The sequence below is a fragment of the Acartia tonsa genome, chromosome 9, assembly GCF_053477335.1.
Source record: "Acartia tonsa isolate MP-2025a chromosome 9, ASM5347733v1, whole genome shotgun sequence".
NCBI lineage: Eukaryota > Metazoa > Arthropoda > Copepoda > Calanoida > Acartiidae > Acartia > Acartia tonsa.
Genome location: NC_137268.1, coordinates 33950826 through 34019904, shown reverse-complemented (window position 1 = coordinate 34019904; position 69079 = coordinate 33950826). Strand labels below are relative to the sequence as shown.

General features: G+C 32.8%; 1 protein-coding gene and 1 long non-coding RNA gene across 25 annotated transcripts; one reads left to right on the top strand and one right to left on the bottom strand.

The window, feature by feature from the left end:
- Window positions 1-9119: 9119 nt before the first annotated feature.
- LOC145328815 (uncharacterized) lies at window positions 9120-56599 on the bottom strand. Of its 24 annotated transcripts, none has more exons than XM_080172709.1 (26): window positions 56037-56599; window positions 54318-54384; window positions 52925-53018; window positions 52025-52139; window positions 51090-51224; window positions 50485-50541; window positions 48187-48249; window positions 47248-47328; window positions 45559-45630; window positions 29712-29793; window positions 28849-28959; window positions 28047-28180; window positions 27068-27226; window positions 24989-25084; window positions 24605-24738; window positions 24152-24239; window positions 21716-21808; window positions 20740-20873; window positions 19829-20159; window positions 18905-19384; window positions 16000-16077; window positions 14535-14643; window positions 11641-14050; window positions 10907-11216; window positions 10424-10535; window positions 9120-9409 (listed from the first exon to the last, which is right to left on the bottom strand). In XM_080172709.1, exons 3-23 carry the CDS (start codon window positions 53008-53010, stop codon window positions 13980-13982), a joined length of 2709 nt encoding a protein of 902 aa, XP_080028835.1. In that variant the 5' UTR covers window positions 53011-53018; window positions 54318-54384; window positions 56037-56599; the 3' UTR covers window positions 9120-9409; window positions 10424-10535; window positions 10907-11216; window positions 11641-13979. The 24 variants fall into 24 exon arrangements, with proteins under 24 accessions (XP_080028835.1, XP_080028840.1, XP_080028841.1 ...); XM_080172714.1 differs by lacking the exon at window positions 10907-11216 and having other exon boundaries at window positions 10424-10566; window positions 13058-13278; window positions 13459-14050; XM_080172715.1 differs by lacking the exon at window positions 10907-11216 and having other exon boundaries at window positions 10453-10566; window positions 13058-13278; window positions 13459-14050.
- A 3063-nt stretch (window positions 56600-59662) lies between these two features.
- On the top strand, window positions 59663-63336 carry LOC145328814 (uncharacterized). Its single transcript, XR_013882651.1, has 3 exons — window positions 59663-59943; window positions 62298-62391; window positions 63084-63336. It is a non-coding gene; the product is annotated as an uncharacterized LOC145328814 (long non-coding RNA).
- Window positions 63337-69079: the final 5743 nt, after the last annotated feature.

Below are 69079 nucleotides of genomic sequence, written 5' to 3'. Positions count from 1 at the left end.
AAAAATTTTAGGGGGGGGGATAATTCGTGTTTGGGGGGGGTAAAATGGCGCGCGAAGCGCGCCGAAATTTTTTTTACCCCCCCCCAAAATTTTTACCCCGGGGGTAAAATTTGATTGGGGGGGGGTAATTACCCCCCTTAAGTCTGTTGGGGGGGGGGGTAAATACTCCCCCCAAATCTGTTGGGGGGGGGGTAATTACCCCCCCCAAACTAATTTACCCCGGGGGTAACATTTTTGGGGGGGTAATTTAATTATGTAAAAAAAGCACCTACCTAATCTATTAAGTTAATAAGTACTATCCTATAACATAAAGTAGTAAGTAAGGTTTATTTGACTATAGCTTCAGATTTCATTACTTTTAATACTGAGTTCTCCTTTTTAGGAAAGCTTCACATAGATCCCATGATGGTTCCACACTATTATAGGTCAATCCTTTGAGTTGTTTTAGGCTATTTTTCTCCTCCCTTTTTACCCTTTAGAAAACACGAGTTCTTAGATGCTAAGGGCGCCACTAGTATTCAAATATATAGTAGTATCTCATTCTTTAGAACATAAAAATACCATAATTAACTCACTAACCAATGAACTAATATGATTATACTTTAAAGTGAAGCGTCTTATAGGTCCTGGTAAGTTTTATAACTAGTTTTGAGACACCCTGACATCCTCCCAAAAGAAATCGCCTATAGAAATTCTTTTTCATTATTTAATGAAATATTTAATTTAGTTAGGTATTTATTTTATGGAATCTTCAGTGCTTTACAATTACATCATAGATCCCCGGGATGGTTTTAGCCCTTATAAAGGCCCAAGCAAATAAAACATGATCAAACTATTAAATTTTTTGTTATCATGGTTAAGAACTGTTTTAACTGGTTGGACTATATTGGGGTATAGTCCCTTTTGTGGCAACGCTCTTTAAGGGGCGTTTCTTCGTTTTTTTCACACAAGCTTCTCTTCTATTTCTAGCCCCTGCGGGGGGCCAATTGCTTAACCATGTGGGGCAATCACCTAAACCAATATAACCTATCCTAAAATAAACTATCAGTAAAATTTTTTTTTAAAGAACATTCAAAAATTTTTTTTAAAGAACATTTATTTTGGGGGGGGTAATTACCCCCCCCAAAATCGTTTGGGGGGGGTAAATTGTGACTGTTATTCAAGTTATTATTCCATTCTGTTACGATGGAACTTTTTGTAGAATTTTAAAGTTAAAAAGAATTGTTATAATTAATGGAGTTCACATTGATATAGAAAATGTAAAGGTTCAAACCCATGCCAAAATACGTCTTTTTTTCAATACATTTTTACTTAAAATACCTTATATAGCATATTTGGTCTATAAGTGTTTAAAAAAGAAAAATGATAAAGAAATCTATGCCCCTCAGTCCCGTATGGTTATACCAAAAGTAACTGATCATAACAAAAAGGGTTTTAAATCCAATTAAAGTTGACACGCAATACATGTTCTGTTAAACCTCGATTCCAATGCTTCTCTGTATATCTTATTGAGGGGCTGTCTTACACTCTTATTTTGTGTGTCAGTTTGCTTGGTGAGCGTTTGGACTGTTTGTTGCCTTTTGTTTGCATCTGTAATTTAATGTTACTCAATGCTGATATTATGACTTTGTTTAAATTTTAATGCCGAAATAAATAAGTTTATGTTTGTCTGTGTTTCTATCTAATTGACATTTTTTCTGTCTTTCTAATTGAGTTTGTCTTGCTATTATTAGTTTATCTTTGTATATGTAAGTAGTTAAATCAATAATTAATGGATTTTTTAAAAAAATAAAGGTTTTGGCGAGTGGTTCTTACTTTAGCAATTTAGATGAAAATTCTACCAACAATAATATGAATAAAAATAATCTTGATGTTAAAAGAAAATCCACAGAAAATAATGAAGAGAAAAGAATTAAAATAAAGAACAAAATACAGCCGGAAACCAGTCAAAACTCTGAGCAACAAATGCAAGAAGAAATACACAGAAAATCTTCAAAATATAACTCTGACTTAATGGCTAAAAATGAAACTAATACAAAAAAAGGAATTATATTGAAAGTTAAACCATTCAGAAATGAGTTTAATGATGAAATTGAAAATGACTCAGAAAGTGAAAAATCAATTGACAAAGATTTTGATTCAAATTATTATCTTGATTTTACCACTGTTCAGCCAAAGAATGATACTGTTCAAAATGAAAAGAATATCAGACGAGGTCTTGAAGCTCAGAGTCAACCCATATTTTTAGTACAGGAAAATAATACTACTTTATCAAGATTAGTTTCATGAAAACTATTTCCTTTTTGGAATAAAAAGCTTTTACTTTCCTTTGGCCCTTTATTATACTCTAGCGGCTTCGCCCTAGCCTCTAAAAAAAAAAATTCTGGTGCTGCGCACCATAGTCTCCCAAGATTTTTTTTTTTTTTTGGGGGGGGGGAATTTTCATTTTTTACGGGGGTTGAGGGTGTCCCACCCCCCAAGAAAATAGCTTAAAACCACCACACGACCAGTAGGTATATTCCCTGAAGAGTACAATCCGATCGGTTCAGTGATAACCGAGATCTTAAGGGACAGACGGACAGACAGACTTTGTATTATAGATGTAAAAACATTCATAAAAGCGAACCTCTGAAACTTAGGACAAACAAACATTAACACTTGTAGAGAGACACTGAAAAAGCAGAATGTTAATATTTAAATCTTAACAAAATTGTAAGTAAATTTGTTGCAAAACTGCTAAAATACAGGATGCTGCTTAGGGACATGTTTATACTTTTAAGACTACTAGCGGCTTCGCCCCTAGCCTCTAGGGGCTTTGCCCCTAGAGGTGACAAAAAAATTAAGGTGAAATTCGTTAAAGGACCAAGGAAATCTTCAGCAAAAAAAAAAAAAAAAAAAATGGGGGGGGAATTTTTTTGTTCTTAAGATCTTAAGGGACAGACAGACGGACAGACAGACATCGTTCTACTTTGTATTATAGATAATAGGAAAATTTTGAAAAATATAAAATATTATGTTATCAAATTTAAATCTAAGGTTTACCATTGGTCATTTATCAAAATATTTTGCTAAATAATTATCTAGTATTATTTTAGCCAAGAAAAAAACTTTTATCGAACACAGTATCTCCCCTTACAAATTCTAATGAAACTACTACTAGAAACCCTGCCGTCAATTCTAAATCCAAAAAGTTAAAAGACTTTAGAGTTGATGTGAGCACAAATCTGATTTTGTTTTTTACTCTGGTTGGCTTTCTAGTTGTTTCTTCCACTCTCATCATTTCTTCTTCAGGTTACTATACTACGACCATAGAGGCCTCTAGGGCCACTAGGGGTGGGGGAGTTTTAATTAGCCCCCCCCCCCCCATTTTATTTTAGTTTAAAAAAGAAAAAAATAACATCTTTGACAGTTTAAAAAAAAAAATTGGGGGGGGGGGGGAGAGGAAGGGTAATTTGTTTCTAGGGTCTATTTCTATTGGGAGGGTGGTGGTACCCTTCCCTAAAATGCTTATAAACCTTTCCAGGACGTATAAGAAGCTACATTGTAAAGGAGAACTATATCGGTTCAGTGGTTTTCAAGATCCTTTGGTATACACAAAACACACAGATCTAGATACTATAATGAGTAACATAGCTTCAGGGTTTGTATTAATATGTGGTTCTCTCCTATAAAGTGCCTACTTACTAGTCTAGCTGTGAGCCCCAACCCTAATTTAAAATACATTGAAAATAAGGGATGGGGAACATTTTTTTTTCATTTGGTTGTTTATTATTTTTAGGTCAGGTTAGGTTAGGTTGTATTGGGTCGTGGTTTAACACACCGCAGGTATAGGCCCCGTAATGCTAGGAACACCCGTAAAGGTTAGGCATAAAGAAAACAACTAACCCATACCTTTTTTTTAATTAGAGGTGGGGGAGTTTCTGTGCATGTTAGGCACTCAACAAGTCGACATACTTCCATAGAATTCAACAAAAATAGTTTGATAAACATTTAAATATATTTTTTACAGGTCATGTTGCTGAATATCTGATGGAAATAGGAATAAGAATAGTCTTTCTGGTCACTGGGATTCATTGGATGCTTAATAATCAAGATATGATTGATTTTATGAACAGAAAAATTACAAATATTGTTAGAAATTTTAGAAATTGATTAAAGATTAATATCTAATTATAGATTAATTTTCTTCAATATCCCAAAAGTAGTTAGATGTTTGTGCTTGTTCATTGAGGTCCCAAAACTTTAAATTACTAAATTAAAAGGACGGACAATCTAGTTATAGAGAAGTAGCGATAAATAAAATGATTTTACTTTTATAGTAATTTGCTAAAATTTATATTAATATACTATCGGTTACGCCCCTAGAGGCCTTTAGTGGCACTTTAAATATTTTGTTTTTTATTTTAAATATCTAATTTGAGAAATAATTGTCTATGTTGCGTTCATGTCTCTACGCAAAAAAAAAGATTTTCGATTTTTTTGTGATTTCTCTTGGGAGGTTGGTGATACCCTCCCCCAAAATAGTTAACTTATAAACATTCCCGGAGCTACCCTGTTAAAAAGAACCCGGTTGGTTTTGCGGTTAGCGATATCCTTGGTACATTCACACAGACAGATATCCTGTTACTCTATTATAAGGATAAAATCTAATCTATAAAAAAAAAACAATGTCAAAATGGTTTGAGATTGATTGGATATCTTCTTAGGGCTTATCATTACAGAAATTCTTACGGAAGGTTTTAAATTAAAAATACAATTATTAACTTACGGACTTTCTGGTAACTATTATAAAGTTGCAGTGCGCGCAATCTAAGTCATAACTAACTTTTATTGGATTCATCATGCAAAGTTTGAAATCTGGTTAATTCAAAGAAAAGAGCTATCTGTTCTGGACGGACTGGCCGACCATAATTATAGAAAAAGCTTCGCTTTTAAAAATGTATCAGTTAATTTTTCCCATTTTCTTTATTACCAAGGAAAAGATAAAAAAGTCGTCTTACTGTATCTTTAAACTAAAGTATAGTTGGAAACAATAATCTTCTAAGCACACAGTGGGATCTTTTGAAAAAAATCAGGACATCCAAAAAATCTAAAATCGACTTTTATCTATCCTAGGACCTAATAATGGCTGTAAGTAGACAGTTAGAAAAGAAATTTTTAAAAAATATTTATTTTTAGCGGGTTTATGCCATTTTTAAAAAAGGTAGTGAAAAATTTCTTTTCAGTTTTGATGATTTTCCTGATTTTTTACACAATTTTTTCAAGGCAACAAAAAATACATTTATGTTCATCTTATGAAAAAAAAATTATTGAGGTACTTTTCAGATACCTGTACCAATGTCTAATTAAAGAAAAAATTTAAAAAAATATTTTTTTGGTGGTGTAAATTGACATTTTGTGAGAAAATTTCACCAAAAATATTAAGATTTTTAACCCCAAAAAATCAGTTTTCTCCATTTTACCCAAAAACGGCCAGGATGCCCCGGGTTTTGCAATGATAATATTAATATGCAACATGTATTGTGTTTAAAACAGTCTTCATAACCTGGGGCCTCCCGGCCGTTTTTGAGTAATTGAGCATTTTACATTGCATGGTTTGAACAATTTCGTTCTTGTTAATTTCAAATTTTCCTTCGTTAGAGGGGGAAGGAGTCATTTTAGAGCCCAAAGTCATCTCTGCAATATTTTCAAACTTATTAAGGCAGATCTTTCTTGACTTATGCATCATTTGCCTCTGGCGAACCGTTTCGCCGTTATTTGCCGCCGATTTTTGCCGTTCTCGCGGTTTTAATGAACATTTAAGGGATAAAGGAGTCGTTAAATAAAGATGACTTAAAAATACTTTTATTTTAGCAATTAAATTTGCTAAATTTCATGTGTTCTAAAAAAATTTGTAGTTCTAACTGGTTTTGGTCCAGCAGAAATTCAAATTTGGAGATTAATTATAATATTGCAAAAACATTATATACGCATCAGAGAGAGAGAGAGAAATATACGTTTGAGAGAGAATATAATTTAAGTAATTATGCTTATATTCTTATACAAACTTTAAATGAAGATAGCTAGACTTAGAATAAAGGTATTAACACAAAATCATAAGTGTTTTGAAAATTATGTTATTGTTGTTTATATCTGTAAAAAAAATATTTGAAAACATGCCTTATAAGTGTCCTATTTTACCTATACTGGACCTACCTAAAAATGCCGGGACTCGAAATGGGTGCACCTGACGCTATATTCTTGTTCACAAACATTGTTTGCATTGAAGAAATATTTACATAGACGTTGATTTTGTTAAAATATTTCTATCCTAACTAAAGTTATGAAGTTTTATAGATTTTTTAAAAATAGGGTAGCTTTGCTCCTCCAAAACAGCAAGACGTACTTACCAAATGCACATTAGAAGTTAACAGAGGCAAAATTTAAGTTATTTCCGAGTTAAAGCAAAAGAAATTACACCATTTCTTCAAATACAAGCTTATTTATTGAAGTTTACTTTTGTCTACTCTAAATGTCCCGTTTTTTGGCAAAAGATCCCACTGTGAAGCAGGGATCTTACGAAATAAGACAATGGACGATAAAGGGGGAGGAAGGTTGTGTTCAAATTCCGTAAATGTGTGAGTTTTAAGGCTTAAAAACAGTAGTAGAACGATAATATTCACTAAATATGTGTATTCCTTATTGGAAAGAACAATAGACAAAAAGTTTTTTTAAGTTAACAATATCTGAAAATTGTTAAAAAAAACCTGAAAATTTCACCGAAAGCTTTGCTAATGTCAAACTAACAAAAATTAATAATTAGAATTACCATGGAAAATCAAATGTTTTTAAAAATTAATATCTTTCAAATAACTGTTCTCAGCCTTTACCTTGAACCTATAGATTCAAATTCTTTTTATTATTGTCAATTTGTTAATTTTTGTCAGTTTGACATTAGCAAAGCTTTCGGAGAATTTTTCATTTTTTTTTATAATTTTTAGATTAACTTTAAAAACGAAATTTTTTGTCTGGTTCTATTCAGTAAGGAATGCACATATTTAGTGAATATTATCTTTCTACTCCTGGTTTTAGTCCTTATAACTCACACCTTTACGGAATTTTAGCACAACTTATCTCCCCCCTTATTAACATCCCGAATAATAATCAACAAAAATACTTTTCTGTAGATAAAATTAATGGCTAGAATGACTTATACTTTTTTGGAACCAGCTGGTCAAAATTCTATAAAAGTACCTAAAAGTTTCTGAGCTAACGGATAAGATACTTTTATTTTCAGTTATATTTACAGCCCACTTTCCCCTCCATCCTTAGGTGTAAGAGACAATCACAAAAACTTATATGTATATAAGGAATAATTTTTCCAGAGTTGGGTTTTTGAAAAGTGAATGTCGCGTTTTTTTGATTCGCTAAATTTAAACAGAGTATACAACTATTTATTTAATTATTTCGCTTATGTTGGTACGGCCTTCATAGAAGAAAAACAAATTATCTCCAATCCATTTTTGCTGCATATTAATTAATGCATCTTTTTAGAGCTGTATTAGACATTATACAAATGGCTAAACTAATGATTTTAAAATTTTGAATTCTTAAGTTGTATACGCTGTCGAAATCATATCGTCTTCGTTCAATCACTCAAGGTCTAAAAAATGTCGAAAAAATGCGGCATTCATCTTTCAGAAACCCATCTCAGTATGGCTTTGAAATAATATCTATTGGATTATAATTGGTTCAGAGCCATGCTGGGAAATCATGTATTTGAATTTCTCACGAAAAATTTTTTTAAATCTTATCATTTTGATATCTGAGAAGGTTTTTTGAAAGATAAATGCCGCATTTTTCGACATTTTTTAGACCTTGAGTGATTGAACGAAAATGATAGGATTTCAACAGAGTATACAACTTAAGAATTCAAAATTTTAGCCAATTGTATAGTGTCTAATACATCTCTCAAAAGGATTGAAGATAATTTGTTTTTCTTCTATGAAGGCCGTACCAACAAAAGCAAAATAATCAAATCAATAGTTGTATACTCTGTTAAATTTCGCGAATTGAAAAAACGCGGCATTCATCTTTCAAAAACCCATCTCAGCGGAAAGATGTCTATAATACGATGTGATAAATAACTATTTTGGCCGGATATCCTGCAATATAATCTTTTATATTTTACAACAAAAAACTGTTTTTTTAAGTTTTAAATGGCTGTGATTTTCTTATCATTGAAGCTAGAAGAACATTTTTTTCTGAATATGTTTATCTTTCTGTAAATTTTTTATTAGAAATCTCACTACTTAAATTTTGGCGGCGGCAACAGAACTTGGAAGCTGCCAGCCGCAAATCGGTGGTCGGCAGGTAAACAGCAATGGACTTCATGAAATTGTCAGGAAGACATATAAAAAAGCCTAAGTTTAAAATTTGAAGTTTTTAAGTCAGAAATTATGGTCACAGGAACCGTTTAAAGATTTGAGACCTGGAGGTTCAGAACTTGCAGGGTTATACCTGGAACCTGATATCGACTTGAACACCTATATTTCATATGAGGATGTATGATTACAGGATATTTTAGTATTTGATATCATGAAATGCTTTGTTTAAGTAAAAAAAATATTTTTTCTTACTGAATGACCTTGGCAGGTTTGCTGGCATCCTGTGCTTGCCAGGAAGGAGATATTCAAAAAATTCAACTCTCAGTTATGTGTCATACCCATAAAGTCACTCAGTTTTAGCCCTCTATCTTTTATACACAGAAAATGAGATCGAAAAAACATGGAGGGGGGGCGTTCAACACCAATCACCACCCATCCTCCAACTATAGGTATTAATATCACATATTTAGGGAAGTAATAGTTTATTAGATTAATTGCTTAGAAGACAGATCATTTCATGGTTACTTTTATTTTTAAGTTTTAACCTTAATTTTATATAAACACCAGTTTATAAAGAATTTTTTTTTGCTACTTTAATATCCGGTTATCCCGCCGGATATCCGGTAATTTGGCCGGATAACCGGTATTTTACCAGATATCCGGCATTTTAAATCAGCCGGATATCCGGTATCCGGCCAAACCCTACTTTGTACAAGAATGATCGATCTGAAAGAAAAAAAAAAAAAAGGTGGCTAGAGTTAACACTGTATTTATTTTCTGGAGTTTAAGAAATCAATTTTTAATAAATAATATTATTTCAAATAATAAGAACTCTTTTAATTAATGGGACATTGAAAGATTTTTGCTTTATGATTTATCATTTAAGACATCAAAGGTACTTTTTAAAATTTTTGCAGAGTTGTCAACAAATCCCACTAATAACAAACCATGTTAAATCTTATTTATCTAATAATAATAATTATAATTAATAAATATCATAATAGTTTATATCACAAACATTTTCTACTCAAATTATACAATCACTCAAATAAAAAGAAACAAAAGGAGGGTGAAGGTTTGAAGATATCACGTAAACAAAGTATGAGGGGTCACAAAGAAACCTCCTTGAAATGTTAAAAATATACCTAGATGAAAGCATTTTCCAACATGACTTCGAAACCTATTACTATCCACTGGATTATAACCAGTTCTCATCCATACTGGAAAATTATGAATAGCATCTTATACCAATCAATTTTTCTAAGAATATCAAAATAAAAACCATAAAATTAATACCAGTTTTGTTAGCTAAGGCATTTGGCCCCTTGGGGCTAACAAAAATGGTTTTAATTTCATAATTTTTCATTTCAAAATCCGCGAAAATACATTGCTTATACAGTGTGTTTTTTTTATGAGCACTTTTTTGAAAGCACTTTTACCCCACTTATAATTATCAGAATTTAATGATTAATGGCTTATTTTCTTCGTTTTTTTAAGGGAAATTATGAAACAACCAAAAAAAATTACAGTTTTTGTTAAAAAAGTACAGTAAAGTTGAAAATTAAAAACTTAGGTGTCAACATCTAAAAATGGTTTTAGAGCATTTTTCTTGAGTTCAAATATTCTACCATTTGCAAGAATGGCTGCAAAACGCTTCAAAATTGAGATATAGAGCTATAAATTTATACAGATACTATTGGGGACATGTACTAGAATAGGTCAAAGTTTGAAGGCCATATCTCGATCAGGGAGAAAGTACTGGCCCCCCAAAGTCGACTACTGAAAATCCAATTTTGAGCATAAGAAAAATGCGCTAAAACCATTTTTAGATGTTGTCACCTAAGTTTTTAATTTTCAACTTTACTGTACTTTTTCAACAAAAACTGTAATTTTTTTTGGTTGTTTCATAATTTCCCTTAAAAAACGAAGAAAATAAGCCATTAATCATTAAATTCTGATAACTATAAGTGGGGTAAAATTGCTTTCAAAAAGTGCTCATAAAAAAAACACACTGTATAAAACCATTTGAAATTTTAAATTTTAATAATCTAGGTGACCTTTATATCTTGATATACGAGATATCTACATTAGTTCCCCCATAAATTAAATAATAATTTCCCGTGTTAATAATATATCAATACTTTTGTTACATATATTTATTAAGTTTTTCTTCTCAAATTGGGACAGGCTCAAGTATTTTCTGTTGCAAAATTTAGAATATGTTTAAGTGTTATAATAACGTTTTCTTATTCGTTGGCTTAACAACTTTGGGGACTTTTATTAAATTGTGATTGGTTGGTTTATTAAGTTAATCGTACAAATATTTCAACCACTAATTGTAATCTACAAAGGGTTAATTTTGTTTATCATTAGGGATGTACATTAATTTATCGGCTTAATGGTCTCAAAAGGTTAAGAATATGCAGGTATGCCCAAAAATCCTCGGAATTGTTTTAAAAAATAAGACAAAATTTGACTAATATAAGATGTTTCTACCACATACTAAATTTTGTGCAAGAAAATGATTTTAGCGCTGCCACCATTGCAAAAAGTTTTAAAGATATGACGTAAAGATATTAAAGTTACTCTATGTAACTATTGCCAACAAACAATCATTTTTTTTTGTTTTATCCTAATAATAATTGGAAAATCTAAATAAATCTTAATCTTTTGACTTTAGTTAGGAATGTTATGTTATTAAAATTTCTTAGGTTTTTTTTTATATTAAGTATCCTAAATTTGACATTTAGACCGGGGTATTTTTTTCAATGGAAATATTTTTTATTTTTCAAGCATTCTGTATTTATATTAATATGAAAAAGTAAGAAAGTGTTATTTTGAAACAATGTTCTAAAATTAAGTATTAAATCAGGCAAGTTTTAAAAAGGAGGTACAATTCTCACCAAGCGTGCCAAATCAGTAATTTTTTTTGCGAATTTTTAAAATATGCAATTTATAACTAAGTTTAAAATCTTCTTTTTCCAGTATGGCTTTGCAACCGATTAAAATCCGCTGTATTAGAACCGGTTCTCAGCAATACTGAAAAATCATGTAATGCAACATATTACAGACAATTTTTCATAAATATTAAAAAAAAATTGTAAGAATAATAAGAGTTTTGTTAGCCCCGGCCTTCAGCCACTCGGGTCTAACAAAACTGGTTTAAATTATAGATTTCTTATTTCAATATCCGCTGTCTATAATACGATGCGAGAAATTTAATATATTTTTACACAATTTTATTTTTGTACACAAATGATGAAAAAATTACCACCTTTTTCTCAAATTTACAATGTTTAACACTGTACTTGTAGACTGAGACTACAAAATTATTGTAATTTGACTAGGAAATTAAATCATTAAAATAAAATTACAATTTTAAAGATTAATTCATTAATCCATTGTTAATTAAGTCACAACTTTATGTTTAGATGTATTAGGAATCCTGTAACACTAATATTTTAAATTATATCTAAATCTTTAATATTCTATTATAGTGTAATAATCTGGGCTCGGCAGCCGCCTGTAAGCCTCAGGAAAATCAACCATTTTCAATTTTAAAACTCAGCTTGAAGTCCGTAACATGACACAAATATGGCAATCCATGTTCTTAAAAAATTTCGAATCATCCGAACGGGTTTAAATTAGAGGCTTAGTCGCGGCTGACGCGCGGCTGCTGAGCACTGGTAGTAATTAAATTATTTTAAAAATGAGTAGGTAGGTATACTTTTGATCTCTTTAATTATGGTGTTTTCCTATTGATAATAAAATTACTGTTGAACAAGGACAAATTTGTTTGTAGGCAGAATTATATTTGAACAGAATATGGCACAAAATTCCTTGTTTGCATGCGAGTATGCGGCCTTGGTCAAGCTTGCTATCAGGGGTGTATATTCTGCACAAGATTCTATTTTTTTCCCTGCTGCAAAAAAAAAAAAAAATTTTCTCCAATATTTAAAAGTAATTTTCATCATTTTAAGGAATTTTTGTGTCTGTAGACGAGAGGACGAGTAGCTTTTCGCTGATTTTTAACATATTTCAAATCAGCTGATGTTTTCAGTACACTATTTTTTCATATCCCCCTTCCCCCTCAGCCAAAGTTCTCATGCAGAATATACACCCCTGCTTTTAATTTTAAAAATGGGAAATTTAATATTGCTTGCACAAGAACTACTAAAAAAATAATAATGCATGAAAAAAATGAGATAGATATGTGGTTAGGTTAAATAAATAAAAGACAGTTAGATAATAATTTAAATTACAAAAAAAGATGTTTACTATTTTGAAACCACTAAAAACGTGGAGGGAGGCTAAAAATGTTCAGTGTCTTATTCTATATAATTGTTATCACTTCTGTATAAATTACTAAAGACACAGATAACTTTAACAAAACATATGTTTTCCGGAGTGTACCTAAAAGCAAACTAGACTTATAATAGCTGAAAATGAAATGTTAACCCTTTAAAATAATTTCAGATGAGAGGCAAAAATTTTTCTATCAAAAGGCATTTTTGTATAAATTTGCGCTTTTAGTTTGCTATTTAAGACAAATTTTTATGTCTTTTTTCATCATTTGTTATAAATTGGCCAACTTACATTTTATGTACATAACAGAACAATATCTTGTTTAAGTCATCTGTGAAAAGCTAAAAAAATTGCTTAATTATGAAGAAAAAAAACTTTAATGCCACATTTATAGTAAGATAAAAAACATTGCAGAATTAAATATGTATATTCAGAAGAATCTTGCAAATTAAATTAATCACTAAACTAAAATTAATTATCATATAAAAGTCTATTTTCTAAGATAGTTTTACCCCTAAGACAGGTTCATGTTTATATTGACAACCAAATAACAAAACATTGCTATCAAAAATTATCTTTACTAGATGAAATTCCAGTCTAAAGGGGACTATGCCCGAACGAGAGCAAGTGATTTTTTTCACCTTCAAGCAGTTCATTCGAATATTTTTTGGGGCGAATATGCTAAGATTATGTTAGTCGATATAACTATATCAAACATAACCCTAGTATATTCACCAAAAAAAATTTCAAATTCACTGCTGGAAGGTGCTCCCGTTCCTGCATAGACCCCTTTGTGAGTTCTGATATTTGCTGGCCAAAATAATGTGTCCCCTATCCTGGGTTAAAACTTGGGTGATAATTTATCTTTCTGCTGGTGTAGCTGACATACAGACTGACGGACTAAACAAAGAAAGCGGCGGTGGATTCTCAATAATCTCAGACTGGCTTCTTTTATTGTGTGTTCCACTTTCCATGGCTTAGAAAAACCGGTTTTATATTTTCACAAGTGAGTTCTTTGCCAATTATTTTACATTACAGATTGTATTAAAACTGGTTTTCGTCCTCTTAGTACACTCACGCACCAGTGGAATTAGAAGGCAAGGAACTAGAGCTTAGTAAACAAGGAAGAATCTTTGCATTGGCGGATTTTTTTAAATGGTAGGAAATATATATCGATGAAGTTTGATGTTTTTTTTAGAGATCAAATGAAAGTATTTTATATTTTTGGATAGGATAATGGCAAAAGGAAGTACAAAGTTGGCAAGAATTATATCTGTACAACTTGATTGATTGATTGATTACAGGTTCCTACAAGTCTCTGGTACCCATCAGGTTGGACAGGGAAGGAAGGAAAGCGATGAACACAGCAAGAAAGAGCACTGAAATATAGAAATAGTAGTTATATGAATGTATGGTGAAAGCATAGGTCATGAATCAATGGGGGGGGGGGGGGGAGTAGATCAACCACTTCTCCAAAAGTAAAACAGTTATAAATCTTCCCTGTGCCTATAAGAAGCTACGCTGAAAAGGAGAACCATATCGATTGAGCAGTTACTGAGATCCTTCAGTACACACAGACAAACATTCTTTATCTTTGATATAGGTTTTACAAGTATGGCTTCGAAACCGATTAATATCCGATGGATTAGAACCGGTTCTCAGCCATACTGAAAAATCATGTATAACATCGTATTACAGACAATTTTCAACGAATATTGAATTAAAAATCACAAAATTAATAACTGTTTTGTTAACCCGGGCCTTTAGCCCATCGGGGCTAAGAAAACTGGTTTTAATCTTATAATTTTCATTTTAATATCCGCGGAAAGCTGTCCATGATACGATGCAATAAATAACTATTACCTAATACAGGGATAATATTGAAAATAGTAAGAACTCTGCTAGTAGCTGAGAGTGTCTCTATATCTTCCTCCAACACAGATACCGACTGCTCCAAATCATGCTTCTCAGCCTAGAAAAATATGAGTTTATAGCAAAATTTTTGCATCATAATTGAAAAATTGGTAAATTTTTTCGCGCATTTTCTGTAAAGTTGGTGTGTAAACTTTTAGTTAAATGCTCTTGTTAAGTCAATTAATTATGACCAAAAATTATAATAATAGGTGATAATTAAGAAAGTTTGACTTAATAAGAGCATTTGGCTAACACAACTACAACACAACTCAATGGTTATTACCGCGAAAAAATTACCCCCATTTTAAAGTTGAAACTAAAAATCTACATTTATTTTAAAAATATACATACCTAATTAAGAATTTTTATAAGCAAATGGCGGTACTTGCTTACATGTGGTAGACTGGAGCACCGAAACCCCCCCCCCCCCCGCTTAGTTTTGACAAAAATCAAAAATAAGGGGGGGGGTTGTTTTTTAATGTCTGGAAAACGGCAAGGAGGAAAAGTGCTCAGCAAGGCAAAGACTTAACCCCCCCCCTTAATTTTGAAGAAAATCAAAAATAAGGGGGGGGGTAGTTTTTTCACTGTACAACACGCCAGAAAGTTGAGTGAGGTAAATCAAGAAAATCCAGTATACCAGAGGGGAAACCTTATTACAGGGATATTCATGTTTTGCGCAAAATTAAAACCTTTTACTGGCCCCCCTCCTCCTTATTTTCTGTTCAGGGATACATCAATTACTAAAATCAGTCAATAAATAAGGAAATTATGCAAAACATGAATATCCCTGTAATAAGGTTTCCCCTCTGGTATACTGGATTTACTTGATTTACCTCACTCAACTTTCTGGTGTGTTGTACAGTGAAAAAACTACCCCCCCCTTATTTTTGATTTTCTTCAAAATTATGGGGGGGGGTTAAAAACTACCCCCCCTTATTTTTGATTTTCTTCAAAATTAAGGGGGGGGGGGGGTTAAAAACTACCCCCCCCTTATTTTTGATTTTCTTCAAAATTAAGGGGGGGGGGTTAAAAACTACCCCCCCCTTATTTTTGATTTTTGTCAAAACTAAGCGGGGGGTTAAAAACTACCCCCCCCCTTATTTTTGATTTTTGTCAAAACTAAGCGGGGGGGGGGGGTTTCGGTGCTCCGGTCTTCACATGTAAGCAAGCACCTAAATGGCAAACAAATTAAATTAAAGAAGTCAAAAACTTGTAGTAAACATCAGAGAGGGAGGGAACATTTGACTGTAAATTATGCTGGTACCCAAAAATTCATAAACATCTCTCATTCGTTGAATGAAAACTTTGGGTACTTTTATTAATTATTGGTTGTTGAAACTCGCTGTATCCAAACTTTTCCACCAATAATTCTAATATAAATTTTTGTCTTATCCCTTAAGATCCCTGAAATTACCTGAACTTTGATAAGATTTTCTCTGAGCTTGAGTAGCTGCGCAATCTTGATCTCAGCCTCACTCAGAGCTGTCTCAACCTGGACACAACAATTCTATTCAAATATTTAAGTAAAACATAGAGAGGGAAGGGGTTAAATAACTGTAACTCCCCACCCCGTTGAAAAGTTCATAAAAGCACCCTAAAAATTAGGAGTTAAATGTTTCCATTTTTCTTTTAAAAAGACGTCTTGCTTTATTATTAACTAGTGGCCTCGACTATAGCCTCAAGAAACACCCCCAACCCCTTCCCAAGAGGTGATGAAAAGCTATTCATTATTTAAGCTTTTGAGATATTATCAAAAACTTTCTTTAGAAAAAGTTACCCCCTGAGATGGGTTTTTAATAAATGCCGCGTTTTTTCGACAATTTTTTAGACATTGATTGATTGAACGAAAACGATGGGATTTCAACACAGAGTATACAACATAAGAATTCAAAATTTTAAAATTAGTATTTTAGCTATTTGCAGAGTGACCACTCAAAAATTACAAATATATAGTACATATATAGTACATAAAAATTTTCATATAGTACCATATAGTACACAAAATTTTAACTAATATAGTACCATATAGTACCAAATAACTTTAAACTAAAGTAACAGGATGTTTGTCTGTTTGTTTGTCTGTGTGTTTGTACTGAAGGATCTCGCTAACCGCTGAACTGATCGGGTTCTCCTTAACAGGGTAGCTTCCCATAGGTCCCGGGAAGGTTTATAACTATTTTCTTGGTGGGTGGGAAACCCCCCACCCCCCCAAAAAATTAAAAATACACCCCAAAAAAAAAAATTTTTTTAAATTTTTTAAACTAAAATTAAAAATGATAGGGGTGACACCCCCCCCCCCAAAAAAAAAAATTTACACCCCCCAAAAATATTTTTTTTTAAAATTTTTCTTTTAAAATATAAAAAAAGAAATTGGGGTATCAAATTCGACTCCCCCATCCTCAAGTGCCCCTAGAGGCCCTGGAGTACCTATATATCTCATTAAATAAAGTAGTAAGGGTTTTATGTCTGATGCTTAAGATCTCATTATCTACTGAACCAATTGGGTTACAAATTTTAGGTAAGCTTCACTGAGGTCGTATGATGGTTTTAGGCTATTTAATTTTCAGAATTATGTCCTGGGATGTCCTAAGTGCATATTAATGCAAATGTCTATACAAAATTATAAGTAAATTTGTTGCAAAACTGATTACCTAATTTTTTTGTCAAAAAAGAAAAAAAACAGCATGTTTTAAATGGACGCAGACTTTCTGGTAACGATTATAGATTTCATAAAAAGGGGAAGGGTTCCCTCTGGAGAAGAAATTTTTTTCTTCTTTCAAATTATGACTTTATTTACCTTCCTGAGTCTTTTGAGGATAGTCCTTGCTATGATCAAAATCTTTAAAAATCGGTTTTTTTTTTAATTCTTTAATCTACTCTTCAAAGCGAATTTAGGAAGTTATATAAAGCCATAGTTTTTTTTATGAAAATCGAAATTGACATATTGCTGAAAAAAAAACTACCAGAACACTTTTTTTGATGTCAATTGTCATAAAAGAAATGGGTTAAAATAATGCACCAAAATTTTTTGCATTTTGAGTCGGTCTACTATACATACACCTCCAAGGTCCTACCCTAACCCAACAGAACATTCTTTCTTAACCAAACTTTGTCATCTAGCAATATACAGAAAAAGCACTAATTAAAATTTTAAAGGATAAAAATTTAGCCTATGTATTTAACCGCTTCAGCACTCATAAAAATATGAAGAACAAGAAGAGTTTTATGTCTTATAAGAAATAATAAAAATCATTGAAGCAAAAATATGTATGGTCAAGGTGATTTTAAGTCATTGCATATCTCAGAGCTGCAGTGATTTTAGAAACAAAATTTAAAAGCGTTTTTGTAATATAAAATAAATACTCAATAATGATTTTTATATGAATGTGGATGGATTTTTATCCTGAGTAGATGAATTTTAATGTCAAAGAAAGAATAATTAATAATCATAACAAATATATATAAAAAAAAACAGGTATAATAAATACTATTTCTACAAATTTTATTTTGTATTTTAATATTGTAACAAATAATAGTATCATACTTATTAATCTTTAAAATAATATTTAAAAAATTTTCATATAGTACCAAAATTTCAACTCATATAGTACATATAGTACCTAATTTGTCATATAGTACCATATAGTACAAAAATTTGACTATATAGTACATATAGTACACAGTGGTCACCCTGTATTTGTATAATGTCCAATACATACAACTTAAATCCATTTTCGCTGCATATTTAATAATGCATCTTTTTAGATCTGTATTAGACATTATACAAATGGCCAAAATAATAACTTTAAAATTTAGATTTTTTAATTTGTATACTCTGTTAAAATCGTACGGGGCATTGATCTTCAAGATGAAATAAGGTTTAAAACAGAGTATACAACTTAAGGATTCAAAATTTTAAAATTATTATTTTGGCCATTTGTATAATGTCTAATACAGATCTAAAAAGATGCATTAATAAATATGCAGCGAAAATGAATTTAAGTTGTATTAGACATTATACAAATGGCTAAAATAATAATTTTAAATTTTGAATTCTTATGTTGTATACTCTGAAAAAAAAAAAAAAAAAAGGGTGACAACATCCATTAAAAGCAAAGCTCTTAAATGGAAGTACAAACGAACATTCTAACCTAATTAAATTAACGAAAAGAACTTGTAACGGACCGACCCTAATCATAAAAAAGCTTCGCTTTTAAAAAGTAGAGGGTCGACTTCTTCCCCCACCCCTAACTGCAAGTGCCCCTAGAGGCCTTTAGGGGCGTAGCAGCTAGTTGAGGATAAACCAAAATTGCACGCACCTGGCTGAGTTCACTACAGCTGCTACAGGACAGGTTCAGCAGGCTCTCTCCGCCATTGTAGCCGCTGACAGCTGATTCATCCAGCCGCAGGGAGGAGGGTGACAAATCATCTGGCTTATGAGCACACTCATCAGCATCTGTAGGGATTTCTTTGATTATTTCAATTTTATTTTCTAGAGCAGTTGAGTCTTTTTCTGTATCAGTCTTTTTAACTGGCATTTCTGACACTTCTAGACCATCAACTTTGTCTTCTACAGCTGCTGCAACAGTATCCTCATGATTTTCATGTTTATCAACAGTTGAAGAGTCTTTATTTTCATGATCATTATTATGCAACTCTTGTTCAGTTACGGTAGTGGCAGGAGAAGTTTGTTTGCTGTTGTCAAGACTCTCGTTGAGATGACTGCTGTTGCTCTCACTGAGATCACTAAGTGATCCACTTTCCAGGGAGGCTAGCTGGGCGTCTAGTTCTTCAGTGGCCTGAAAAACATGGATTACAACATTAATAAGTAAAGATCTTAATTTATAGAGATTATAGTCATTGTTCAAATGAAGTCATTACAAAAAAAATTGCCTTCTATTTTTTAAAATCACTAAAAAGTATATCATTACCTACCTACTTTAAACTAGATTCTCACTTAATCTAATCGTATTCCCCATCTAACGATGGACGGAACGACGGACAAGGTAGTCATAAAGTAGGATTACTACTAATGAAAAATAATATCATATGGGTCATGGAAAGAAAAGGAAGTAGCGTGTTTCGTCGTATTTTCACAGTAACTTTTGAAAGGTTATTTTTTTAGATTATGTTAGGTAAATCTTAAAGATTGCTTAGCAGGGGCTAAGAGAAAAGCTGCTGTCAATACGACGAAATCCGCTACTTCGTGTTCTTTCCATGATCTAATAATATACCAAAATTACCTTAAGGACCAACTTCTCTTCCTCTAGCTCCACCAGCTTCTGTTTTAGAGTATAATTCTCTGCCTCTAATTCAGCAATCCTATCATTAGTATCAGCCAGGCCAGGATCTACAGTAAGATCATTGATAGCGGCGGCGGCTGATTCAATCATAACATCCGCAGCCGGAGATAACTCGTCTCTGGAGGATTTCTTACTGCTGCTGCCAGCGCCCAAACAGGATGGACACAGTTTGTTTTTACTTGGAGATCTTTTCAGGGTTGCATCCGAGTAGTCAGAGGACAGACTTGATGAACTGGAGCTAATATTGTCTTCGGAAACAGTTAGGTCGTCTAATAGGGACACATTGCATTTTAATAACAAGCAAATCTTTCATTTAATAAATCCTAACATGGAGGTCATAAATTTTGACTACTTAACTTTTAATTAACCTATTATATATAGAGTAGTGAGGTTTTTTTTTGTCTGTAGCTTAAGATTTTGATAATTACTGAACCGATTGAGTTCTCCATTTTAGGGAATCTACACATAAGTTGAGTTGAGTTGGATTTAGGCTATTTTATTTTCAAATTTAAGTTTTCAGATGGTTTAAAGCTGTTTTTGTGAACGGTAACCACTCAATAATTAGACTCTGTTTTTAAGATCATGTCATGGTTTTGAGCTGTTTTCTTTAGGCCCTATTGAAATCGGTCATCCAGTAAAATTTTTTTGGTGGGGGGGGGGGGGGTGGAGATAACGGACAACAAATTGCTTTACATCTCCCATGACAAAAAATTCGAGTCACCCATCAGTGACACTATCTACCTACCCAATTAAGATTTAATTAGGTAAATAAATGAGCTCAAAGTTTTTAACCCAACATTTTTATTAAACCTTGGGTACCAGTGTAATTTCAATTGTTAAAATGCAATCCTTGTGAGGAAGTGAAGTCTTCTTGGCTTGCAGTGGACTCTGTGGTAGATACATCATCATCTTCTGTGTTGGTTAGAGTATCTTCTCCCTGCAGTTTTGGTACTGTACTAGAGCTTGACACTGAGTGAGAGCTCTCCTGAAAATATCAAAATATAACTTAGATTCAGAGAGAAAGGGGACGATGAGCTGCTTATTACACTAGTCCCCAAAGTTTTTTGATAACAATTTCTTATTTAGTAGAGTGTCCAAAAGTTTCAATTGTAATCTACTGAAGGGGTGAATTTGTGTATTAACATTGGGGATGTACAATGTACATCAATTTATTAGCCATTGTCTTATCCCTTTAAATCCCTGCCTTAGACTCGGATAGCCTTTGAGGAAGGGATAAGATGATATCTTATTTTTAGTGTGTTTCTGAACAAAACCTTGCTTTAGGATGTGCATGGTTTTGGTTATAACCTCAAACGTCCTTCAGACAACCAAACCATTGATTGCACGACCATTGTCTGGAACTGTGCATGGTAATTAGTTGCACCTGTTTTGTGCCAAGGCATTCCCCCTACTCTAACTACCTATTAATGGTGTTCATCTGAGAGCAACAGTAAGAACCATTTTTAACATCTTTAGTTATGACGCGATGTTGGGCTAGTCAGTTTGTTTGGCAGTTGTCGTCAGCAATTTAACTCTAAATTAAGACTTGAAACTGAACATAGTTTGTCTTTTTGAAGGCCAAAGCAATCTCCCTTCTTTTACTGTACATTTAAGTGATACAAAATGTTAGTGAGAGCATTAAAAAATAAAAAGGCAAAGCACAACCCTTTATTTTAATCTATTTTGCTTTAAAAGGGGAGAGTTATCATCGTTCTATAGTTTACTTTGTGTGAAAGCGCCGTCAAATGTCTATAAAGAAAAGGCGACAGTTCCGGCGTCGGCGATGTGGCAGCCGGGACAAATAATCTGCCAGAAAGGTCAGGTTACCTTGACCCTAACTTCCATTTCCTTGACAAGACTGTCTTGTGACTGTATTAACCGCTCAGCATTATCAAGTTTATTCTTTAGATTCTTCATCTCCTGAAACAAATAGCAGTAATTGCAACCTTAGTAGGGTAACGCGGGGTAATTCCGGTCAATTTTTTTCTTCAACTTAATTTAAAACATACTTCCCAAAAACTTTTTCCGGTTTTTAAGAGTGCAAATGAACGATATGGCAATAACGAAGAAGCCTGTCTTGGTCCCATTAAGATCTCGCAACTAGAAGTCGGTCAAAAATCGGTTTAAAGGGCGGCGGTTGGCCTATACCGGAATAGCCCCACCGGTGGGGCTATTTCGGTCAGTTGACTTTGGGGGGGTGGAACACCCCCTTAAAATATTTTTTTTTTAAATTTTAAACTATGAGTAGAAAGCTGAGGTCATTAGCTTTCTAACAGTACTAGTCGCATGCAGATCAGACAATTTTTTGACAACATTTTCCCCATTTTAAAAAAGTCGGTAAAATCGCAAAAAAAACATCAATTTTTTTCATGCAAACTTTTAAAAAAAAATCATACTTTTTATTATATGATTAGGTTTTTTAAAGCTTTATACATAAATTAGAGGCAATTTCTGATTCGCAGGTCTTGGAATTTCTTGAAAAAAGTGATTTTTTCCAAAAAAAATTTTAATTTTAAAAATCCTGCCAGTTTTGACAGCAGTTTTTGATACAATTTTTCTTGTCTCAAATTGGCTAGGATTGACCTACAAGGGTGGTTAAGGTGTCTAAAGATGCAAAATTACATGCCTGACAATTAACTCGAAATGATATGGGGTCTAACTCTAATATTTCAACACATTTTATGCAACAGGAATTTTGAAAATGCAAAATTTTGAATATGTACTCTAAATCTTGGAGATAGAACCCATATCCTGGGGAGTTTTTGTTAGGACATGCAAAGAGCTTTCTATAGACACCTTAAACACCTTTCTAGCTTAATCCTAGCCGATTTGACATAAAAAATCCAAACCGCGCAAAAATCGCGAACACCCTCTTATACGAAAAAGATGCAAGAGTTTCATATGTAATTTAAAATCTTCTAGCGGTCTTTCTATTAGACATACCCCTTCTTACATGAGCCAATGCAGCTGATACATCTTCAGGCAAATATTTAAGGCGTTCCTTTGGGTGATATACTCTTCCCATTACTATAAAAATGTGTCTGAAAAATTTTAAATGTCTTTACAATTTGAAAAGCTTAGGCAACAAAACATGACATAATACAAGCAGTAAAATGACTAATAATGTACATCTAACAACAGGCAAGGGAAGGTTAAAGCCTTTGTCATGCATTGAGGTTGTTCATGCTTCCAGATCACCTGAAAAAAAAGTTAGGGTATTATAAATTTATAAATACAGTAATAAAAAAAAAGTAAAAAAAGTGACCGGAATAGACCATATTTTTGAGACGAAAAAAAAATTATGAAAAAATCAAGTTAGAACAACGCCTCCAATTGCAAACGATAAATCAATGCCATATCTTTCATTTTACAAAAACCCGCGGGTCAATAGGACTTACCATTTTTTCACAATTTTAGATTGAACGTGGCCTATTTTGAAATTTTTTTTTGCAAATTTTTTGCAACTTTTTGAGGGCAAAAAAATCATAGAAGGAGTGATCTGACAAAAATTTGCTGGAGTAAGAAATGAAAGTATAGGCAATAAACTACAACTTTGCTTTTCTGAAGATCTCTCGCAAACGTTTAGAACACCGTTAAAAAACGGTTTTAAAAAAGTTGGTCGAGTGACCGGAATTAGACCCCCCTACCGCATTTACCCCGCGTTACCCTATTAATTTACTTGTATTAGGTATAGTAATAAAAATATCTGAAATGGCTAGTTTAAAGGGATAGTATTTTATCCCATATGTTTTATGGGTGTTATGGTTTTAGGCTAATATTTGAGCCAACTTCGTCTCTAAAGCCAAGTGTAAATCCTTGAATTTAGTTAGCGTCAAATACCCAAGGCTCTTACATAAGATTATCCAACACCATGAAAAAGTCTTTTCCCACTAAAGACTTTCATCAAATAAAATTTTTTCTTTTTCTACTTTAGTAAATTCAGGTAGTAATCTAGGACCAAATTACTTACGCATTACTTAAGGGATTACCTTGACATCTATTTACCTTATATATTGACTCTGCTTAATAACTTTATTTCTGAACTATGCAAAGGTTGTTATACCTGTAAAAGAGGTGACTCATCATTTCTGAACTCTGCTTACTTACCTAACTTATTTCTAAACTACTCAAAGGATTTTATACCTGTAAAAGAGATGAATTATCATTTCTGTACTCTGTATGGGATTCTATTAGCATCTATTTACCTTATTTCTGAACTCTGCTGAATAACCTTATTTCTTAACTACTCAAAGGATTTTATACCTGTAAAAGGGATGAATTATCATTTCTGTACTCTGTGAGGGATTCTCTTGCATCTAAAAGCTCGTTTTCCAGTTGTTTCAGTCTACTTCTGAAACAAAAATACCTAGCTTTATTCACAAAAATTGTAATTAAAGGTCATATTACTTGCCAGAATACTCGCGGCTAATAAAATAATAGCAAGAAATAATACGAAACTTATATGGATAAATAAATACCTAGTGAATATTTTTTACTAATTCTAAAAACCAATTTCAAATAACTTGAAACCAAAACATTTATTTTCTTCTATTCATGATCAATAAAAGATTATCTAACAAAGAAAAAAATCGATTAAAAATTTGCAAATTGTTGGAAAAAATAAAATCTTCATACGCAACATAGGTAACTTTAAATTCAGGGTAAAATAAACTGAATTTCAATCCTTTTGTTAAAAAAATTTAATTAAAAACAAACCTTAGATCATCTTGCGAGACTTGTTTGACGTCACCATTGTCAGGCTGAGTCTCTCTTCTGATCTCATCTGTGTCTTCATCCCCATCTCCTTCCTCCTCATCTTCCATCTCTGTGGAGTCCTTGTCTTCCCCCATCTATGTAAGATTAAAGTAAAACACTGGAGGGGGAAGGGGTTAAATAACTGTATATCCAAATAAAAAGGATCTTGTGCCGTTTCTCAATTGGGTCTTTGAAAATCAACCTATAGTGTCGGAAATGTTAAGACAGCCAAGTAGCAGAAAACAATTTGGTAGCAGCAGACGAAAAAGGTCCTTGGAAAAGGGGGACAGGTAATGTCTGTATATACACCAAACTACTATCAAATCTTATCAACTATTTATCTACCTGTATGTCTTGCTGAGTGGTTTCGGTCATGTTTAGTAAAGAATCTTCACCCTCTTCTACTCCACCGTTTCCATTTACCAGACCAGAATCTCCATTCTAAAATGAATTATATAATCAAAATGTAAATCTTGCTAAGGTGTGGGTCTCTTCTCGTAGTGTGTAAGGTCCCAATGACCTCAAAAAATAATCTCTTCCTTAACCCTTAACGGTCGGGGGGGGGGGGGGGGCGTTGAACGCCCCCCCCTATCCGGTTTTTTCTATCTCATTTTCTGTGTGTGAAAGATAAAGAGCCCAAACTGCTTGACTTTTTAAGTGTGGGTATGAGACATAGCTGAGAGTTAATATTTTTTGAATATCTCCATCCTGGCGGGCACAGGATGCCAGCAAACCTGGCAGGGTCATCCAGGTAAAGAGCAAAACTATTTTTTTGACCTTAAGAAAACATTTTATCTTACAAAAATACTAAAATATCCTCTAGTAGTACATTCTCATATTAAATACAGGTGTTCAAGTCAATTTTAGGTTCCAGGTATGATCATGCAGGTCCTGATCCTCCAGGTCTCCAGAAATCTTTAAAAGGCTCCTGTGGTCGCAATTTTTGACTTAGAGACTTCAAATTTCAAACTTAAGCTTATCTTACATGTCTTCATAATGTATTAAAATTTCATAAAGATCCGCCGTTTTCCCGCCGACCGCCGACTGCGGCGGCTGGCAGCTGCCAAGTACAGCTGCGGCCGCTGAAATTATATTTTGATAGGTATTTCAAACATAAAATTTACATAAAGATAAACATTTTCTGCTAAAAAATTTTTATTCTAGCTTCAAAAATACAAAAATTACAGCCGTTCAAAAATTATACCTAAGTAAAAAAGGACCTAAAAACAAAGGTTGTTAAATAAAAGGGTGAAGGAAGCGAAAATTGACCTTGACTTACTTAAGATCGGAAATTCATCATAACACAGGGGACTTGCACAATTTTTTTTAGCCCTCTAGCTCTAATAGGAACTGAGATAATAGGGGGGGGGGGCGTTGAACGCCCCCCCCCCCCCGACTGATTAAGGTGCGGCAAGGGGCCCGACTGTAAGGGGTTAACATTTATTTTTCTATTATACCATGTGTCTTACTCTTAGCCGTTAATTACCATCGAAATTAAAAAAGTTTTCATTCGTTCTATAAAGTAGAGGGATGCCTATGTGAGCTTTGAAAGAACCGGTTCAGTGGTCAGCAAGATATTGACAGACAAACAAAAATTCTAACTTCTTTATATGGTAGACTAGCGGTTACGCCCATAGAGGAAGGGGGAAGGAAGGTTGGGTAGGGAATTCGACAATCTACTTCTAATTTAATTTAAAACGAAGACTATCTACGAACAAGAGCAAGTGATTCTGAGCGTCTTCCAGCATTGACCCGTAGTATTTTTTTAGTAAAAGACTAGGTTTATGTTTAATATTTGCTTTATTCACTAAAAAGTTAGGTTTCACCATGGTTTTATATGAAAAAAAACTTTGAAATGTTAAGCATTATTTGGTGCAATATCATCGAATGTTTTGATGAGTTCAAACTGTTGTTTAAAAGCTTTGACACAAAAGTATATTATTGTAATTAAAAATGTATATTTAGGAAAAGGGTTGGTAACTTGTAAACAGTTTAATTAATGTACTTTTGCAATTTACAACATTTGATGCTTTTCTGCAGTGTTATTTTATTTTGTCCTTTGAACTCAATAAAGCATTTGATGATATTGCTTAAAAAATTTATTTACATTTCAAAGTTTTTTTTTCATATAAAACCATGGTGAGACCTAACTTTTTAGTCGATAAAGCAAATATTAAACATAAACATAGTATATTTACTAAAAAAATACTATGGGTCAATGCTGGAAGATGCTTAGAATCACTTGCTCTGGTTCGTGGATAGTCCTCTTTGGGGTGGGGATGAATTTTTGCAGGTAACCTTTCCCCAAATGGTTTTAAAACTTCCCTGGAAAAGAATAACCAAATCGGCCCAGCGGTTTGTGAGATCTTAAGATACACACAGACAGACAGGCGAACCTCCTGTTACTTAACTGATTACACTAACCTGAACATAAGTATGAATATCAGCCAGCCTGTTCTCAATAATAATCTCCTTATTATTTATGACGTCACCATTGTTGTCTGCACCAGGATCCATGTTATCAATATTGTTCTCCTTGTTAGTGGCGCATATCTTACCAAGCTCATCTGTCAGGTCTGATATCTAAATATTTTTCTCGTATTCATTCGAATCCGGTGGAGGATAGGAACCGATTCTTATCCATACGAAAAAACTATGTCTAGCATCGTATTATATCCAGTTTTCTACGAATATAGAAATGTACAATCATAAGATTAAAACCAGTTTTTTTAGCCAGTGCCTCCGGCACCTCGGGGCTAAAAAAAACTAGTTTTAATCTTATAATTGTACATTCTATATCCGCGGAAAGCCGTTTATAATACGATACGAGAAATAACTATTCTCGTATTCATTCGAATCCGGTGGATAGGAACCGGTTCTCATCCATTCAAAAAAACTATGTCTAGCATCGTATTATATGCAGTTTTTTACAAATATAAAAATGTACGATCATAAGATTAAAACCAGTTTTTTTAGCCGTGGCCTTCGGCACCTCGGGGCTAAAAAACTGGTTTTAACCTTATAATTGTACATTTATATCTGCGGAAAGCCGTTTATAATACGATGCGAGAAATAACTATTAAAGTTTTAGAAATTTACTTAGGTACCAACAGCAAATTAATTCCATTTGAAATGTTAAATGTTTCCATTATGGCTCGAAACCGATTAATATCCGCTGGATTAGAACCGGTTCTAAGCCATACTTCATGTAAATCATGTAACGTATTATAGCCAGTTTTCTGTGTATATGATAATGTACAATCATAATATTAAAATCAGTATTGTTATTCCCGAGATGCCGAAGGCCCAGGCTAATAAAACTATTTTTTTTATCTCATAATTGTACATTTTTATATCCGCGGAAAGCTGTTTATAATACGAAATGCGATAAAAACAACTCTACCTTAACTGATAGTTTGCTATTCTCCTGAAGCACACTATTATATAGAGAATGTATAGAGTTGTATTCTTGTTGTAAACTTGAGAACTTGGTTTCTGTGTCCTGCAGCTTCCGCACTACATCCAGTTTCTCATCAACTAAAACAACAACAGATCTTTAGTATAGATGTATATACAGATAACTACCTGCCCCACTTTTCCAATGACCCTTTTCGTCTGCTAGCAAATTGTTTTCTGCTACTTGGCGGTTTTAATATGCCCGACATCATTGGTTGATTTTCAAAGACACAATTGAGAGTCGACACAAGGTCATTGGGATAGGGAGATACAGTTAATTACCAAAACCCTTTCCCCTCTAGTGTTTTACTCGAATACTATATTATTTAAACAAAGATGACATCATCCGTGAGTAGCGAAGCTTATAATCATTAAAAAAAATCATATATATTAAAGTTACAGGATGTATGTATAAATAGGATCTAAATTTTTCTTAAAAGGGTGGTGGTACCCTCCCCCAAAATAGCTACAAACCTTCCTAGGACCTATGAAAAAATACACTGTAAAGGAGAACCGTATAGGTTCATCGGTTAGCGAGAATCTTCGGTACAGACAGACAAACACAGACAGAGATCCTGTTAATTTATTATACCTTATCTAAAAGGCAATTTATTATAAGGATACAATATACCCAAGATCTTGAGGTTATCTTTAGCTGCAACTTGATATTTTGATAGGGGGAGTGTATTACCCCATATGCAGCCTTGCCGAAGTTTACAACTTACCCAATTATAATAAATCCAACTTACCCAAGTTCTTAAGGTTTTCTTTAGCTGCCACTTGATATTTTTCCTTATCTTCCATGAGTCGTTTAGCTTCCTCGCGCAATTTATCCTCAGTCATACTCTTACTGTAGGTTCCTAATATTAGGGAAGGTTTTAGGTCATTTATGTTAATGACCTCTTGGCGAGGCATGGTGTCGCTTTGGGTTCTAGACCTAACTATCTACGAACCTTGAAACAACATACGCGACTTATAATTGCAGTATAACCGACCCTTTGATTGCACGACCTTTGTCTTAAGACGTCCTAACTGTGCATGAGTTGCGCCTGTTTGGGGCCAAGGCATTCCCCATACTTTAACAATTAATGTTGCACACCTGACATAGCAGCAGTAGGAACCATTTTAAAAGTATTTTGTTATGACGCGGTGTTAAGCCGAGATTCGAACATATCATCTCCCCGACGACGAGCGGATGCGCTACCTCTTTAGCCACGGTCGCGGGTTCAGGTCATTTATGTTTCAGTTATTGTATAACGTTGGAGGGTTTAAACCATTTATTTTCTTCAATCAAAGTAGCAGGTGCTTTCCTTGAAAGTACCAATCCTTCAAACTTTTTTGACGTAAAGCTCCTATGTAATTATAAGACTTTCAAGCATTATTAGAACGCTAAAATTTGGCATGGCAATTGGTTTGCTTTAATGCGGTACGATCTAAAACTGTAAAGAAAATACGGCCGAACCACTAACCCGCCGAATTTTTTTTTACTTTTTCTCGCTAAATCAAATTAGAATCATCGATATGTGACAACTTTTTCTCTCTCAAAAGAACGAATACCTCTACAGCAAAAAAGGGTAAATGCCCCCCTCCCTAATAATTTTGTTATAGTTACCTAGTTGATTTTCTAATATTTCTACTCTTGTTAGTAGCCTGTCCTCTTCCATCAGAGCTTTCCAACTTGATTTACTGGATAACTGAAATTTTAACAATTTATTAGTTTTTCCTCTCCAAACTTTATGTTTGTCCTTGTCTCATTTCTGTTATTTCCTTAGTTATCTTTGAAGACAAAATAGATTTTAAGGCTTCGAAACCGCTTAATAAATGCTGAATTGCAACCTGTTCTCAGCCATACTGAAAAATTATATATAACATCGTATTGAAGGCATTATTCCACAAATATTAGAAAAATCATAAAATCAATACCAGTTTTGTTAGTCCGAGCATTCTTTTAATTTTCTATTTTAATGTCCACAGAAAGCTGTCAGCAGACAGACATTCTCTTACTTTTGTATAAACGTTACAATTCGATTCAATTTGTTTAAATAAAATATCAATCATTCTTGAAATAAAGACGCTAATACCCCCGCATGTCTGTGTGTGAGTGTTTGCTAATGCAGAGAGAGGGGACAATGGACTGTTTATTACACTAGTCCTCAAAGTTTTATAATAACGTTTTCTTATTGGTGGGCTTAACAACGTTTGGGGACATCAGTAAAGGGGGGGGGGGGGGAAATGTGGTGACTCGTGCCACGACATACCAGCAATTTTATTTTGGGTGCTACTCCCTTAGTTTTAGAGATAATTGGGTGAAATCTTTTGGGCTGGGTCACTAATTACCCTAACTAGAGGTATCTTTCAAAAAAAACGGCGGCGGGTCCGCTGCTCCCGCCGTTCGCCGCCATTTTCCGCCGCCGCCAAAAAAATTTTTTTTATTGCATTTCTCGCCGAATTAGGCAATTTGGAATCATTTGAGACCATGTTATTTTTTTCAAAAATTTTTCCCCTTATAACCAACCCTGCAGGGGGACTCCTGTGCTTTTAAAGATATTGAAACAAAATCTTTTGAGGTAGATCAGCAAAAAAATATTTGAATAAAAAATGGCAGCGGTACCACCGCTCCCGCCATCCACCGCCATTTTCCGCCGCCCACAGGACGGCTTGTGAATAAAAATTTTTGAAAAAAATAATATGGTCTCAAATGATTCCAAATTGCCTAATTCGGCGAGAAATGCAATAAAAAAAATTTTGGCGGCGGCGGCGGAAAATGGCGGTGGACGGCGGGAGCGGCGGTACCGCCGCCATTTTTTATTCAAATAGTTTTTACTGATCTACCTCAAAAGGTTTTGTCTCAATATCTTTAAAAGCTTAGGAGAGGCACTGAATTTAAGATATACCTTGATAAACGAGAATTTGAAAAAAATGACTAAAAAAATTTTTTTTGGCGGCGGCGGAAAATGGCGGCGAACGGCGGGAGCGGCGGACCCGCCGCCGTTTTTTTTGAAAGATACCTCTAGTTGGGGTAATTAGTGACCCAGCCCAAAAGATTTCACCCAATTATCTCTAAAACTAAGGGAGTAGCACCCAAAATAAAATTGCTGGTATGTCGTGGCACGAGTCACCACATTTCCCCCCCCCCCTTTTGACTAGTTGGTTTATTAACCACTATTTTAATATAACGAAGGAATTATTTTGTGTATCATCATTGGGGATGTACATCAATTTATCTTATTCCCTTAGATCCTGATGTTAATGACGTGTTTCAAATTATTTTTCTTTTCTTTGTTTTTCTAATTGCACGAGAACTGTGTTCTGGATAGTAACACTCTGGGCAGGAAACAGACAATGGCCGATAAATTAATGTACATCCCCAAAGATGATAGACAAAAATACCCCTTCTGTAGATTAAAATTAGTGGTTGAAATGTTTGGACACTCAACTATCTGAACAAACCAATCAAATTCAGTAAAAGTCTCAAGTTTGTTAAGCCATTCAATAAGAAAACGTTAGATAAAAATTAGTGGTTGAAATGTTTGGACACTCAACTAAATGAACCAACTAATCAAATTCATTTTTTTCACATGTACCTTGTTTTATTAGGAATCAGAGCTGGATCTTTAAATCATTTTAATGGTGATTTAGATCGGGGTGCGCGAAATTTCAGCCAATCACAGCGCGGCATTTTTAAAATGCCGCGCTGTAATTGGCTGAAATTTCGCGCACCCCGATCTGATTCACCACTAAAATGATTTAAAGATCAAGCTCAGCATTACAAAAATCAGATGAATAGGATGTTATAGGATTAGGAATAATCAGGCAAAGTTTGAAATCGATTTGACAATTCTAACATGTCTAAAAATAACGAAATGATCTAAATGTCCTGGACGGACGAACTGACCGATTCTAATTATAAAAGTTATAAACTGTTTTCAACAGAATACGTATCCCCCCCATTTAAAGATATAGTATCAAAGAATTATGTAAAAACAAATATTTTTCTTGTAGGCGGGTCTGAATTCATATCCGCACATCTATCAAAATACCAAGTCAATATGAGAACCGTATTTTAACAGCTTTACATAAAAGTTACATAAAAAGTGTCTGTCTGTACCAAAGTATCTCACTAATCGCTGAACCGAAATGTTTTACTCATGTAAAGTGTATCTTCGCAGAGTTTTTGGGAAGGTTTATAAGTATTTGGGTCGAGGGTACTCCCCCTCCTCCCGAAAAGAAATATTTAAATTTGCCGCAAGGCGGTGCCTCTGTCATAGAAAACATGAATAAAACAGCTGATCTTAACATTGACAATTTATTTCTGAATGTAGATATTTTATAAGAACGCATTTTGAAGTGACGGTATAGGCCTCTCGTGGCGTAGTCACTATTTAAATATTAAGCATGCAATCATTTCCATTTAATGCTGTGTCTTTTTGTGCATTTGAAACAATAAGCAGAGGTGAAAACACACATTTTTTGTCCAATTAAAATTAAAACTAGACGAGAACAAAATTTTAATCTTATCATTTTCTGCAATTAAGTTTCTCGTGCTTTTTATTTTGTAAATAGATCAAGTAATTATAATTTAAAATGTTCTATGCAAATTTTTGAGGAAGGTGTAATTCACCCTCTTAAGGAAAATGTCCATAGAGCAAAATTTTAGAAACAGTAATTTAAGTAGCTTTCCTGAAAACAGAATCTCCCAGAAATCCAAGGTTTTTTTAAAATGTTTAGGTATAAATATTTTCTTTATATCATTTTCAGCAATTTTTCCATTTAATTTTTTTTCTGTTTCTCAAACAGAACTTTGTTGTTTATGCTCTTACAAGTGTAATGTAAAGCTAATATCCCTTCTTTAAATTAAAATTATTTGTTGAAATGTTTCACAATACAAATTTCAACCAACCAATCGAAAATAAGTAGAGGTACTTAAAGTTTTGCACCAACAAATAAAAACCACATTTATACAATTTGAGTACCAGTGTAATTTTCAGACGAATGTTCCAATCATCCCTGGATGAAACTAAGGAAAAATGAGTTTAAAAATAAAAAAATAAAAAACTTAAATAATTCATTAGCATACTGTCCCCCCCCCCCCAAACCCTGTGCAAAATTACACGAAAAGTAGAATTTTGCTAAATAAGATTTTTGTCAAGAATGTATGTTAACCAAAGGGAATATTTAATTAGCATAGTTTGCTTTGGTCAATATGTCTGTTGTGTAATGTTCACCACACAAAAAATACACGGATCTAAAGGGATAAGTCAACGGCCGATAAATTGATTTGCATCACAAATGATGATGCAAACAATTACCCCTTCTGTATAAATTTTGGTAGGAACGTTTAAACACTCAACTTAATGAATCAACCAATCAAAATTCACTAAAGTCCCCAAAGTTGTTAAGCCAACGAATAAGAAAACGCTATTAAAAAAACTTTGGGGACTAGTGTAATAAACAGTCTATTATCCGCTCTCTCTCTGCCATAAATATCTACACATACACAATAGACTTAGAGATAAAGATAAACTTTTACAGTTCTTTTTCCTTATATGAAAATCTATAAATTATAGCATTTGTATTTTATGTTTTGTCCTATGAGAAAGTAATTGATAAAAAAAATCAAATTTGACCTTATTCTTAGAATCCTTTTTCTCGTATTCATTCGAATCCAGTGGATAGGAACCGGTTCCATACGAAAAAAACTATGTCTAGCATCGTATTATATCCAGCTCTCTACGAATATAAAAATGTACAATCATATCCGCGGAAAGCTGGATATAATACGATGCGATAAATAACTAATACAGAATTTAAGTAACAAAACAAAACAACTGAACTGATTATTAATTTATTGGACGGTGGAGTTCAACCCCCCCCATCTCTACATAAAAAAAAATCAGGTTAACCTCCATTTACAAAGGCCTGTCTTGAAACAACTCTAAATCTTTCCTTTTGACAACTAGCTTTATATTTTCTTAAAATGACACCTTAAAATGTAGGGATCTAAAGGGATAAGACAACAGCCGATAAGATAATGTACATCCCAATGATGATACACAAAATTACCAATTCTATAGATTATAATTAGTAGTTGAAACGTTTGGACATTAAGAAGTAATCTATCAAAACTAAATAAAAGTCTCCCAAGGTTTTTAAGTCAATGTATAAGAAAACGTTTGTTATTATATGACTTTGGGGACTAGTGTAAAATAAACAGTCAAATGTCCCCTCCCTCCCTCCCTGTTAGAATTTTAACATTGTTTACTTGATCTAATAAACAGCTAATAAAGTTATATAAAAGAAGACATTGTTACTAATAGGAAACTTAATCTTTCCTCTCAGGGATAAGAGAATTAGCTGAATTAGGTACATTATTTCTCCTCGTAAAACTGGTTTTTAAAGCAAGAATTTAAGGGATAAGACCATGGACGATAAATCCCCAATGATAAAAATATAATTAACCCTTCTGTAGATTTAAACTATTGGGTTGAAAAGTTTGGAGACTGCTAGTTTGGAACCCTCCAATCAAAATTCATTTAAATACTGAAAGATTGCGTTGTTATAGGACTTTGGGTACCATACTTGTTTACAGTCCAATATCCTCTCCCTCCCTGTTTCCTATGTACATGTAGAGCCCTCTTAAATATCTTCCCATAATCTTTCTCTCACAGAGTCTAATTTATGTTCCATTCACATATCCCTGTACTAACACACTATTATCATATGTGCATATAATAGTTGATAGTGCATAAAATCAGAGAGAGGGGACAATGGACTGTTTATTACACTAGTCACCAAAGATCTATAATATTGTTTTCTTGTTCATTGGCTTAACAACTTTGGGGACTTGAAATGGATTTTGATTGGTTGGTTTATTAGTGTGAGTGCCCAAACGTTTCAACCACGAATTGTAATCTACAGAAGTGGTGTTTTTGTGTACATCATAAATGTATACAATAATTAATCGACAATTATCTTATCCCTGGCATATAATAGTTGATAAAAGAAAGCCGTGTGTCCTGTAAGATGTATTTAATTTCCTATTTCAAAATGCTTTTATGTTCTATGTTCATTAGACAGGAGCTGCGGGAGTACAGGGAGAGGACAATGGTAGATAGGTTAATATTTACCCAATCATAAATAACTAGGGGCCTATGAAGTGTTTGAGGAGGGGGGGGGGGAGAGAGGGGGGTCGACTTACTCCTCCCCCTTTTATTGTGTAAAAAGTAAACTTTTCTGCACCTTAATAGGAAGTATGAATACAATGGCGCCGCCTAGTGGAAATTTGAAAATATTTTTTTTTGTATTTTTTGGCGATTTTTCTTAGTAGGATTGTGGTACCGTTCTCTAAATGGCTATAAACCTTCCCAGGACCTACATGAAGCTTAATTGTAAAGAAGAACCATATCAGTTCAGCGGTTTGCGAGATCCATCAGTACAGACAGAAACAGATCCTGTTAATTTAATATAAGAAATATAACAAAACTCTTTTTTGGTAGATAAGAATATTATTAGAAAGATAATCTAAATTGCATGTACCTTTCCCTTTATCCTGTGACAATTGACATTCTAATATATTACGTCTGAGCTGGATCTTTAAATCTTTTTAGTGGTAAGCAAGATCGGGGTGAGCCGAATTTCAGCCAATCACAGCGCGGCATTTCATAAAATGCAGTGCTCTCATTGGTGGAAAGTTGGCTCACCCCGATCTGGCTCACCACTTAAATGATTTAAAGATCCAGCTCTGGACAATTGTTCTTCAAACATACAGCAAAACAGTCAGAGGCAGGAAGGTGTGGTGATTCACCCCCCCCCCCAAAAAAAAAAGAAAGCTTGGACATTTTTTAGCAAAAAAGAAAAATTTGAAAATTGACATGCAATAACCCAACAAAGCAGAGTCGTGTCAATGTCAAGTTTTTTTGTATTTATATATAATGTTAATCAATGATTAAAAGGTATACCTATACAAAGTAAGAAACTAGAACTTGATGGATTCAGAAATATCGATTGGCCTATTCAAATTTCCCATAGTATTTTAATTATTGATTGAAATGGTGGGTCACATTAAGAAACCAAAATCCAGTGCTGTAACTATTTTAGTTGAGTTCCTTAGACTTTTAGTGTCACTTCGGCCCGGCCCCCTCCTTTATATCATTGCCAAGATATTTTGTTCAGAATATTTATCCCTGCTTTTAAATAAAATGAAAAGAACCGACTAAAAAGTACTTAAAGATCTAACAAAGACAAAATAAAATAAATTAACTTGTTTCAAAAAATGTATTTTTAGCCATTCTACTTAAATCCTTTGAATTGTTAAAGAGATAAAACAATCTAATTATAAATATGATAGATTTCTACGTAAAATATCTTAACAATTGTAGCTGATTTTCTCTCTTTCAAATAGAAATATTTTGCAGTAGCGAAAATACTTTTCAATTGTTTTAAGTAGGTAATATCCGTGAATGTCTTTTTGATACCTACTATAAATTGAATAGTTTTAGTTTTTCCTATGAGCCTAAGGAGTTTTCCATATTAGGAAAACCTTACGTATATCCTGGGACGGTTTAAGGCCATTGTCTTTTAAATTTGAAGTCTTTAGGTTGTAAGAAGCCTATATTACTGCTATTCCTCCCCTAGATGCTAAAGGCACAGTCACTATTAGTGAAAAAAAGAACAGTAAACTTGGTCAGATGGTTCGCTTCTAAAAATAACTAAATGTTTGTTACTTTTGGACATAAGAGTCCTTGTAGATCTAATTAAAGACCAAACTATTTTTCACCCCTTTATCCAATGAATTGAAAACAAAAATATTTTTCTAATTAAAGTCCTAATTGAGTGTCAATAAATAACAAAAAACCTATAACTCAAGTCTGGTATTGATTTTTTTTTATCTAAGGGCGTATTTGGGATTTTAACACCCTTGCTGAATTAGTTTTTTTTTTTTTTTTGGGAGGGGGGGGGTGGAAAGGGGGAGGTATGTTTCAAAAACCTATACATAATTTCACCACCTTGCAAACCCTAAAAGATTACTTATACGGCCCGTATTATTTAACATACACCCGCCCCCCCCCCCCTAAACTTAAAATTTCAGGGGAAGGGGGCCGGGTTATCAAATTTCCCCTCCACCTATAAAACTCCTATGTACTCCCCGCCTAAATTCTTACACACAAAGGCAGAAAACGCGTCAATTCACGTCATTTATTACAGACAAAAAATAAAGAGGCATACTTTTAAAAGCAAGGCTTTTCTAAATTTATGGTCAATCCGTCCTTGCGTTCGTAACGAATAGTTCATAATAGTTCATTCTATCTAATCAAAACATTACATAGTGATTTTTGTAATAGGTAAGATGAATTGTATAACTAAAAATTATATGATAAAATTATCCTATTCATTCTATTTTTGAAACATAAATTACTGGCACGATTAGACAAAATGTTAAAGCGAAGAATCTCTGTAATTAAGTCTATAAATGTAGGTATGTCCATATACTATATCCTGTATTTAAGTACTTTAACATAGATAGAATTGTTCAGATTGATATTTTTACCGTTTGTTTGTCTGTTTTTTGATTTATTAAGATTTTCTTCAAAGAATATTGTAATCCTTGTTTTTAAGGATGTTGTTATTCTTATTTTTTTAATCGTCCTCGTTTAGAAAAGACGCAAGACATAATGGAATGCGTATATTCTACCTAATTTCAATTTTTCATTCATTTCATTTTTTTAAAAAAATTTTAATCGACGCATTTTGCTCCATTAAATGTGAAAAATATTAGGAAATAAATGAAAAATATCAAACATAATTCCTTTCAAAAAAATCTATATTTATTCGGTTGTTTTCCCCAAAGTGCCCGTAGAGCATTAAAAAACACCCCATTATTTTTTAAATGAGTTGAAAATATGGGGGAGGGGGAAGTAGTTTTTCGTTTATTTGTATATTACTTTAAGTCAAATTAAGTTAGGTATACTGGGTACTGGGTAGCCCCGAAGGGTTAGGGCCTCTCAGGTAAGGGCTGTTAACTTGGAGGAAAAGCGCAATGTATTCCAATTAAAAAAAAAGTATAAGGCTTTACTACATTCTTAGGAGTAAGGAAATTGAAAATAGTTTAAAACCAAACTTTAATATGAAAATTAAATAGTCTAAAATCATCAGGGGACCTATAAGAAGCTCACTAACTACTTTATAAAATAGGATAAGAACATAGTAGGTTGATACAAAATGACATCCTCTTTTTTTGGACACAAACATACTACTTCTTTTTTATAAAACAATTAGGCTGAACGTACAGATCATGCCCGCACACTGTTTTAAGCGGCATAAGAAGGCCTACAAATAGTCTGGAATCGCCATAATCAGTAATGCATAATTATCTCGCGAAAAAGACCTATTTTATGCGTTTTTTCTTCGGTGAAGCTTTCCCTGTGCATAATTAGATCTTGGCTATTCCAGATTATTTGTAGGCCTTCTTATGCCGCTTAAAATGGTGTGCGGGTATGATCTGTACGTTCAGCCGTTTGGCAGCTAACAGCCTTTAAAATTCATAGATTTTTGAAAATATTGCTTACCAGCAATATTTTACCGTGAACTGCAGTAGATCCAACAGTTAAGTCTAAAACAGCTTTTTTACCTTACACTACTTTTAACCGGAAGTGAAAAAATAAAATTCTTTAAATTCTTAATTCCCAAAACTTTCCCTGTAGGAATTTGATCAAGGTAGGTAGGGAACAATGTCAGTAAAATCTATTTATACAGTACACCCTTCTTTTTCCGAATATTAAATAGCAAAAAAAAAAAATTGGGAAATAATATTATATTATTCGCTATTCGTCTTATCCTTCCAAATCACTGATTTTTATCATTTTCAAGTTATTTCATTTTATTGCATAACTTAATTGAAAAATCTTCCGAGAGATATTTTCATTTTTATAGGTTTATCAGGATCTTAATGTATAAGATGATAAATTGAAGTTAACTACCTACTCTTGCAGATTAAAATTATTGGTTGAAAACTTTGAACACTTTTATTTTGAAACCAACCAATGAAAACCCAATAAAACACAGTTATTGATATTCAAGAATTCTATCTTTTACCATTTTAAAGTAAGAATGTTTGTTTTGCAGATTTAAAACTAAAATTCAATTGCTTAAAAATTCAACAATAAAAAAACTGGACAAAAATCTAAAGAATTGATTTACAATTTATATAGGTATTATCATTGTACATGGAAAAAAAACAAAAAGTATAAATATTTAATGTTATAAAAAAACTGTGTAACATAATATTTCAAAAAATCTAGTTGAGAAATTTATTTTAATTTTTAATGCAATTTATATGACATGCCGGTTACATAATCGTCTTATCTTAAACATTTAACATTTATTTATTTATTTTTCAAAAGCGTAGCTGCTCTATGACTATTATATTAAAGTAACCGGATCTGTGTGTGCCTGTCTGTCTGTGTGTTCCAATTGATTTCGCTAAACACCGAACCGATATGGTTTTCTTTTACAAGGTAATAGCCTTTTATGAAAATAAAATGGCCTTAAACTATCCCGGAACCTATAAGAAGCCTCACTGTAAAGGAGAACCTTATATGTTCAGCGGTTAGCGAGATTCTTCGTTACAGACAAAAAAGCTTACATAAAAGGATATCATCATAAAATCAAAGTAAGTAGGTATATTTAGAAAACATAGAAAAAGCTTAAACTTTTTTGTATGTTGTTTTATATTTTTGTAGAACAAAATATAATTACCCCTCCCCTTCTATCATGCTTTTTAAAAGCGAAGCTTTTCTATAATTAGGGTCGATCCGTCCGTACGTCAGTCCGTCCGAGACAGATAGCTTTTATTCGTTAATTAAGGCATGTTAGAAATGTCCTATCGATTTCAAACTTTGCATGGTGATTCCTGTAGTAGTTAGGTACGAATCAGAAAGCGTAGCTACTCTATAATAATTACCAGAATGTCCGTACGTCCATTTAATCATATTGATTTTTCTACTTTTTTAACAACAAATTTTTATGTGATCTAATTATCCATTTGATCTGATTTTTGATATATTGATTCCTTGAACAACAAAGAACAATATTATAAGCGAAGCAACTCTATAATCAAGTCCTAAAAATGTAAGTATGTCCATAAACATTTTCCTGTATCAAGCAGTTTTTCAATAAATTTACTTACAGTTTGCTTCGACTCTTATACTTTTATATTCTGATTATTCAGTTCAGACACTATACAAGTCCGTTTGTCCTACCGTTTCAGTGCTTCGCATTTATGGATGTTGTCATCCTTGTTTTACTATTTGCAATTGCTTTTGATATCAAGATAAATATACAGTTTGTTTATATAGGATATTAATAGATTTATTATTACTTGTACGTATATTTTCATGTACTCTAATAAAGTAAAACTCGTAGCTGGTTAAAACAACGCTCCCCCCATCCCCTCCGCTCCAACTGGAGGAAGGAACTGAACAATCAATGATGTCCATGTTAGCAACCTAAATTGATATAAATTCTTCCCTTGTCATAATATCCACTTATATTCTATATCCATCAGGATACCTTTATCAGAGATTCGTGGATGTGGCAATAACAATAAAAAAATCGCCTTAAATCTTAAAATTCCATTTTGTGTTGCTAGTATTACTTAGTATGGGGGGGGGGGGGGAATTGGAATTGTCTTCTCCATTTTGTTATTTAACTAAATTATTTTTTGTCTTTGCATTTTAAACTATACATCCAACGGATTTCTTATCTTAAAAATATATAAGAATTTTACCGAATAAATAAAAAAATCTTTCAGAAAAAAGGGGGGGGGGGGGGGGTTAATGCAACCATCTCGTAATCAATGTATAAATGGCACTTAGAACTCGAATTTCGATATAAAATTTTGCATGAGTAATCCTTGGTAGGTCTATTTTCCCTAAATCGAACAAAAAGTTGGAAAAGTAACGGCTAACGGCTGGCAGCTCAGCCGCTTAGTAATTTTTTTGCTTTTTTCTATGGAAATAAATCACGAAACCTCTCTCCACATAATGCTCTTTTCCGATCCAAAAAGTTTTTAAACGATTCTAGCCGGTAGTTGCTGGTACTAGAAATCAAAAAAAAATTTTTTGTATCATTTCACATGATTTAAAGCAAAAATATGTTTTAAAATGTTGATTTCTACGTAATTTTTGACAGATTTGCCCTAAAAATAGCCAAAAAACGGCTAAACGGCTGAGCCGTCAGCTGTTACTTTTTCAACTTTTTGTTCGATTTAGGGAAAATAGACCTACCAAGGATTACTCATGCAAAATTTCAGATCGAAATTCGAATTCTAAGTGCCATTTATACATTGATTACGAGATGGTTGCATTAAAAAACCCCCCCCTTATACTACTTAAAGTATTTAACAAAAGCACATTATTCGAGTTACACAATAACACAAAAGATTGTTTTTAATCGCAGCTACTTGAATTCTAGGGTATGTAGGTATGTAAATGAAAACCATTGATATCGGTTCAACGGTTAGCGAGATCATTTACCCCGCAGCACTTAAACACACACACAAAAAACTTAGAAAAGGATTAGTGTTCTCTTTTCATCTAAAATCATGACTTTGTTACGATACACATAGTTAAAATTGTCCTTGTTTTTTTAAAGAGCTATTTTCCATTTTAAAAATATAATGTTTCTTGAGATAGTAAATTTTAAAAACTTGTTACAAAATAGGGTTGGACCGGATATCCGACCGGATACGGAATCTATTCGGATACCGGATACGGAATCTATACTGATACCGGATACTGAATCTATACGGGTACCGGATACTGAATCTCTCCGGATACCGGATATCTAGATGATTTTTAATGTCGAATATCCGGTAATTTGCCGGATATCGAACGTTGGCCAGATATCCGGCCCAACCCTATTACACAATACTTGAAAATACCCATAATTTATACTCACAAAATCAATAAATCAAAATGAAAGCTGCATGTTTAACAACAGTTAAAGAGGACTATCCACGAACTAGAGCAAGTGATTCTAAGCATCTTCCAGCATTGACCCATAGTATTTTTTTATTGAATATACTAGGATTATGTTTAATATTTGCTTTATCGACTAAAAAGTTAGGTTTCACCATGGTTTTATATGAAAAAAACTTTGAAATGTAAAGCAATTTTTAAAGCAATATCATTAAATGCTTTGTCGAGTTCAAAGGACAAAATAAAATAACACTGCAGAAAAGCATCAAATGTTGTAAATTGCAAAAGTACATTAATTAAACTGTTTCAAGTTACCAGCCCTTTTTTCTAAATATGAATTTTTAATCACAATAATATACTTTTGTGTCAAAGCTTTTAAACAACAGTTTGAACTCATCAAAACATTTGATGATATTGCACCAAACAATGCTTAACATTTCAAAGTTTTTTTCATATAAAACCATAGTGAAACCTAACTTTTTAGTCGATAAAGCAAATATTAAACATAAACTTAGTATATTCACTAAAAAAATACTATGGGTCAATGCTTAAAGATGCTTAGAATCACTTGCTCTGGTTCGTGGATAGTCCTCTTTTCTTCGAAAATGATTTAAAGAGTAGGCTAGCATGTTAAAATTGTCTATAGATTTTAAACCATTCTGTAATGATAAAGTATGATCTTTAAAAGCAGAAAGTTCGTACACCCCTTTTAAATATAATTCTAATGTTGTCTTAGATATTTTGAAAAAAAAATTTATGTGTTTATCCTATTGTCTATATAGTTAAGCTTCGCTTTTAACATCATTATTTAAATCGATGCGCATTTTCTGTGTATTCAGTCGCTTCTCTATTACTTAATGTTAAGTTCGAAATGAAAGAAAATAAACATTTTTTTTTCACTCCTAGTAAACACCAGGGAGGGTGGGGACATTGGACTGTTTTTAATACACTAGTCCCCAAAGTTTTACAATACCTCTTTTTTATTTACTGGCTTAACAACTTCGAGTAATTTTATTGAATTTCGATTGGTTGGTTCATCAAGTTGAGTGTACAAATGTTTTCACCACTAATTTTAATCTGCAGAATGGATAACTTTGTTTGTCATCATTGAGGACGTACATCGATTTATAGGCCATTGTCTTATCCCTTTAGATCCCAGATTTTTTCACTCCTAGTAAAACTTACAACTTGGTGTGCATTTAATTCCCAACATGTATGACAATTCAAACTAATTGCAGTGTGGCCACAACCAAAAAAATACTGATACTGAAGAAAAAAAAGGAAATACTGAAAATACTGAATCCTAAAATAAGAAAAAATACTGAAGAAAAAAAAGGAAATACTGAAAATACTGAATCCTAAAATAAGAAAAAATACTGAAATACTGAACAAAAAAAATACAAATACTGAATAAGTATTTTTTTTATATGATTCCTCATTTCAAAACTTCATATATCATACCTTTATAATTTGGGGGATATTTTAAAGACCTTTTAATTTTGCCTCTAGGTTTTCTTGCACCAATTAAGCAGAAAATGACTGATAAATATTTTAAATGATTACAAAACTTAAATACTTTTTAGTTAATTTAAGAGCATGCTAAAAAACTTTACCTTTAATAATCATGCAAAGTACTCACCTTAGATTATTCATTCTATTAATAGACAAAAAAAAATATCTGAAAAAATACTGTATAAAAGCATCTCAAATATCTAAAAAATTTATATTTGAGATGAAATTGAAAAAAAAATGTATATTACCATCATAGACGTCCAAGCTTTTTATTTATTTTTTTTGGGGGGGGGGTAAAATTTTTTTAAGGGGGTGGTAATTCGCTTTTTTGGGGGGGGGGGTAAAATTCGTGCGTCGCAATTTTTTTTACCCCACCCAAAATTTTTACCCCGGGGGTAAAATTTGCCTGGGGGGGGGGGTTAATTACCCCCCCTAAAATCTGTTGGCAGGGGTAAATTTTTTTTACTCCCCCCAAAATTTACCCCCTGGGGTAAAAAATTTTTTTTGGGGGGGGGGTAATTTAAATTTTATTAAATATTTAGTATTAAAAATGCGCACGATGCGCGCAAAATTTTTTTTGTTAGAGATTTTTATTTTGGGGGGGGGGGGGGGGTATTTACCCCTCCAAAATTGTTTGGGGAGGGGTATTTACCCCCCAAAATTGTTTGGGGTGGGGTAAATACCCCCTCCTTAAAAATTTGGGGGGGTAATCGCCCCTTTACCCCCCCCCCTTGGACGTCTATGATTACCATAAAAAAAACAAAATTAATGTACAAAGTTAAGGGTAATTTAAAGGAAAGTAAAAAGAGGCGCGAAGCGCCGAAAAAAATCTGACATCAACTACTTGAAAAAACATCTTATTTATGCAAAATTTTTTGGAATTTAAGAAATAATGAAAATACTGAATCATGAAAATTTCAAAAAACTGAAAAATACTGAATAAAATTTTCAAATACTGAATATTCAGTATTTACTGAAAATACTGAAGCCCCAATTTCCAAATACTGAAGAATACTGAAGATTTTCAGTATACTGAAGAATATGGCCACGCTGTAATTGCGACCTCTTTTTAATAGAGGTGATATTTAAGGAACTGTGGGGGTAACCTCCCCTAAAATAGTTATAAAACTTCCCCGGAAAAATGAGAAGCTAACATTGTATAAGAGAACCATGTCGGTTCAGTGGTTAGCAAGATTATTCGGTACAAAACAGACAAAAGACAGACTGACAAAGTCATAGTAATCATGATACTTCTAACTAAGTATTAGAACCGCAATCTTTCACTAACAACCCTTTTAGTTTTGGATTCTTATTAATTTGCATTGATATATTTGCAAAAATATGAAACATTATACGGAAATAAATAAACATCGACAAAACTACATTTTAACTTTTGCATTTGATTTATGAAAATATTGTTCTTTATCTGTATCTGGCTATAAAATAATTTAATGCAACTTAATTGGGAAAATGTATATTTTTTATAATATTACATTAATAAAACAATCTATTGCAGATAACCAACCCCATGATTGGACGACCATTGTCTGAAAGTCCTAGATGTACATGGTAACAATTTCCACCAGTATAGGGCCAATACATTCCCCCGGGCCCCTACTCTAACTATATTTGTCACGCTAGTATCATAACTAGTTAAAAACTTTGGTAAAATTTGTTTTATTTTAATATCCGGGGAAAGCTGTCTATAATACGCTGCGATATAAGTTATTTCTCGCATCGTCTAATAAACAGCTGTCCGCGGATATAAAATGTACAATTACCTATAAGATTATAACCAGTTTTTTTTAGCCCCGAGATGCCTAAGGCAAGGGCTAAAAAGCTAGTTTTATATTATGATTGTACATTTATATATTCGTAGAAAAAAGGATATAATACGATGCTAGACATAATTTTTCAGTATGGCTGGCTGAGAACCGGCTTTGAAGCGATCCTGAAAATAACTTTACGTACCTCAGTATCTGAAATTATGGATTGTAAGGCTATTAATTTGTTCTCCAACAGCTGTTCTCGTGCAATGGATTCCTAGAACAATAAGACATAATAAGTCCAGGGCGGTTTCCCTCTCATGGCATCTGGACCACGAGTGAAAACAAGCATTTTTTCTCAGGGATCTAAAGGGACAAGACAATGGCCGATAAATTGATATACATCACCAATGATGATACACAAAATTACCCCTTATGTAGACGAAAAGTAGTGGTTGAAACGTTTTGGCACTCAACAAAATCAACCAATCAAAAGTTCCCAAAGTTGTTGAGCCAATGAATAAGAAAATGTTATTAGTGTAATAAACAGACCATTGTCCCCTCTCTCCAAATTTCTAAATTTCTAGATTCGGTTAGGTTAAGTAAAGGTTTTAAAGCCCAGCAAGGATTAAGCCGTTGGAATAGGGACAAAAATAGTTAAAAATAACCCCCTCCCCCAAAAATTGTGTATTTGTGTGTGGGGGAAGGGGGGATGGGGGTTGGCGATGATCAAGAATTAGGTTTCAATAAAAACCCAATTTCAAACGGAACCTGATTTACTAAAGCTGCGTTACCGTTAAACAAAATAAAATAATAAAAATCCGCCAATAAAAATACGCAGAAAAGAAAACAATTTAAGTAATGTTACAATGTGTAAAAGTTAGTTTATAAAAGAATGTGAATAATGTGTGTTTAAATGTTTTGTACTGCTATTTAGGGGTAGGTAAATGAAAGATAAAGCAATTTTTCCCCTGATAAAAATAAACTATATTTGGGTAGTTAATACAAGATGGCGTCATACTAAAGACGTTAAAATAAGTTTTGCAACTCGGTCGGGCCCGTGACAGTAATAACAGGGTGACTGACTTAGATTAAGAACAGACGCTACTTATTAATATATAAAGTTAGGACTTCCAGAATAGGGCATGCAATGACAGAATTAGTTGTCTGATGTGGCACCTTAAAAGTACCTTAAGAGAGGATGCGGTTGTGATGACACTTTTTCAAACCAAAACTACAGGAATGAATTTTAAAAAAGAGTTACAGCAGAAGCACTAAAATTTTGAATGACAGACGCTTTAAACAGGTATAATGTGGAAGACCCCTCCATTACCGCCGTTTCCCACTAAAAAAATGGCGATACTGGCGGTTCCGCCCCCGTTTCTTAACAGTTCCTCCACATTGTAACTCTTAAAAGCAACTGACGACATACCAAATTTCAGTGCTGCAACTCTTATTTAAGTTGAGTTCCTTTGACTTTAAGTTTTGGTTTCAAAAAGTGTCGCAACCGCCTCCCCCCTTTTTAACGTTAATAACAATAGTGTCAGGGAAGCGACAACCACCAAAAAAAAACATTAATTCATACGAAGGAATACGAGAAAACCAAAGAAATTTTCTCGTTTATAAAATTTTACTCTCATTGATCTATCTTTGGATCACTGCGAAATACTATTGCTATCTACAAAGTAAATTAAATGAACCTTAAAAGCTAAACAAATAAATGAGAAAACTTTCAAAGAGAAATCTTTCAAAAATATTTGAATTGCTGCTTATAAAACATATTCGTGAAACACGGTATGGATATCTTTTACAGTGGCGCTTCTTTTAGGTTCAGAAAATGACTCAACTATTCTGGAGGGTGAGTATTTCCCTTAGAAAAAAAAATAAAACTTGCCTGAATGAATGTGTTGAGTTGATAAAGGTCTTGGGGTGGGATACACGCCCCTGCTGTAGTATTCACAATACTCTGACTAGCCTAGATAGATAGATAGTTAGTTAGGTATCTAGATATATTGGGGTTGGATACACGCCCCTGCTGTAGTATTCACTTCACAATACTCTGACTAGCCTAGATAGATAGATAGTTAGTTAGGTATCTAGATATATTGGGGTTGGATACACGCCCCTGCTGTAGTATTCACAATACTCTGACTAGTCTAGATAGATAGATAGTTAGTTAGGTATCTAGATATATTGGGGTTGGATACACGCCCCTGCTGTAGTATTCACAATACTCTGACTAGCCTAGATAGATAGATAGTTAGTTAGGTATCTAGATATATTGGGGTTGGATACACGCCCCTGCTGTAGTATTCACCATACTCTGACTAGCCTAGATAGATAGATAGTTAGTTAGGTATCTAGATATATTGGGGTTGGATACACGCCCCTGCTGTAGTATTCACAATACTCTGACTAGCCTAGATAGATAGATAAATAGGTATCTAGATATCTTGTGATAGAATACAACCATCCCTGCAGTAAAATAAATAAACTAGGTAGATTATCAGAGATCTGAAAATAATAGGATAGTTTATGAATCATGAGAAATATTAGTTACATAGGTACCTACAGAAAAAAAGAAGATACACAAATAAAAGATTTAAAGCATCGTATTATAGACAGCTTTCCGCGGATATTAAAATAAAAAATCATAAAATTAAAACCAGTTTTATTAGCTCCGAGGGACTGAAGGCCTGGACTTACATTACTTTAATACAAGTTGAAAGCTCTCTGAATATGATGCTACACATGATTTTGCAGTATGGCTGATAACAGGTTTTAATCCAGGGGATAGTAATTGGCTTCGAATCCATAATGAAAAACTTGTTACCTTAGCTTCTTTTCCATCAGGTAGGTAGAGCTTTAAAGTTGCTATTATACACCCGTGTGTCACCTAAATATATATTAAATTTTCAAAGATTTTTCGGCCCCAAAAGGTTATTTTGTAGGTATGTACAATACATTAATCACCAAAAATTAAAAATTGGTAAAATATTAGGGTTGGGCCGGATATCCGGCCATTTTCAATATCCGGCCGGATACCGGATATTGAAACTATCCGGCCGGATATCCGGTTCTATAATTTTTTATACTTTACACCAAAAATCTCTGCTTTTTAAAATTTTAAATGGCTAGGGTAAGGGGGGGGAAATTTCGTTTTTTTTTCGGTTTTTTTGAAAAAAAATGGGGTAAATATTAATATTTTCAAATGAAACCAAGACCAGTAGAAAGCTTACGGAAAGGACTATCAGGTCCTAAAAGGACATTATCCTAGGACTTTTAGAAGTTGGCCGAAATTGACCACAAAAAAGTTACCGATATTTCCCCACCACCGGGGGAAATATCGGTAATTTTTTTCAACCTAAAAAAAATCGATGAAAAACGGCCAAACGGCCAGTCGAACATAAATAATCATAATTAGTATAGGTTATAGGGATTATCCACAAAAAGTTTCATAATGATCGGACTATTCCTTCTATGTTAAAAATGAATTTTTTTGAAAGACGCGAATTTTCGATTTTTTTTTTCGAAAATTTTTTTTTTAAAAACTTAAAATTAATATAAGAAAAAAACGTATTTTATTACTTTTTATCCTGATCCTAAAAAAGCTCACATTGAACTATAGATTTAGCCCTAAAAACATGAAAATTGATTAAAAATTGACCTCAAAAATTGAATTTGAAGCAAAAGTGTCATCTTTGCAAAAAATCTTGACTACATTTTAACCTTAAAAAAATCGATGAAAAAAGGCCAAACGACCAAACAAGCGTAATAAATCATAATTAGTATAGGTGATTGGGATTAACCACAAAAAAATTCATAAAGATCGGACTATTCCTCCTATGTCAAAAATATTTTTTTTTCAAAGGACCAGAAATTTTGATTTTTTCCTCGCAAAATTTTGATTCAAAAAATAAAATTAATTTTTTTTTGTTTTTTATCTGTTCTATTCATTTTTAGGCCTAATTCTTAATAAGTCCATATGGAATAATAGATTTGACAAAAGAAAACATGAAAACATGACCTTAAAAGTTGAATTTTAATTTCTTTTGAAATTACCGATTTTTCCCCCGGCGCCAACTTTGGTCATTTTTGAAAAAAATATTAACCCGATTTTAAAGCTCTCAACGGATTTGGAAAAAGCGAGCAATTTCTAGTTCAAAAAATTTTTCAGATCAGCTCTAGGTCTTACCAATTTTTGTGTAGGTCGATCTTTACACACCTACTAAAAAATTTTTGGAAAAAAAAATTTTTTTGTCCGACTTTGAGACCCAATAAGTACCCTTAATATTCATCTCACAAAAACTTCATTTTATACTTTTTTGTAGGCAATTTAATAAGGAACAAATTTGCTTTTATGTTTTTTTCTGTCATTTGAAAGGAACATGGAGAAAAAGGTCATTTAATGAAGGTAGGTCGAAATTACCGAGAATAGCCCCTTACCGAAACTTCCCCCCCCCTTACCCTATAATTTTCTTATTATTGAAGCTAGAAGAACATTTTTTCTGAACAAGTTTAACTTTATGTAAATTTATATAAGATTTCTGAAAAAAAAATTTTTTGCTACCTTAGTATCTGGTAATTTGGCCGGTTACCGGATATCCGGCGTTTGAGATCAGCCGGATATCCGGTATCCGGCCAAAAAAGTATCCGGCCCAACCCTATAAAATATATTTTACTTTCTTTGCATCGGGTAGTTAAAGGTTTGAAGTTACTATTAAAAATCCGTTTGTCATCTAAAAGTAAAAATAATTACCATTTTTCTGATTTTTTCCGGCCCCAAAGGGTAATATGTATGTAAAGTACAATAATCCCAAAAATGGAGAATTGGCATAAATATATCATTTTTCCTTTCCATGAGGAAGTTAAAGCTTTAAAGTTATTTTTATACACATGTGTGTCAATTAAATATAATCATTAATAACTTTTCAGAGTTCTTTTCGGCTATAAAGGGTTATTATGTATTCAACAATCAAAAATAAATGGAGAATTGGAATAAACCTACCTATATATATATATTTTTCTCCATCGGGTAAGTAAAGCTTTAAAGTTTAAAATACACATGGCAATTATGATTTTCCAGAGATTTTATTCCCATCCGCAAAGGGTTAATATGTATGTATTATACCTGTCTTGAGTTCTCCATGACATCAACTCCGAACTGGACAATATCTCCAGAGCACACCTAAAATTAACAATTTACTAGGTACCTAGTCTTGAAACACAGATCCAGATGGACTTATATCTGGCTACTTTTGAATAAGATTATAATTTGCTAAGAGATAGTGTTCTTACCGCAAAAAAAAAACACTAACAGGTAAAAAATGGTACTCATGAAAACCGATGCCTTTTTAAAATGAAAAAAAATAGAATAACATCCTTTTGTTTAACACATACAACCTTTAACATATAGAAATTATATTGCCTTCTAAAACTCACCTCAATATTGATAAAAAAGTAACCCAAAAAAAATATTCTTCTAGCCCTGTTACAGCTAAGGTTCGAGTTTATTTGCTAACTTACTTAGACGGATGGATGGAGGGACATACAAATGACAGAATGAGGACGCCGTTGTGTCCTAGATTGATTAGGATAGCTTACAAGATTTTAAAACTAAAAAACTATCCATTCATAGAAATGACGAGAAAACATCAGAAAAAATTTTAATTGGGGGAAGAAGTAAACACTAGATGCCTTTTTAAAAGGCATAATAAAAATAAGGGTTTTATTCACCTCTCTGGGGGAAGACTCTTCTGTTCCCTTGGACAGGCGCTGGTTGTTGACAAAGGTTCCATTGCTGGACTTTGTATCCTGCAGGTAAAACTTGCCCTGGCTATACCATAACACTGCATGGTTTCTACTCAGTACCTAGATAGAGATTATCATTAGTTAGGTCTGTAGGTAAACATTACCTTCTATCAGTAGCTACCTAGAAAGATTCTTATATAGATTATTAGTCATGAATATTAAAAATCCCATGCTTAACACATTTCATTTACTTTCAATTAATAGAAACTAATGAAGTTTAAAGCGAACTAGATTTAAGCAGATCTCTCTTATCATATTCATAACCCTTGCGTGCATTTCCTAGTACACAGTTTTTTAATATTCATCGTTAATTTCAACAACAACAAAAAGACAGTTGAGTCAAAAAGTAAACACGCGACTATGACGTAACCCGTAGAGCATCCGATCCTCGTTGTTGATGTGACGGGTTCAATTCTCGACCCAAACCGTGTCATAACGACGTTAAGAGTTATACATATGCATGGTGCAAACAATTGGTTGGTTGTCTGCAATGTTTGGTTTGTTAGTTCCTTGGGATCTACTATACAAGCCTGGCCCTAGATTGTTATATATTTCTTTTGAAAACTATTCTTACAAAATAACAACAAAGTCGATTCATGGATGAAATGGAAGTAGCAGATTTAGAAGTATTTTCACAGTAGCTTTTCTCCTACTTCTAGCCACTAGGTGGAGCTCTGACCCTGATAAACAATCATTAACATTTAGCTAACCTAAGCTATCAAAAGCTACTTTAAAAATACGAAGAAACCAGATACTTCGTCATCTTTCCATGATCCGAAAAGTCTAACATGAATCTCAAAAACCGACCTAAAAACATGAAAACTCATAAGAATAACTAATCTACTACAAATTAAGTTTACCTTGCAGTCAAATATTGCATTGTTAGGTCCAGGTTTTGCTCTGGCAATTGATCTGCCCACCTTCACCTCCTGGTCTAGCAACAGGTTCCGGTCTGTGAAGGGGTGAGAGTTTGGCCTGCAAATAATCAGGTTTAGTCCAGGGATCTTAAGGGATAAGTCTATTGATAAACAAAATTACTAAACCTATAGATTAAAATTGTTGGTTTAATAGTTGGAAACTACCAATCAAATTTCAATAGAAGTACCCAACGTTTTTGAGCTAAAATAACATCATATGGTTACAAAACTTTGGGTACTCAATGTTCAGTCCAATGTACCCTTGTTTAAATAATTGAATTTTAAAATGTTACAATCAAAAATAATACATAATTCTTATTTCAACATGTTGTAAATCAAAATATATGTACTATTAATACTAACAATGTAAGACATAAATTTCACATAAAAATGTAAGTTTAAACATTTTTATTTGTTCATTTTTTAAAAATAAAAACAAAACCCATCTTTTTAGACTACCACAGGTAGGAAGAAAGAGAAAAAAAACTGTCTTTAGCCTAAGTAATACAAAAATAAGTTACTAACAGTAACTGAAAACTTTTAGAGCAGCTGTGCATTGCATTTAAACTATTCGGTGCTTTCACTCATAGTGTCTATTAAGCAATGATCCCCCCCCCCCCCTTTAGTTTAAAATGAATTTGTAATAAAGGGATTTTTAACTATGTCTAACCCCTGTAGAGTTCCTAACCCTGCAGGGATGCCATTGACCAGTACCCAATTAAACCTAACCTGACCTAAAGTAATAAACCTACATCAACCCCCCTCCGCCTATCTAATTTTAATTATGGCAAAAATAAAAGCTTTGGGGTGTTCTGTGCTTAACTAGGCACTTGTTTTACTTACCTACAGAATAGGACCGCCCTGGGATGTCCTGTGTCTGTATTAATACTTGGTGGAGTCTCCGCAGGCATCCCGCAATACTCTACCATATACACGACTAGAATAATAATAATAATAATTTAGTATCCGCAGGTATCCCGCAATACTCTACCATATACACGACTAGAATAATAATAATATAGTATCCGCAGGTATCCCGCAATACTCTACCATATACACGACTAGAATAATAATAATAATATAGTATCCGCAGGTATCCCGCAATACTCTACCATATACACGACTAGAATAATAATAATAATATAGTATCCGCAGGTATCCCGCAATACTCTACCATATACACGGCTAGAATAATAATAATAATAATATAGTCTCCGCAGGTATCCCGCAATACTCTACCACGACTAGAATAATAATAATAATATAGTATCCGCAGGTATCCCGCAATGCTCTACCATATACACGGCTAGAATAATAATAATAATAATATAGTCTCCGCAGGTATCCCGCAATACTCTACCATATACACGGCTAGAATAATAATAATAATAATATAGTCTCCGCAGGTATCCCGCAATACTCTACCATATATACGACTAGAATAATAATAATAATAATATAGTATCCGCAGGTATCCCGCAATACTCTACCATATACACGACTAGAATAATAATAATAATATAGTCTCCGCAGGTATCCCGCAATACTCTACCATATACACGGCTAGAATAATAATAATAATAATATAGTCTCCGCAGGTATCCCGCAATACTCTACCATATACACGACTAGAATAATAATAATAATATAGTCTCCGCAGGTATCCCGCAATACTCTATCATATACACGACTAGAATAATAATAAGAAACTAAGAATAATCATGAGATGGTTTTAGGCTGATCTATTTTTATAATAAGCCTGGGTTAAGTTTTAGGCTATTTCTGTGCCCTTTTCTACCCTTTTAAATATAGAGTTCCTTAAGGTCACGGGCGTAGCCAATAGTACCATAAATACCAATAGAATAATAATAAAACCGGATTCTATGGTTGAATCTTATCCCTACACATTACATGAGAACTCCAAGTGAACACAACACAACACTTACCTTATCAATACGGGTGGCAGTGGGTATGCTGTTCATGACACTCGCTATGGTCCAACAACCCCGGATAACCAAACTGAGCCAAATATCTCCTTTTCTGTCCAAACACCCGGGGTATTTTGGTTAAGTAACACCCATCAGACAACCAACTGTTAGATTGTACGACCTTTGTCATCCTAACGGTGCACGATAAGGAGTTGCGCCTGTTATGGGCCAAGGTCTTAACCTTAGTCTAACTATTAATGGCTCAAACGTGTTGAGCCACGGTTGCGGATTTTTCGTACTTAACTTACCTTAAATATTTGCCTTGGTATCATAAATTCATTTCAATCTAATCTACTCAATGTCTTCTTCCCAGAGCTGAAATACAAATTTCATGTCAATATTTAGGTAAGTATTTCATTTGAGATTATCTTAGGATTTTCCTAAATATACTAAAAACTTTGTTCTACAGGATCTTTCATGGGACCTAGTTAGTTTCAATTTCTTTCACTTTGAATAATATTTTTACAAGATCCTTCTATAGGTATTTGCATTAAGAAATCGTTATGTACTATAAGAAAACAAGAAAAAAGTAGGGATGGCATTCCGTCAAATTTTTGGACGGGATTCGGATTCTTACAAGAATCCGTCAAAAAAACGCGGATTCCGGATTCTAGCAATATTTTAAAAGGCTTTTTTAAGAATTAAAAAATTCAAGTGCTACATATGTCCTAAAATTAATGTTCTTGGTGTTATTTATAGTTCACTTCCGAGAACCGAACCAGATTTCTAAAAATATTATATATAATGCATGATAATCTTTGTCATCAAAAAGGCGGAGTTGAAAGAAAAACCTGAAGACGCTAATTTAAGCCTACCAATTAAGAATCCGAATCTGCTATTAAAAAACGGATTTCGGATTCGGATCCGGATTCCAAAATTGGCCAAAAATTGGGCGGATTCCGGATTCGGACTGCCAACCCTAGAAAAAAGTATTTGACCTTACAAAAAAATATACCTACCTAGTAATGAATGAATGAGTGTAAATATAAAGAATTAAATAAGGAAGATGTAAATATCAAGAGATAACTCCAAAATGAAATAAAATCAAAGATTATTATGTAATATTTGTTCATGAAACTTCAGTGAAGAGTTTTTATTGGCTTGAAAATTCATATTATTTTTTATTAGTAGGTACTTGTTAATTAAATAATAGAATCTTAACAAATCTATTTAAGAATCAAACTCTGAAATACCTACTAAGAAATTTCGCAGACACACACACACACACTTGCACTCATTGTATATGAATTATTAATTCAATTTTAATCCAAATAAAATATATATAGAGATACAGAGAGAGAGAGTTAGAACTGTAAAGAAATATGAAACTGATATTAAGAGAAAAATATTTAAGATGAAACTTGATATTTTATATCACAGGAATAAACTGCCTAAACAGAGATAGGTAAATGAGAAAAAAAATATTAACTAAATACCTACCTACTCTTTATCTAATATGTACATAAGTTTAGGTAACCTAAGTAGCTTTTTAATCAAGTTTTAAAGGAGTAATAAAAGGTGGAATGCCTTGATGCAGTTACAGATTAAAATCAAAAGGTTGAAAGGTAGATTATAAAATATCAACGCATACAATATTCAACATTATTTAGAAGTTTGATAAAAATTCCATGTAAATTATTTCATGTTATCTAAATACAAGATGCCTAATAATTGAGACATACTTAGATTTTGAGACTTGGCTTTGTTTATAAAATTATACCTAGGTAATGTTCCTAGGAATCCATCTTGATTTATTTTAGAGAAGCCAAAAATCAAATAGTCTAATTTGGCATAGGTATGTTCGTTCTGGAAATGAATAAAGACGCTGTCTAAATAATACCTAAATATTACATACATACAGGAATCATCATGCTAAGTTTGCAATTGATAAAATTCAATTTCTACCGGACGGATAGACGTACTGACCGACCATAATTAAAGAAAGGCTTCTCTTAAAGAAAACCTACCTGTAAAATATCACATTCTAATTTCATGTTTCCTTCAATTACATTATAAATCACTTTTTCTACCACATTTTTCCTTCTTACTAGGTATCTTTCACTAAAATTAATCACCTTAGTAATCACTTGTGTAGTTTATTGTAACTGCATTGAACTAAGTAGTAATTATACAATATTATTAGAATAAGAGAAATTATGGCTTCTCTAGGTATATTATCAATAAAACGTTGTCTCTCTTTGTATTTTTATGTTTCTGAAATAAAAAAATGAATCGTAAATCGTAAACTTAATGCAATTCTAAATATTAACAAGGATGACAACATCCATAGAGGCGAAACACTGAAATGGTAAGACAAATGAATATTAACACTTGTATAGTGTCAGAGCTGAATAATCAAAATGAAAATGTATAAAATTCGAAACAAAATTTTAAGTTTGGTTGAAAAACTGCTTACGTGCAGAATGATGTTTAAGGACATACTTAAATATTTAGGACTTGATTAAAGAGATGCTACGCTTATAACATTGGACATTGTTGTCCTAGGAATCGAGATTACAAAAATCAGAATTCATTATACGTTAAGGATAGTAAACTCTAATACAGGAAATAAACTAGGTGTGTAGGTAAGTATTAACATTAAAAATGAGAGTTAATATTTTCGGCTTTAAGCTATAAAGTTCTCGGAAAATACTAGGTAGGTCATTAAAATTGGTTTTCACTTTTAGGTGACTTTGATAATGTCTAGGGTTAGCTTTATTTTTTATTTCGGATAGTTTAAGGCCATTGTCCTGATAGCATGCAATTGCCCTCACTTGAGAATAGGGACGAAGCTACAAATGTATATTTTATATACAAATAATTCTTGGTATTTACCCCAATACAGTTTTAAACCTTCCCTGGACCTTTGAGAAGCTTTGCCTTAGAGGAGAACCATATCAGTTCATAGTGGGGTTAGATAAAGATCCTCTTAATTAGACATCCATTTATTTTCAAAGTATAAGGATATAAAACTAAAAATCATATCTCATGAGGACAGACGTAACAGATTTGACATGATTCAAGTTTCCAAAATTCTCAACAAAGTTGACAAAGTAAAAGAAAATATTTTGTTCACAAGAGCAAATGTTAATTCAAAAAGAGTTACTAGACTAACTGCCAACCCACTAAACCTGAAGAAAAAAACGTGTCAACACATATATATATGTCTACAAAAACTTTTTTTTCTAACCGAGTGATTGATAAATGGAACAATCTACCAGACAACGTAAAATCTGCAAGAAACCTGTACATTTTCAAGAAAGAATATGACAAACTTTAAAGACTTTCAACAAAACTGTTATTGTGATGAATATTCTTTTGATTGAACTTATAACTGTGATAAAATGATGCCCTAATATTCTCGATATGCTCCAGTAGGGGCCCTGAGAATTATATGAACATAAACAACATATATCAGTTGTGTAAACCTTCACTGGACCTATAAGAAGATTCATTGTATAGGGATAACCATATCAGTTCAGTTAGGTTAGATGGCGATATATCCATAGCTAGCTACACGCATACGTACGTACAAGTCAGATAGATTTACAAACATCCTGTTACATTTAGGTGTCATATATGCGAATAGTTTCATTGTATAAGGTCTTACTGTTATCCTAAAAATGTTTTAAAACTTTACTGGATCTAAAAGAAGCTTTACCGTATAGGCCGGAGAACCTTATAGGTTCAGCGGTTAGATAGAGATCCTTCATAAATTGCTATATACAATTAATTAGACAGCCAGAGACAGAAAGATATCCAGAATTTTACAATTAAAGATTGATTTCATACTTATCAATATTTTTTCATTTGTAAAAGTATCACTAAATCAATATTTTTTCACATAATTTAATTAACACAATTTCACTAAAAATAATATTAGGCTAAAATGTTCGATAATACAGGAAATCTTCACGAAAAAAATAACAGTCTATGTTTAAAAGTAGGCGAGAAATTCAAGCTTTCCTAAAGCCGGTTCTTACAGACAAACAGACGGACGAACATATCATTATAGAGCAGCTTTGCTGTTATTGTAAACATTTAAAATAGAATTTATCACAAAAATCTTTGCTCCACTTTTTGGGAATAATTTTGGCCCTTACCCAAGATTTGGTTTGGCAGGGCTTGTAGTAAACTAATGACGAGCCGAGTTCATTTTGGATATTATGTAAAAAAAAATAAAGTCTTGTCTGAATGGATGTAGATTCAAGAATATGCGTAGATATTATGACAGGGGAAAAATTTTCGTCAATTTAGGTAACAATATCCCCTCGCATTTTTTGGTTGGGCCGTTTATCTAGTAGGAATTTTAGCCCGCTAGGTACAGAGTTAACTTTATTATAGAACATTAAAATCTAGTGTAAGATCCAAGTACTAATAATAAATAAATTTTTGTATGGAATGGATGTATAATATGCGTGGATATAATGACAGGGGGAAAATTGTCGTCAATATAGATTGCTGACATGGAACTCACTTTTTGGTCAGTTCGTTCATACAATTGGAGGGGAGGGGATGGGGTAAAGGAGAATCGCTATTTTAGCACTCTGAGTTTCACTTTATTAGAGAACATAAAAATCGAGTGTAAGATCCAAGTAATAATAAATCAATTTTTGTATGGAATGGATGTAGAATATGCGTGGATATTATGACAGGGGAAAAATTGTCGTCAATGTAGATTGCTGACATGGGACTCACTTTTTGGTCAAATCGTTCATACAATTGGAGGGGAGGGGATGGGGTAAAGGAGAATCGCTATTTTAGCACTCTGAGTTTCACTTTATTATTATAAAAATCGAGTGTAAGATCCAAGTAATAATTTATCTATAGCCCAGTTCACAAAAGCTAAACAGTCGACCGATAGAAATTTTCAGTCAACCTTTTTTGAGGTCAACCTTTTTTCAGTCGTACTTTTGAATATTTATTTTAAAAATAAATTATTTAATGTTCCTTTTTCCCTGAGAAAAACAGCTGGAGGTCAGACTTTACAAAATTTAGACTGACGTCCTCATGATCCAAAAAAAAATAATTTCAATAATATTTGATTTTTCTTGAAAATTAAAAAATGATACCTGCAATCTTAAAATACTTTTAATATAACAAATTATTGAAATGAAAATTGAATATTTTTGGTTTTATATTTATTTTAAAAATTTTCCAATGTTGAAGAAACGTCTATAAATTTTTTAGGATAAGTTCCAGCTGATAATTAGATTAGTCTAACCAACCTAATAAAAATGGCGGACACAATAACAAATATCTTTTTCGAATTTAAATAAAAATGTTAAAATGTTACAATACTTATACTATTTCAATGCATTATATTATTTTTATTTGTGATTTTGTTCAGATATTACAATATCAACGATTGCTAAAAGTTATCAAAAATCAAGAGAGGTGGGGAGTAGGGGTTAGTTGGGGATGTAAAGTTTACGTTGCGTTTTTTTGTGTGTGTATATTTTTGCGCAAGCAATAGCTCTTAAAATAAAGTGACACATATTGGGATAATAATTACTAATTATAAACGTTAAAGACAATATCATTTGCTTCCTTTATAAATAAATATATAAATTGTAGAAATGGGAAATGTCCTAGCTTACTTAACGTTAATGTTTTTATTGCTTGGGTAAATTAATTGTTTAAAATAAGGCCTGAAATGTGCCACACACAACTTTCTTCACAAATATGGTGTAATGGATGCGGCAAAATATTCTATCTCAGGTAATATATCCCCTGTTTCGTTTCAATATACTTTAAAGTTAATTTAAATCTTTCAGATATTTAATAAAGATGAGCTGCAAATTTACTAAAGATGAGAAGAAAGTGACGGCAGATTGATTAAAACGATGTTTCTACTAACAAAATGCAAATCAGGTTTTACTTTTTTATCTTTTAATGCATAATAAAAATCACAAGTTAAACATTACTTTCTAATATAAGTCAATGCTAATGAAAAATTCAAAAATGGAAAGGTGACAAAAGAACGAGGGTAAGTGATATGACCTTAGCTTTCATTTGTTAAACATATTAGGTTAGAAAAAAAACAAGAAACGTTAAAATTTAGGTTTTACCCCCCCCCCCCCTCCTGGCTCCCCCTTTTACAACCCGTAAATGGACACTCCCATGGTAATTCTGGATTTTTGACCTCTTGGGGGTAATATCCAATAGATAAGCAACACTTTGGTTGCAGGACCTCTGTCTAAAAGTCCTAAATGTGTCAGGTAGTGAGTTGTGCCTGTTTTGGGCAAAGGCATTTCCCCTACTCTAACTATTAATATCACGCAACGGACATAGCTGTAGTAGGAACCATTTTTAACGTATTTAGTTTTAAAGTGGTGTTAAGCCGAGATTCGTACCTTTCACCTCCCCGATGAATAATGTTTTAAGCTACGGTTGCGGGTATAAAAAATATATTTTATCGATAATATTTATAGAAAGGGATTTATAATATTAGTAGTTGCTTTACTCCTAGCCTCTTGACGAGAATAATAGTCTAAAGACATATTTCACTTCTAACCTCTAGCCCTGGGCAAGGTCAGAAACTAGCTTAACTATTCCAAGAAATTTATACAGCTTCCCTGAAAAGAAAAATTAATTTGGAACAGCTATTTCTGAGATCTTTAACTAAGACCTTCTAATTTCCGAGAAATTAAGCTTTAGACAAAAAAAAACTTACTAATTTATATTAAAGGATAACAGTGTGATTAATAGTATTGCGCATCTGGTTTTTATTTTATTAAAAGCAAAGTTTCTATAATAAGGGTCGGTCTTTAGGCATGTTAGAATTGTTCTATTAAATACAAACTTTGCAGGGTGAATCTTATAGTAGTTAGGTACAATTTAGAAAGCCTAGCAAATCTAAAATCAATACCAGAATGTCCGTAAGTTCATTTTAAACATGTCGATTTTTAACTTTCTTAACAACAAATGGAGGGGGCGGAAGTAACACTTTTTGAAACCGAAACTAAAAGTCAAAGGAACTCAACTAAATAAAGAGTTACAGCTCTGAGATTTGACATGGCAGTTACTTTATAGAGGTACAATATGGAACTGTGAAGAAACGGCGGTGGATCGCCGCTCACGCCTAAAACCGCCGTTTCCCGCCGAAATTTATTTGTGCCTTTTCTCGTCAAATTAGATAATTTTGAATCATCTGAGATATTTTTTTCATAAAAATTTCCCTTATATTTTCACTTGACACTTGAAATAGTTCAAACATGTCAATATTAAAATTGCATGTGTCAAGTGCAAATATATTTACCGGCCTCATACTTCTAGTAAAACCACAGTTCTCTTCTCCTGCATTAGCAGCCTTCCACCTTCCTGTCATTTCTTATATTTGCATTTGACGAGAAAAGCCGAAAAAAAATTCGGCGGGAAACGGCGTTTTTCGGCCTGAGCGGCGGTTCCTCCGCCGTTTCTTCACAGTTCCATATTATACCTCTTTAAAGCAACTGCCATGTCAAATCTGAGAGCTGTAACTCTTTATTTAGTTGAGTTGCTTTGACTTTTAGTTTTGGTTTCAAAAAGTGTTACTTCCGCCTCCCCCCTTTGTTTGTGTTATTAATATCCAATTGATGTGATTTTTGGAATACTGATTCCTAGGACAACAAAGTTCAATAATATAAGCAAAGCAGCTCTATAATCAAGTCTTAAAAATGTAAGTGTGTCCTTAAACATTATCCTGTATTTCAGCAGTTTTTAACAGACTTAATTTTTTCGACTTTTATACTTTAAATATACTGATTCTGACCCTCTACAAGAGTTAATGTTCGTTTGTCCTACCATTTCAGAGCTTCGCTTTTATGGATGTTATCATCCTTGTTTTAAGATATTTTTGTCGCTAATTCTTTCATACACATGGAGCTTACGTGCACTTAACCATATCTAACAGAAACCTAAAAAAAAGGTTAAACATCAATAGATTTTTCGAGATTCAATTACTTTATTTGGCGATTGAAAATTATATTCTTAAGCTTAATTTTTTGCGTAAAAATTGCCAAGATACTTTTAATTTTGAAAGAAGTAAAAACAAAATTTAAAGGATTTTTTGTAAGTGGGGGTGGGAGTTGGCTTTTTTTCTGGGAGCGATAATAGAGTGGTAGTGGTACTCTTTCTAAAAAAAGATAAAACCTGACCTAGACCTATAAGAATATTCAGTACACAGAGACAGACATACATCCTGTTATTATAAGGACGGTTATTTATGATTTTTTATAAATTTTAAGGTAATGGTAAGGAGACCGACACAACAACAACACCTTTTACCAACGGAATAAAACTACGAAGAATTTCTCTGCACACTACATCCTATATATAAAGGTAAATATATGCAGCTTTTCCTTCAATGATAAAACTCGAACAACTCGAACTATTGTTTTAGGTCGTAATATTACAGTCTCTACACAGTTTAAGTTATTTAAGACAGAAAGAGGTTATACAGTGTGTTTTTTTTATGAGAACTTTTTTGAAAGCAATTTTACCCCACTTATAGTTATCAGAATTTAATGATTAATAGCTTATTTTCTTCGTTTTTTTAAGGCAATCAATAAAATGAAAAACTGAAATATTTTTTTAATTTTTATTAATTGCCTCAAAAAACGAAGAAAATAAGCTATTAATCATTAAATTCTTACAAGTTACAACTATAAGTGGAATAAAATTGCTTTCAAAAAAGTTCTCATAAAAAAACACACTGTAGTTAAGATGCAAAGATGTTGAAATGCATGTTTAATATCTTAAAAACTAACAAAAAGGAACAATGCAAGAACGAGATGAATTTTTTTTTGGCTATTTCGAAAGGTCATAAAGTTTGTTTTTAATTGTTGGAGAACAGTCCCCTTTTTTCTTTAAGGCTTACATAAGCAAAGCCGCTAGCACTTAATAACTTATTGGACATGTGTTTCTTTACTACTTAGTACATACTTATCAAATGAGAAATTATTTCCTACATAAACGACAAAAAAAGTAAATTATGCAATGTACTCTTTGATTAAGTATTGTTTTTTTTTCAGGAACAATGATGTTGCAAAGGACACCCAGCTGACCTCCTCGTTGCTAGGTAAAGGGAGAGAATCTACCAAATGATATTTGAATCTCTGAATGGACAATCCTTCAACCTTATTTTACGATGCCCTTACTCGCTCCGCTTAAGTAAAAACTCGTAAACAAGAAAAAAACATTCCAAGATCAGTAGCATATACATATAATTAATTATTTATTCCGAAATTATAAATGATTTTTGATAAAATAAAATAAGATATTCCATATATTTGTTTAGTTTAATGTATAAAGCTGCTCTCTAATTACATACCTATGTACGTTTTAAACATTAATGAGGCTATTATATCAGGTTCAGATTTTTTTATTTCTTGATATTCTAATAGATTTATGTTAGGGATCTAAAGGGAAAAGACAATGGCCGATAAATTGACGTACATCCCCAATGATAATATAAAAAATTACCCCTTATCAAGACTAAAATTAGTGGTTGTAACGTTTGAACACTCAACTTAATAAACCAACTAGTTAAAACTAAGTAAAAGTTCCCAAAGTTGTTAAGCCAACGAATAATAACACTTCATTATAAAACTTTAGGGACAAGTGTAATAAACAGCCCATTGTTACCTCTCTCTGGAATTACATTTTATGCTTTGCTGCTTGTTGGGTGGTATCAAACTTCTTAAATCTAGACCTCTGGAAAATTTGTTGTTTCAAAAGTTAAAAAACAACATGTCTAAAATGGACATACGGATATTCTGGTAACGAATATAGAGTTGCTACACTTTCCAAATCGTACCTAACTACTACAGGAATCATCATGCACAGTTTGAAATCGAGAGGACAATTCTAACATGCATAAATTAATGAAAACAGCGAACCATAATGTACGTAATAATTATAGAAATGCGGGAGGTTTTTGAGTTTAAACATCTTTAATATCATAAACTGGTATTTATTGACGGAGTTTTTAATTTATTTTAAAAAATTAAATAAGGTTTAACTTTTTGTTGAAATCATTTGTGGAACTACCCCTTAGCTCTAAAGTTAAAAAATGTCATACTTTAAACCGTATTTGAAAGAAACAGGATCTCTGTGTGTCTATCTGCTCCTATGGATATCTCTAACCACTGGACCGATACGATAATCCGTTACAGTGTAGCTTCTCTTTGGTCTTGTAAGGTTTTTAGCTATTTTTGATAAGGGTACTACTTCCTCTTCCCTTTATATTTTTTTAGACTTTCTTTTTGAAATTAAAATAAAACAGCGGGATAGAATTTAACCCCCACCCCCTTTAAGTGTATATAAAATTAAACACTAAAGATTAATTATCGTATTTTATTTTTTTGTTAGGTCATTAAGATCTTGACCACCCCCCCCCCCCCTTTTCAGGATATACAATCCCCTAGATGCTAGAGCGCAGCTGCTATTGAATATAATATTACAAAGTGCCTAATATGTTTTGATGGTCCAAAAATCAAGGTTAATATGAGAATAACTTAAAAATGTACAGTTGCTATACACGCTAAATGGAATATGCATGAACAAGAGCAAGTGATTCTAAATGTTTTTGATAAATATACTAGGGTTAGTTTTAATATCGTTATATAATTTTTAAAAAAAAGTTTTACCATGGTTTTGTGTGAAACAAACTTTTAATGTAAGGCATTTTTTGGCTATATATCATCAAATGTTTTTTTGAGTTCAAACTGATGTGACAGAAAAGTAAAGTTTTTCAATTAAAAATGTTAATTTATAAAAAGGGATGGTAACTTGTAGTATTGTACATAGTTTTATTAATGTACTTTTGTAATTTATGTTTTGGTGTTTTATTTTATTTAAACCTTTAAACTCAACAAAACATTTTATTAAATTTCATCAAAATATTCTTAACATTTCAAAGTTTTATTCTTAGAAAACCATGGAGAAACTTTATTGGTATGACTATATCAAACATAACCCCATTATATTCACAAAAAAAAATTTAGAATCACTGCTGGAAGGTGCTTAGCATCACTTGCTCTCTTACGTGCATAGTCCCCTAATGCCTATTACAGAAATCATCTTCACAAGCCTTTATTACAGGAATCATCGTTCCAAGTTTGAAATTTATAACATTTGAACATGCCTGATGTAATCTTGTGTATTGATTATGCTTTCTCTACGGACATGCTTACATTTTAAAGCTTCAACTGTATAATCATTAATACAACAAGGATGATAACATCCATAAAAGCGAAGCATTGAAATGGAAAGATGAACGAATTTAACACTTGTAGAGCATAGGCGTCCAAGGGGGGGGGGGGTAATGGGGCGATTACCCCCCCCAAAATAAAAAGCTTGGACGCCCCTGTTGTAGAGTGTCAGAACTGAATAAGCAGAATTTTAATGCATTAAAGTCTAAACAAAATTGTAAGTAAATTTGCTTCAAAACAGCTTTATATGACTTGACTATAACACTTTGCTTATAATATTGTACTATGTTGTAATAGGAATCAGTATACCAAAATTCAGATGAATATTATAATTTTAAAATACAAAATTTTTTATAGTCAAAAATTAAAAGATCAGCTTATTTTAAGTGGAAGTATGGACTTTCTGGTAATGCTTATAGTGTTGCTGCGGTTTCTAAGTAACTGTTACAGGAATCAGCATTAAAAGTTTGAAATCAATAGGACAATTATAACCTGTTTAAATTGACCCAAAAAGCTATCCTTTACGGACCGACCCTAATTATAGAAAAGCTTTGCTTAACGGTCGGCTCCAGTTTTTTTCTATCTCATTTTCTGTTTGTGAAAGATAAAGAGCCCAAACTGCGTGACTTTTTAAGTATGGGTATGACAAATAACTGAGAGTTGGAATATTTTTGATATCTTCATCCTGGCGGGCACAGGATGCCAGCAAACCTGGCAGGGTCATCCAGGAAAAGCGCAAAAATATTTCTTTGACTTAAACAAAGCATTTTATCTTACCAAAATACTAAGATATCCTCTAGAAGTACATCCTCATACGAAATACAGGTGTTTAAGTCTATTATAGGTTCCAGGTATGATCCTGCAGGTCCTGATCCTCCAGGTCTCCAGAAATCTTTATGAGGCTCCTGTGGCCGCAATTTTGACTTAGAGACTTCAAATTTTGAACTTAAGCTTTTCCCACATGTCTCCATAACGTATTAAAATTTCATAAAGATCCGCCGCCATTTTCCCGGCAACTACGGCGTCTGGCAGCTGCCAAGTACAGCTGCAGCCGCTGAAATTTATATTTTGATAATTCTAATATAAAATTTACATATAAATAAACATTTTCTGAAAAAATTGTACTTCTAGCTTCAAAAATAAGAAAATTACAGCCGTTTGAAATTTTGAAGTAAAAAAGGACCTAAAAACAAAGGTTGTTAAATAAAAGGGTGAAGGAAGTGAAAATTGACTTAAGGTACTTAATTAGGTACAATGTGGAACTAAAAAGATAAGGCGGCGGGACCGCTGCTTGCGCTGCCATCGAATACAGTAATCTACTGCCTTTTTTTGCTATTTCTCGCCAATAATTTTGAAACATGTGCAGGTGATTAATCTGTTTATTACACTAATAAGAGCAACTACATGCCAAATTTCAGCGTTCTTCTACTGTCTAGTTAGAACACATATGTACACAGTAAACACGCAAGAAAAATGTCGAAATTTGATAGTTCACGGAATGATAGACACACACCTTTTAATGTAATCATTTACGTAAATAACAGAACTCTAGTTATAAAGTAGCCATGCTCTTAATACATAAAAATGATTGATTGAAGTGATTATTATATTTTATAATAGATTTGCTTTGCATTATAAAATCACAATTTGAAGATGAAATTAAGTAAAATACGTAATAGTTATAACAGAAACATTGAAAACAGTTTTTTTTTCTCTCTAAATGTTAATGCTTCAAATTGGGAGGGCGGAAGTGACACTTTTTAAAACCATAACTAGAAGTCAAAGAAACCAAATTAAATGAAGAGATGTAGCTCTGAGATTTGGCATGGCAGTTGCTTTAAAGAGGTACAATACTGAACTCTGAAGAGACAGTGGAGGAACTGTCGCTCATGTCAAAAACCGCTGTTTCCCACCAAAGGGTGGGGGGGGGGGGGGAAATGTGGTGACTCGTGCCACGACATACCAGCAATTTTATTTTGGGTGCTACTCCCTTAGTTTTAGAGATAATTGGGTGAAATCTTTTGGGCTGGGTCACTAATTACCCCAACTATTGGTATCTTTCAAAAAAAACGGCGGCGGGTCCGCCGCTCTCGCCGTTCACCGCCATTTTCCGCCGCCGGCAAAAAAAATTTTTTATTGCATTTCTCGCCGAATTAGGCAATTTGGAATCATTTGAGACCATGTTATTTTTTTCAAAAATTTTTCCCCTTATAACCAACCCTGCAGGGGAAAAATTTTTGAAAAAAATAACATGGTCTCAAATGATTCCAAAAATTTTTTTCGGCGGCGGCGGAAAATGGCGGCGAACGGCGGGAGCGGCGGACCCGCCGCCGTTTTTTTTTAAGATACCAATAGTTGGGGTAATTAGTGACCCAGCCCAAAAGATTTCACCCAATTATCTCTAAAACTAAGGGAGTAGCACCCAAAATAAAATTGCTGGTATGTCGTGGCACGAGTCACCACATTCCCCCCCCCCCTTTTATTTTGCCTTTTCACTTGACACTAGTAATACTTCAAACATGTCAAGTGTCAAGTGCAAATAAGGGAATTTTTTATGAAGATGGTTGAAAATTGTCTAATTTGGCTAAAAAAGGCAAAAACATTTCGGCGGTTTTCAGCAGGAGCGGCTGTTTCTCCACAGTTCCATAGTGTACCATAAAAGCAACTGCCATGCCAAATCTCAAAGCTGTAACTCTTTTTTAGTGGAGTTCCTTCGACTTTTAGTTTTGGTTTTATTAAGTGTCACTTCTGCCCCCTCCCCCTTACATGTGATTTTGTTGATTAAAACTTATTAAACTGTTTTTAAACTATTTTTAAAAGGTATATTAAAAATATACTTTGACATCTGTAGAATCATACTGCAAAGCCAAAAATGAGAACAATTGCCCACATCAATTTTTATTAGGATTTTAAAGTTTATTTTTTACTATGGATTAAATAATTTTTACTGAATCGTGATGTTTCTTCCCTTTGTAGGTAAAATACTCAGCTTTTAGAGTGTCTTGCTTCGTAAATATTGTATGCTAGTATACAGTAAAGTTAGGTCTTTTGATTTTATCTATCAATACTAATTAAAAATTAATTCTTTACAATATATCAATGAATTAACATAAAAATGTTTCATGTCTATTATACATTAAAACACATAAAAATTGGCTGTAAAGGGTTAAATAAATTAAGATGACAACAAATGTTTATGCAATACAACAAATTTATTTTTGTCACATATACAAATATGATATAAAATAAGATTATTCAAACATATTTTTAAAAATATTTTTTAAAAGTATGTATCTTTTATGAGTAGGGTTTTCATTCTTTTCATTTTTATTAAATAAAATTATTTAACTACGTTTGAAATAAGTCACTTTGAGAAAACACTCTTTCGGAAATTCTAATTTCTAATTGGTTTAAATTCAGCATTATGTTTTTTATTGTATTATGTCAGATTTTTCAATGAAATTAATTGTTTTAGAAAAAAAAATATTTCCATTGAACAGAGTAATGTTTTTTTTATTGTATCAGTATAAAGTGAATTATATAAAATTGTTCACTAAGTTACAATATTACACGAAGTAAAAAAAGGCCTTTTGATCTGGTAAAAATAACCAGAGCAACAGTAAAAATTAATTTTTAAATCCCCCAAAAAAAGTTTATTGGGGACTTAATTCAAATTTGGGCTCTGCAGTCTGATTCTATATGTGTCCTAGTATATTTTTGACCCCCCATTCAAAAATAGTTTAAAAACAGTTTAAATAAGTTAACATACAGGATAGTTCTATGACAGAATCCAAGCTGTTGATTTAGATTGTCAA

Coding starts and splice junctions, on each gene's coding strand:
- LOC145328815 (XM_080172690.1), bottom strand. CDS start 53,010: ATGGTAGAGTATTGCGGGATGCCTGCGGAGACTCCACCAAGTATTAAT. Junction 29,794..45,558: donor CCATAATTTCAGATACTGAG/GTACGTAAAGTT, acceptor TTAAAATTTCAG/TTATCCAGTAAATCAAGTTG. Junction 19,385..19,828: donor AAGAGAAGTTGGTCCTTAAG/GTAATTTTGGTA, acceptor CATGTTTTTCAG/GCCACTGAAGAACTAGACGC.